The sequence below is a fragment of the Lathyrus oleraceus genome, chromosome 4 (genome assembly GCF_024323335.1).
Source record: "Lathyrus oleraceus cultivar Zhongwan6 chromosome 4, CAAS_Psat_ZW6_1.0, whole genome shotgun sequence".
NCBI lineage: Eukaryota > Viridiplantae > Streptophyta > Magnoliopsida > Fabales > Fabaceae > Lathyrus > Lathyrus oleraceus.
In genome coordinates this window covers 395,093,087-395,165,175 of record NC_066582.1, presented here as the reverse complement: position 1 = coordinate 395,165,175, position 72,089 = coordinate 395,093,087, and the positions used below count along the sequence as shown (strand labels likewise).

The 72,089-nt window shown below is 36.1% G+C and overlaps 4 protein-coding genes across 4 annotated transcripts; 1 reads left to right on the top strand and 3 right to left on the bottom strand.

Moving 5' to 3' along the window:
* The first annotated feature begins 29,390 nt into the window (after nucleotides 1-29,390).
* LOC127075643 (uncharacterized) lies at nucleotides 29,391-32,368 on the top strand. The gene is made up of 2 exons (XM_051017097.1): nucleotides 29,391-29,616; nucleotides 30,326-32,368. Exon 2 carries the CDS (start codon nucleotides 30,348-30,350, stop codon nucleotides 32,268-32,270), a length of 1,923 nt encoding a protein of 640 aa, XP_050873054.1. The 5' UTR covers nucleotides 29,391-29,616; nucleotides 30,326-30,347; the 3' UTR covers nucleotides 32,271-32,368.
* A 519-nt stretch (nucleotides 32,369-32,887) lies between these two features.
* Nucleotides 32,888-33,591, bottom strand: LOC127137699 (deacetoxyvindoline 4-hydroxylase). The gene is made up of 2 exons (XM_051064133.1): nucleotides 33,223-33,591; nucleotides 32,888-33,142 (listed from the first exon to the last, which is right to left on the bottom strand). Exons 1-2 carry the CDS (start codon nucleotides 33,589-33,591, stop codon nucleotides 32,888-32,890), a joined length of 624 nt encoding a protein of 207 aa, XP_050920090.1.
* Nucleotides 33,592-34,606: 1,015 nt separating this feature from the next.
* On the bottom strand, nucleotides 34,607-37,295 carry LOC127075645 (1-aminocyclopropane-1-carboxylate oxidase homolog 1). The gene is made up of 3 exons (XM_051017098.1): nucleotides 36,339-37,295; nucleotides 35,159-35,480; nucleotides 34,607-35,053 (listed from the first exon to the last, which is right to left on the bottom strand). The coding sequence occupies exons 1-3, from the start codon at nucleotides 36,872-36,874 to the stop codon at nucleotides 34,799-34,801; spliced, it is 1,113 nt and encodes a 370-aa protein (XP_050873055.1). The 5' UTR covers nucleotides 36,875-37,295; the 3' UTR covers nucleotides 34,607-34,798.
* Nucleotides 37,296-47,385: 10,090 nt separating this feature from the next.
* LOC127075642 (11-oxo-beta-amyrin 30-oxidase) lies at nucleotides 47,386-49,590 on the bottom strand. Its single transcript, XM_051017096.1, has 5 exons — nucleotides 49,287-49,590; nucleotides 48,943-49,160; nucleotides 48,626-48,867; nucleotides 48,087-48,474; nucleotides 47,386-47,983 (listed from the first exon to the last, which is right to left on the bottom strand). Exons 1-5 carry the CDS (start codon nucleotides 49,579-49,581, stop codon nucleotides 47,558-47,560), a joined length of 1,569 nt encoding a protein of 522 aa, XP_050873053.1. The 5' UTR covers nucleotides 49,582-49,590; the 3' UTR covers nucleotides 47,386-47,557.
* Nucleotides 49,591-72,089: the final 22,499 nt, after the last annotated feature.

Here is a 72,089-nt window from a genome sequence, read left to right as displayed (position 1 = left end):
CCTCTATGGTAGAAATCTCATACAAAAATTAAGAAAAATATTTCTTTTCTCATCTCTCCCATCATTTTCGAACAACACCATTTTAAATCCAAAATGTACAGATTTTCAAAGAGGTTCCTATAGAGTACTATAGATGTTTAGGGTGATAATACCTTCCCTTTGCATAACCTACCCCCGAACCCTTATCTCTATTTTTATTAGTTTTATTTTAAAACTTCTTTGGGTTTTGTTAGTTCTTTTTCCCTTCCCTTTGGAAATAATAAAAGCGCGATGGTGAGTTTTACTTTGTGAGTTAAGTTAATCAATAGTTTAAACTCAAAAAATGTATCGCTACAATTGGTATGGATGCATGCTTGCTTAGTGAATTACAATGTTACATGATGTATGCTTGTTAGGACATGTTTTCATATACCTTGAATCATGAACGTGTAATGTATGTTTGATTGGATTGTCATGCTAAATGATATGTTGTGAATGCATGGCTAATGCAGGACTTGGCGTGTCATGGCAAGAAACTTGGGTGGCAACACATGGCTTGGCATAAAATGTGGTTTACTTGTGAATGAACTAACTTGGTCATGAAGGTCCATGAGAAGATAGCAAGGATGAAGAAACCATGTAGAAACTAGGGTTAGGTCATTGGAATTAGTCAATTGACTTTGGTCAATTGGTTGACCAAAAAGTCAACCATTGACCAAAAGTCAAATGTATGTCAAACATTGATTTTTTGTAATTTTCTTGTATGGAAATTTTGGATGAAATGGTTATTTTATGATTCAAAGAAAAAATGCTTTATTTTCAAATTGTCACTTTCCTTTCTAAAATCCATGTTTGAATAAAAACCTTAAAATCAAAGAAATATGATATTTGAATGCATTATAGATATGAACAAATGGATTAGGAATAAGAGCTAGAACACTTAAACTAATAGGCCATGAATGCATGATGACACATGAACCAATGGACTATGCATAAGTGTTATGACTCAAGAACAAGTGGACTATAATTGCACCATAAATCAAAGTTGAAAAAACAACTTGTAAACAAAACAAATGGACTATAATTTCCACTCTGTTTTTGTTTCTGTGTGTTTCTTTTTGTTTTTATTTCTTTATAACAAAACAACCCGTCAACACATTATTGGACATTTGGGAATTTTGAAAAAAAATATTGAGCTGAAAGTTGAGTGGGTGGCGGTTCCCATGACATTCCTTTTCCTTCGTTTTTATTTTATTTTAATTGTAAAATTATTTATCTTATTAGATCATAGTTAGTTTTTTTTCTTTCTCTCTTTTGGTTTAGACCCAATAAACAAAAACATTGTTTTATACATCCCCATGTCTAAATTTCACACCCATTTCTTGATTTGTTTATTTAATTTTGTTCTTCAAATTTTTTTAGTATTTATTTTAATCGATTATATTTTTAATTGATTTAGTTTAGATATTAATTATTTGTTTTAATCGATGAGTAAATTATTTGATTTGTTGTTGCATCGATTTGATTGCGTTGCGATCTCGGAGTTAAAATTTAATTTAACTTTTGAAAATCGCTTGAACGCATGAATTTCAGTTGCTCGGCTGATGAAGTGATTCATACATGAGTCTAATTTAAGTTAGTTAAGAGCTAAATTTAGTAGTTTTTTATTTCGGATTATTTCGGTCTCGTGGCTTACTCTTGGGCCTTCTTACAATAAGCCATTTTCTTTTTATGTATTTACATTTACTTTTTTGATTGGTTTGTATTTTAATCGCTCCATCACATCCCCGATTCACAAATGTATTCCTCAATCCTTTGATTTTAATTTATATTTATTTGTTTGCCAATAGTTAGTCAAATTAACCATTTAAAACAACAAAAAAGAATAAAATCAACCATTACAAAAAAAAGAACAAAATAATAATATGCGCTCGATCCAACATCGAGCCATTTTTCTAAGTCAAACCATTTCCACTAATCAATTACAAATATTTCACATTCAAATTATTTTCGAACCCTGAAATCACTTCAAACCATTTTTATAAAAAAATGGAAGAAAAAGACTATCTGGGTGAAAGGTTCAATCGCAGTCCCAAATGTTAGGCCCAAGTTGTGAGAGCTTGCAAGGCATAAGCGTTCGTCGTTCCTTCAAAACACTTGTAAATACTCAAACCATTTTCTTAATAAAATTGAAAGAAAAAGTGAAGGAGAATTGTCATCCAAGGTACAACGGAATTTAAAATTTTCTCCATTTAGTGATCCTTACGAATGGGCATGATCAGTGATAGAATCGTTACCTCTTGTGGCGATCACGAACGTTGAACGATGACAACGTCTCTACTAAGTCCACACGAACGGATTCCTTCAATCGCAGTGCTAGCTGTTATGAATGAAGGCTTTGAGTGAGAGAAAGATAGATACAAAATTCCAACTCTTCAGTTGTGTTGTATTCCCATACAATGCTTTTGCACAAGAGTTCTATTTATAGAACTACTTGTGTGGGCTTCAAGCCAAAAAAGCTCACTTAAGTGCATTTTGCCCATATCTCATAATATGCCAAAATCACTTAAGTATTTGGTACCTTACCATATTTCGTATTCCACTTAAGTGCACCGTACCTTACGATGTTCCTTAGTTACTCTATTTCTCATCAATCCGTCCTTGTGTGTGACCCTGTAGGTTTTCGCGACGTTGGCAATTATATTAAATCATGCATTTAACATAATAAACAGTGAGCGGTATCTAGCAACACATCACTGCTACCCAAGTCACGAAAATGTCATGTGATCTGACAAAACCTCCTGTGATAATAATTATGTGTATAATTACCCTTTTGCCCTTATGTCTATATTGAACACAAGGTATAGACCGTGTCATCCTTGTCCAGTTCAATATTGGGCCCATAGACATTTATCCTGTTACGCAGGATGGGCAAATTCCATCTAGGACACTCATGTCCCTCAGCATGCTTTGTGGAGTACCCGTCAACTGTCTTTATGGTTATCCAGTTACGGACAACGTTGGATCAGTAATAAAGCACTCGACTCTACATCTAGGGTCCATAGTGGTTTCAGGTCGAAGAGTGGTATACACTATTATCACCATGAGAATAACTTATGACACTTTGCATAACTTTCTATATAGTATTCTCATAGCGGGTCAATCTGGTATAAATATTACTCTTAATATTCATACCTATGTTTAAGACTTGATAACTCTTTATCCATGATCCATGAGATGTGATCATCAGTCTACAAACATAATAGTCTTAATGCTTTAATGTTATCCCACTTCACAATAAAGCTCGACTACGGATACTTTAAGAATAGTGTCCTTATGTTTAATGTGCTCTCATGATCAAGTCACACTTGATACATTAAACGGACTATCTATTCCAGGGACTTTATTAAACAACCATAATAAAGAAAAAGCCTTTTTATTAATTAATAAATAATTCGATACAAGTACCAAAAGTATTGGCCTCTAGGGCTTACACCAACAATCTCCCACTAGCACTAGAGCCAATCAGGCATACCCCTAATGCCCATTGATCTAGTATGGCCATCATGCTTCTGCTGCGCAAGAGGCTTTGTCAGTGGGTCAGCAATATTGTCAAGTATAGGTACTTTACATATTTTCACATCTCCTCTATATATTATCTCTCGAATGAGATGATAACGCCTAAGTATGTGTTTGGATCGTTGGTGAGATCTAGGCTCCTTAGCTTGTGCGATAGCACCATTGTTATCACAATAGAGACCAATGGGATCCACAATGCTAGGGACTATGCCAAGTTCACTAATGAACTTCCTGATCCAAACAACTTCCTTTGCTGCACTTAAGGCAGCAATATACTCGGCCTCGGTTGTAGAATCAGCAACTGTATCTTGCTTTGAACTTTTCCAGCTCACAGCGCCACCGTTCAAGCAAAACACATAACCAGATTGCGATCTAAAGTCATCCTTATCTGTCTGGAAGCTAGCATCGGTGTAACCAATTACAGCCAATTCTTCCTGACCTCCATATATCAAAAATGAGTCCTTAGTCCTTCTCAAGTACTTAAGGATATTCTTGACAGCTACCCAATGGGCATCACCATGATCAGATTGGTACTTACTCGTTGCACTTAAAGCATACGAGACATCTGGTCGAGTACATAACATGGCATACATGATAGATCCTATTGTAGATGCATATAGAATCTTATTCATGCGTTCCCTTTCTACCTTAGTTGAAGGGGATTGTGTTTTTAATAGACACATGCCATGTTGCATAGGTATGAATCCTTTCTTGGAATCATGCATATTAAAGCGTCTCAGCACTTTGTCTATGTATGTACTCTGACTTAGGCCAAGCAGTTTTCGTGATCTATCTCTATAGATTTTGATTCCTAATATATAGGTTGCTTCACCTAGGTCCTTCATAGAAAAACATTTCCCCAACCAAGTCTTTACTTGTTACAGGGTAGGGACACCGTTTCCAATGAGTAATATGTCATCTACATATAATACCAGAAAAACGATCATGCTCCCACTAACCTTCTTGTAGACACAAGGCTCATCTTCGTTCTTGATGAATCCATATTGTTTTACCGTTTCATCAAAACAAAGATTCCAGCTTCTGGAAGCTTGCTTCAATCCATAGATTGATCTTTGTAGCTTACATATCTTTTGGTCTTCTTCTGGTATGTCAAATCCTTCAGGTTGTGTCATGTACACATCCTCAAGAAGATTTCCATTAAGGAAAGCAGTTTTGACATCCATCTGCCATATTTCATAATCATGATATGCAGCGATAGCAAGTAAAATTCGAACAGATTTAAGCATTGCAACTGGTGAAAAGGTTTCATCATAGTCAACACCATGAATTCGTTTATATCCTTTTGCAACCAGTCTTGCCTTATAGGTATGTACCTTACCATCCATGCCAGTCTTCTTTTTGAAGACCCACTTGCATCCTATAGGATTAACTCCTACAGGAGGCTCTACCAAGGTCCAAACTTGGTTTGTGTACATGGAATCCATTTCAGATTTCATGGCTTCTAGCCATTTCTCAGACTCGGGACCAGTTATGGCCTCTTGGTAGGTCACAGGCTCATCTTGATCCATGAGTAATACATCACCTTGATCTGTTATGAGATATCCATATCTCTCAGGTAGGTGACGTATCCTGTTTGACCTACGTTGGTCTTGTTCTACTTGAGCAGGTTGCTCTTCCACAACCACTTGTGTTTCCTGCTCTAATTCCTCCATAGGTGTATCGATGCTTTGTGATTCTTGAATTTCTTCAAGCTCTACTTTCCTCCCACTGGTTCCTTTGGAAATAAAATCCTTTTCTAGGAAAACTCCAGTTCGAGCGACAAACAGTTTGCCCTCAGAAGGATTGTAGAAGTAATACCCTCTTGTTTCTTTAGGATACCCCACAAATAAGCATCTGTCAGATTTGGGCTCAAGCTTAGTTGAAATTTGTCGTTTCACATAAACTTCACAACCCCAAATCTTCATGTAAGACATATGTGGTTTCTCACCACTCCATATCTCATATGGTGTCTTCTCAACCTTTTTGGATGGAACACGGTTAAGTGTGTAAGCTGCTGTCAACAGCGCATGTCCCCAAAAGGAGTTTGGAAGATCGGCGTGACTCATCATGGATCGGACCATGTCCAACAGGGTTCGATTTCTTCTCTCAGATACACCATCCCATTGGGGTGTTCCAGGAGTGAGTTGGGATAGGATCCCACACTGTTTCAGATGGTCATCAAACTCTAGGCTTAAATACTCACCACCTCGATTTGATCGAAGAGTTTTAATATTCTTACCTAGTTGGTTTTGTACTTCATTCTTGAATTCCTTGAACTTTTCAAAGGACTCTGATTTATGTTTCATTAAATACACATATCCATATCTACTGAAATCATCAGTGAATGTGATGAAGTACTGAAAACCTCCTCTGGCTGGTATGTTCAGTGGTCCACATACATCAGTATGTATGAGGGCCAAAAGATCATTAGCTCTTTCACCTTTTCCTGTGAATGGAGACTTTGTCATCTTTCTAATTAAACAAGATCTGCATGTCTCATATGATTCATAATCAAAAGAGTCCAACAGTCCATCTTTATGGAGTTTGGAAATGCGTTTCTCATTTATGTGGCCTAATCGACAATGCCAAAGGTAAGTTGGATTTAACTCATTAGGTTTCATCCTTTTAGTATTAATGTTATAAACTGGCATTTCAAGATCAAGGACATATAATCCATTGTTCATTTGAGCAGTAGCATAGAATATATCATTCAAATAAATTGAACAACAATTGTTCTTTATTATGAATGAAAAACCGAACTTGTCCAAACAAGAAACGGAAATAATATTCCTGCTAATTACTGGTACATAATAACAGTTCTCTAACTGAGTTATTAAATCACTAGGTAAAGTCAATTCATAAGTTCCTACGGCTAAGACAACAACCTTTGCTCCATTGCCAACTCGTAGGTCGACTTCACCTTTTGCTAAATCTCTACTCCTTTTTAGTCCATGCACATTTGTACAAATGTGAGAACCGCATCCAGTATCTAATACCCATGATGCAGAAGTAGATAAATTAATTTCAATAACAAAAATTCCTGAAGTTGGAGTCTCTACTCCATTCTTCCTATCTTCCAGATACTTTGGGCAGTTCCTCTTCTAGTGTGCGGTCTTACCGCAATGGAAGCAGGTCTCTTCTTTTTCTATGCTTCCACTAGGCTTCAAAGCAGCAATAGTGGGTTTGGGTTTGGAAATTTCCTTGCCTTTCCCTTTATCATGTTTGAGGACAATCCTCATGTTTCGGTACCAATCCAGAAAATTTGTCCCAGACAATTTTTCCTTCTCAAGGTTTGATCGCAATATGTTGTTAGAGGTGTTTGTTGTCATGGTTATCTATATAAGGATTAATGAAAATATAAGTATCATTGACATATTTAATTAGGCCTTTAATTAAACATGCTCCCACTATTTTATTCAAAACAAATGACCCTCATCATTTGATTCGGAAAATCCCGTTGGAAGATTTTCTAGTGGGTCGAGATCCATATTTCACTTCGTTCTAAGTCTGCGTAGGCGGATTACACAAAACTAGGTTATTTAGGTAGGAACTCCTTCCAATTGTATCTCATACAATTCTCGAAAATTTCAGTTGGGTGAATAACTCCTTATTCCAATCCATCATATGGATCATTCCCAACTCTTGCTTCTAAACATATATATAATCTTATTATAATTTGTTTAGTTAAGTTTGACCCATTGTTTTAACAGTTGGATATTACAATTATCCCATCGCACCTTACTAATATAGAACATGCACCTCGCGTAGGCGAAACCTACATTATTCGATACTAGTCTTGATGAATGTTAAAACTTGGAAAGCATAAACTTAATATTTATTTTGAGGGAATTGCAATTTTTTATGATCTCACTGGCTTGTTTATCATATAAACCGTCTCTCACATGTATCAACATACATTCACATGCATCAACATACATACATACATAATGAAACAGTTATAGCCCCTGGCGCAATTGTTCTCCCAAGCCAATGAGAGAACCTAAGCTAACCTACAACGATCTAAGCTTCTCCAAGAAAAATCTTCAAGGTTGTCATCCTTTGGCACTGACTTCTTTGCTTTCTTCATATCATTACATTACATAAAAGAAACTCGTTTTACATACGAGGGAGTGAGATGAGAAAAGAAGTTACATTTGGGAGATTAAGAGAGAGGCACGACACGCAGGTCGTATTTTAAAACCCAAAACAAAATAAAGGAAGACTAAGGCCATAACCGATCACCACAAGACAATAATAAACACTTTATTATTATTATTAATTCCTTTAATTAATTAAAATCAAATTAAATCTCGACGACCAATCATCATATTTTAATGAACAATTCATTTAAAATCAATGTCGCTTTTCGCATCAACACTTGATACTTTTAAAGCACTGAGTTAGCCGAACGGGTGAATTTTGCCTTGCGTTAACCGGTTAACCATATGCGTTAACCGGTTAACACTGTTTGAAATCTGTTCAAAAATTGTTTTCTGCCTCGCGTTAACCGGTTAACCAAATGCGTTAACCGGTTAACACTGTTTGAAAATGTCTTGGAAAACTGTTTTCCGTCTTGCGTTAACCGGTTAACACTGTTTGAAAAATTAAAAAAAATTATTTCGTATTGCGTTAACCGGTTAACCATATGCGTTAACCGGTTAACCATATGCGTTAACCGGTTAACACTGTTCCAAAAAGTGTTTTAGAAAGCACAACTCTTGTGCAGTCATAACCCCAATCACATAACTCTCTGACAACACAACCCTTGTGCCGTCACTAACCCTGATGCACAAATTTCAGACCGTCAAACATATCTCGATTGTTGATTCAGTATGATTGATCAACACGTCATTGCTTCACCATACTAATGTCGGATCAAGAAGCAAATGACCATTGATCGCTCAAAGGAAAACAATCATTAAGTGTTTGAATGAACGAAACGAGAACACTATATCATATATAATGTATTTTGCATCAGGATTACATATATCACATATATGACTTGATCGATCTCAATTTAATATTTGATTCATTCTGTCTTTAATCATATTAATACAGAACAAAAAACAGTTATCAGATTCATGGTTTCGTAAGTGGCTCTGATACCACTGAAGGAGAATTGCCATCCAAGGCGCAACGGAATTTAAATTTTTCTCCATTTAGTGATCCTTACGAATGGGCATGATTAGTGATAGAATCGTTACCTCTTGTGGCGATCACGAACGTTGAACGATGACAATGTCTCTACTCAGTCCACACGAACGAATTCCTTCAATCGCAGTGCTAGCTGTTATGAATGAAGGCTTTAAGTGAGAGAAAGAGAAATACAAAATTCCAACTCTTCAGTTGTGTTGTATTCCCATACAATGCTTCTGCACAAGAGTTCTATTTATAGAACCACTTGTGTGGGCTTCAAGCCAAAAAAGCCAACTTAAGTGCATTTTGCCCATATCTCATAATATGCCAAAATCACTTAAGTATTTGGTACCTTACCATATTTCATATTCCACTTAAGTGCACTGTACCTTACGATGTTCCTTAGTTACTCTATTTCTCATCAATCCGTCCTTGTGTGTGACCTTGTAGGTTTTCGCGAAGTTGGCAATTATATTAAATCACGCATTTAACATAATAAACAGTGAGCTGTATCTAGCAACACATCACTGCTACCCAAGTCACGAAAATGTCATGTGATCTGACAAAACCTCCTGTGATAATAATTATGTGTATAATTACCCTTTTGCCCTTATATCTATATTGAACACAAGGTATAGACCATGTCATCCTTGTCCAGTTCAATATTGGGCCCATAGACATTTATCCTATTACGCAGGATGGGAAAATTCCATCTAGGACACTCATGTCCCTCAGCATGCTTTGTGGAGTACCCATCAACTGTCTTTATGGTTATCCAGTTACGGACAACGTTGGATCAGCAATAAAGCACTCGACTCTACATCTAGGGTCCATAGTGGTTTCAGGTCGAAGAGTGGTATACACTATTATCACCGTGAGAATAACTTATGACACTTTGCATAACTTTCTATATAGTATTCTCATAGCGGATCAATCCGGTATAAATATTACTCTTAATATTCATACCTATGTTTAAGACTTGATAACTCTTTATCCATGATCCATGAGATGTGATCATCAATCTACAAACATAATAGTCTTAATGCTTTAATGTTATCCCACTTCACAATAAAGCTCGACTACGGATACTTTAAGAATAATGTCCATATGTTTAATGTGCTCTCATGATTAAGTCACACTTAATACATTAAACTGACTATTTATTCCAGGGACTTTATTAATCAACCATAATAAAGAAAAAGCCTTTTTATTAATTAATAAATAATTCGATACAAGTACCAAAAGTATTGGCCTCTAGGGCTTACACCAACAAAAAGATTACCTGGGTGAAAGGCTCATTCGTAGTCTCGAGTATTAGATCCAAGTTGTAAGAGCTTAGAAGTCATAAACACTCGTCTTTCAAACGAAAAAATACATTCAACCAATCAAACTCTTTTCCTCGCTGTCGTGCGGTCTTCAAAACCTTTTCACAAACGAAAGGTATTTTATCTTGAGACTATGCAAAACAACGCTTCGTCCACACATGTGAGAGTTGAGATAAGTGGCATTTTCCCATGAACGTTGATATCTAGAAATCCATTCAATATGATGCAAATGTCCGCTCCTCACTAGTTTTGGGTAGCAAGCAATGTTTTTCTATCGATTGAGACAAAATAACTTTTCCTAAAATCGACCAACAAACACATTTTTTACCTAGAACTACGTAAGCCTTGCGTAATCGACTCCCAGACCCTTATTTGGTTGTGACGACCAATATCATTGTCTTTATTTTAGGGGTTTTATCGATATTTTCCCTTTCCCTCTTCGAGAATAAATAAAGTTCAGTGGCGACTTTGTTCGGTCAATCCCGCGAGCGTGCAGTTGTGCTTAACGAGCGTCGTATTCTCATTTTTCGAGGTATGACACATAGAAACTTCATCCTTCGCTTTTTCAGCATTCGTCTCCTCTATTCTCTTCTCATGAGCCTCAATAGAACATTACAACTCTTCTTTGCTCATGGTTAAAAGATCTTTGGACTATTCAATAGCAACCACTATGTTATCGAATCTTGACGTCAACGATCTCAAGATTTTACCAACCACATACTTCTCAGTGATTGTCTCTCCACACGATTTCACTCGATTCACCAATCTTGTGATTCTTGTAGTAAATTCACTAATGATTTCCTTCTCCTCCATTTGAATTAACCTCAGCTGTTTTTTGTGAGTTTGTAACCTCATCACCTTTGCCTTATCAGCTCCTGCATAACTTTTCTCCAAGATTTCCCAAGCTTGCTTTGAGGATGTGTAGTCACCAACTTTCTCAAAATTATCAATACCAACATATTAATGAATGAGATACAAAGCTTTGAAATCTTCTGTCTTCTCTTCCTTGTTTGTGATTCTTTGTACAACCGTTGCACCTTCTACAAGTGGATTAACATCGTTCTTGATCATTTCAAGAACATCTTAATAATCAAACAACACATTCATTTGTTTGCACCACTTGTCATAATTCTTCGGATCAAGAATTAGGAGATTTATAGGGATACATTAATTGGAGATGGAAAGCATATTTACACACTAAATGTTTGATCAAAGAACCAGACTCTTGATGCCAAATGTTAGGAAAATTCAATCACAAAATAAAATAATGAATAATAGAGAGATAGAAGAATGAGAGAATTACAGAGAATTATGATAAAAATATGATTATTATTTCATTAATGATCCAACATTAATATTTATATAACAATACACATCAATGTAGCTTATAAACTAAAAAGAAAACAAATTTTGTAGGTATGTAATCGATTACATCAAATGTAGCTTATAAACTAAAAAGAAAACAAATTTTGTAAGTATGTAATCGATTACACCAAATCTATAACCAAATCTATAATCAATTAAAAAGAACTAGTGTATCAAAAATACCCAAAATTTGAAGGTAACAAACAGTTACATAATACTTCTTTTTGATATTAACTGCTAATGAGGTGTTAACCGACTACGCTAATGTTCTAAGACACCAACTTAAATTATTGTGTTTGCATCCACCATCACTATAAACATAAAAAAAAAAATTGAATTCATGTGGACGTTAGACACGTAAGCCATTTTCATTGATGGCATAATTCCAAAACATTATTAATAAACAAAATATTATAAATTTTGACAAAAAGTTGGACGACTTTGCCTATTTTTTAAACATAAATTACAAAGATACGCTTCCACTGTTACATATTTATTGTCGGTGCTGCTAACATTTTTTTGACAGCGGATGCTAACATGTACTTAGTGCACTAGTGCACGGGTTTAAATTACAAAAGACTGATCGATTTAAAAACATATACTATGACTGTATAAATGTTGATTTTCTTTTTTTTAGTCTCAAAGCATTAAATCAAATACTTTTATTAGTCACAAAAGCATAAAAAAAATCTATACAAGTTAAACGATATTCAAATTTAATGATATTTTTTTATGGATACACGAAACTTTAAAGTTCATTTAAAATTTATATATAACTCACCAATTTTTTTTAAATCATTAGAATATATTAAAGAAACAATGCTAAACATGAAAAAAAATACAAGATTGTTTAAAGAATATTAGGCAGTTAAAAAAAATATAAACATCTAATAAATTGGTCCATAATAATTGATATTACAAAATAACAGGTTAAACTTGACTCTAAATTTAATCTACCACCACATGTGAATTTTTACTCGATCAATAACTTGATATGAGGAAGATTCATTACTCCTAAATAACAATTATTATTACAATCGAATCATATTATCGGAGCACAAACTAATCAAATTACTCATAGATAGAGATGTTTGTGGTGCATTTTAGATTGGTTTTCAAATAAATAATCATTTAATTTAAAGATAAATTTACTCATAATTCGATTTTAAATAATTGATTTAAAAAATCTGATTCGATCCGGCCCAATTTTATGTGATTTAATTTGGATCGATTTTTGAATATCCAAATTAAAAAATTATTATTAATATTATAAAAATATTAATAAATAATAATATACTATACAATAATTGCTTATGGTTAAATAAGATGAAGTAGTAAAACTAAATTGATTAAATTGAACTAATAAATAATGTTTATAAAAATAAATATCATACATAAAAAGTATATATATATATATATATATATATATATATATATATATATATATATATATATATGCGGTCTCGTTTGATTTGAATCGGTTTTGAAAAATCAATATGAAATGCAATCCAAACCGAACGGTTTTTATAAAGTGGCATTCAAACACATCCAATAATATTCTTTTTTTTGCGGTTTTCGATTTTCTTAAACCGATTTGCGGTTTTTATTTGAATTTGTTTGAATTTGAACACTCATACTCTGAGACAATCACATACTTATTTTTTAAGTAGAAAAGATCAATAAAATATTGTGCATAAATAATAATGTTATTTTACGAGTTTAAAATATCATATTAAACTCTCTTGAAAAAAATGCATTCAAAGAATATTCTTTTTTATAAGCAAATATTACATTAAAAAGAAACACAAATGGTGCTTAACCTAAATACAAGAGGAGGAGAGAACAATCCAACTCTAAACAAAAGACATCTTAGAGAGGACACCAACCAAACATTCAAGAAAATTACAAAAGAAATCAGTTCTAACTACCCAAAAAAAAACTAGCTGCAAAATCCAAAACAAGAACCAGCAAAAAACAACTACTCTTGACAAAATAAAGAGAACCAATGATTTAATGACTTAAGAATTTCACCAAAACAAGAAACCTTCAAAACTCTTGATTACCTAAAACACTAATCACTGAACTGTTAGAACAAGATTTGGTTCTGCATCTATACGTTGAGTTTTGATGATAACAACGTTGTATTTGTGTGAGAACAATTTTGACACCCTAATGGTTTGTTATTGTGTAGCTTTAACAAACAATTTTGATTCTGATCATATGATGTGCAACATCATCAGTTTCTGAACTTTGTGTTTCAAATTCACTTCTGCGTTGCAATTAGAAGTTCTGAAAGACGTCAAATTGTTGCGTTATCTCACCCATAAGAAGCTTATAAGGAGACACTATGTTGCTATTGCAATGTTCTCTAAGTTATTTTGCTTCTAAATGTGACTCAGATCAACAATCTTCTGAAGAATGGCAAGCTTCTTAAGTTGTGTTAAGTAGCTGAAGATTCTGAAGATCTCAACACAGACGATTGAAGTTATCAAGGTTTTGACTGAGGTTTATAAAAATTCTAAAGATTCTGAAGACACTAAAGAACTCAACCCAGACTACTGATGTTGTCAAGGTTCTGAAGTTTTTGAATCCAACTCTATATTTCTTCACTTCATGCTTTAATAATCTTTTATCAGAAGCCAATGAATATGAAGATAAGTTTAAATGGGAACATGATCAAATAGTACATAGTACAAATCAAACAACTTTTCCACTACCAGTTTTCGTGGGCAAGGACTGTACTATTCATCACACCTGTCACTGATTTTGTGGGCGAAAGGACATACATGGTATCATTCATTTCTCATCCAACAGTAGACAACCGCTCAATAAGCTTTCCCCATTTTGACCTCCAACGGTCACATACTTACTCTATAAAAGCAGACATTTAAGACTTGAATAACCGCGCGTTTTGCTGAATTACACAAGCTAATTTTCTTTGTGAAAAGCTCATCTTTTGTATTCAGTGTTCTTTAAGTATTTATTACTCATTTGTGTAAATTTGCTTTTAAAATAAGCATCTTGTAACACATAAAATTTTATTCAAACTGTTTGTTTGATTCCTTAAGGAGGTTATCCTTGAGAAGACAAAGAAAGTTATTCTTTTTGAATCCTTGAGGAGACTAAGGTCTAGTTGGATCCTTGAGAAGACAAAGAAGGGTATTCTTTGTGTTTATGGTAATTTGTTAATTATAGTGGATTAAGTCCTTGTGTATAAGGTAAATCACCTTGGCGGGTGGACTGGATTAACTTTGAGTTTCAAGCAAACTAGGATAAAGATCTTTGTGTTTTTATCTCTTCATTATTTGACTTGTTAGTGGTGTTTTTGTTTTGGAAAAAGTTGTTGCTTGTAAAACCCAATTCCAAATCCCCTTTCTTGTGTTTTTCACACCTTCAATTGGCATCAGAACCCCGATTCTGATTGTGATAAGAAGTTTTTTTATATCAACACCTCACAATGTTCAGTATCGATCCAGTTGTGTGAGAAACAATGGCGGTTGCTAACGATGCTAACGTTAATAATAATAATAGAGATCATTATAGTGCTAAACCACCTATTTTTTTATGGTGAAAAATTTGACTAATGGAAAGACAAAATATAAAGTTTCTTTCTTGGTTACGATGTTAATCTCTGGGATTTCTTAGTTGATGGCTCTGTTCACCCAGTAAATGCTGAAGGAAATATGTTAGCAAGAAGTGCTATGTATGATCAACAAAAGAAAGACTTCAAAAATCATCATAAGGCTAGAACCATTTTGCTCAATGCTATCTCTTATACGGAGTATGAGAAGATAACAAACAGAGATTCTACCAAATCCCTTTTTGAATCTCTGAGAATGACTCATGAGGGAAACACTCAAGTAAAGGAAACAAAGGTCTTGGCCTTAATCCAGAAATATGAGGCTTTCAAAATGGAAGATGATGAAAATGTTGAAACCATGTTCTCAAGGTTTCAGATGCTTGTTGCAGGATTTAAGGTATTCTACAGCTGATCATGTCAAGAAAATTATCATAAGTCTTCCCAAAAAATGGAGACTTATGGTAACTGCTCTAAAGCTGGCTAAGGATCTTAATAGCATCAGTCTTGAAGAACTTGTTAGTTCTTTAAGAAGTCATGAGATTGAGTTAGAAGAAGATGAACCTCAGAGGAGAGGTAAATTTGTAGCTCTAAAATCTAAGCCTGGGAAGACTAGAGCATATCAAGCTGAGGAAGAATCAGAAGGATCTGATGAAGACTCAGAAGATAATGAACTATCTCTAATCTCAAGAAAAGTCAATAGACTTTGGAAACACAGGAAAAGTGGTCAAAGGAAATTCAAAGGAGTCAGAAGGACTGTTGGTCGCTTCGAATTCTCATTTGGTCAAAAGAAGCAAACTTCTGGAAAAGAAGTTATCTGTTTCGAGTGCAAGGAGTTAGGCCATTACAAGAATGATTGTCCTTTGATTGTCCCTTACCAACTAGTACGTCGACATCACACGAAATGTCAACATCACATGTATTGGGAACCTTTAACACCTGACTAAATGTCGCCTGACTGGAGTTTATGCATGTGCAGTTGTTTCCATCCGGGAGACCAGAGTCGCCATCGGTGGAGTTTTCAACTAACTCTTCCCGTTCCTCTTCTTGCCAAGCATTATGAAGGTCACTAGATTCACTTGAGTTCTTTCTAGAATCATCCGAACCAATAGAGCCCAAAGGTAATTGGATTTTAAGAAGTCCTTGAGAATCTTTGACAAGTTTAATATTGAAAGATGAATCATTGATCACCTCTTCTGAAGGAGAAGAGCGATCCAAAACGCAATGGAATTAAAAATTTCTCCTTTAGTGATCCTTACGAATGGGCATGATCAGTGATAGAATATTTACCTCTTGTGGCGATTGTAACCTTTGATGCAGATCTACGGAGCGATCACGAACGTTGAACGATGACAACGCCTCTACTCAGTCCACACGAACGGATTCCTTCAATCTCAGTGCTAGTTGATACGAATGAAGGCTTTGAGTGAGAGAGAGAGAGAAACGAAAATGCAACTGCACAAATGCTTCTACACAAGGGTTCTATTTATAGAACCACTTGTGTGGGTCGCAAGCTAAAAAGTCCACTCAAGTGTATGTGGCCCATATCTTATAATATGCCAAAATCACTTAAGCGCGTGGTACCTTACCATATTTCGTATTCTACTTAAGTACACCGTACCTTACGATGTTCTACAATTCACTTAAGTGCACCGTACATTACGGTATTCCTTAGTTACTCTATCTCTCATTAATCCGTCCTTTTGTGTGCGACCCTGTAGGTTTTCGCGGCATTGACAATTATATTAAATCACGTATTTAACATAATAAACAGTGAGCGGTATCTAGCAACACATTACTGCTACCCAAGACGCAAAAATGTCATATGATCTGAAAAATCCTTTTGTGATAATACTTATGTGTACAATTACTCTTTTTCCCTTATGTCTATATTGAACACAAGGCATAGACCATGTCATCCTTGTCCAGTTCAATATTGGGCCCATAGACATTTATCCTGTTACGCAGGATGGGCAAATTCCATCTAGGTCACTCATGTCCCTTAGCATGCTTCGTGGAGTACCCATCAACTGTCTTTATGGTCATCCAGTTACGGACAATGTTTGATCAGTAATAAGGCACTCGACTCTACATCTAGGGTCCATAGTGGTTTCAGGTCGAAGGGTGGTATACACCATTATCACCATGAGAATAACTTATGACACTTTGCATAACATTCTATATAGTGTTCTCATAGCGGGTCAATCCAGTATAAATATTACTCTTAATATTCATACCTATGTTTAAGACTTGATAACTCCTTATCCATGATCCATGAGATGTGATCATCAGTCTATATACATAATAGTCTTAATGCTTTAATGTTATCCCACTTCACAATAAAACTCGACTATGGATACTTTAAGAATAGTGTCCTTATGTTTAATGTGATCTCATGATTAAGTCACACTTGATACATTAAACGGACTATCTATTCTAGGGACTTTATTAGACAAACATAATAAAGAAAAATCCTTTTATTATTAATAATAATTTGATACAAGTACCAAAAGTATTGGCCTCTAGGGCTTACACCAACAATCTCCCACTAGCACTAGAGCCAATCAGGCATACCCCTAATGCCCATAGATCTAGTATGGCCATCATGCTTCTGCTGCGCAAGAGGCTTTGTCAGTGGGTCAGCAATATTGACAAGTGTAGGTACTCTGCATATTTTCACATCTCCTCTATCTATTATCTCTCGAATGAGGTGATAATGCCTAAGTATGTGTTTGAATCGTTGGTGAGATCTAGGTTCCTTAGCTTGTGCGATAGCACCATTGTTATCACAATAGAGACCAATGGGATCCACAATGCTAGGAACTATGCCAAGTTCACTAATGAACTTTTTGATTCAAACAGCTTCCTTTGCTGCACTTGAGGCAGTAATATACTCGGCCTCGGTTGTAGAATCAGCAACTGTATCTTGCTTTGAACTTTTCCAACTCACAACGCCACCGTTTAAGCAAAACACATAACCAGATTGCGATCTAAAGTCATCCTTATTTGTCTGGAAGCTAGCATCGGTGTATCCAATCACAGCCAATTCTTCCTGACCTCTATATATCAAGAATGAGTCCTTAGTCCTTCTCAAATACTTAAGGATATTCTTGACAGCTACCCAATGAGCATCACCAGGATTAGATTGGTACCTACTCGTTGCACTTAAAGCATACGAGACATCTGGTCGAGTACATAACATGGCATACATGATAGATCCTATTACAGATGCATATGGAATCTTATTCATGTGATCCCTCTCTTTCTTAGTTGAAGGGGATTGTGTTTTTCATAGACACGTGCCATGTTGCACAGGTATGAATCCTTTCTTGGAATCATGCATATTAAAGCGTCTCAGCACTTTGTCTATGTACGTACTCTGACTTAGGCCAAGCAGTTTTTGTGATTTATCTCTATAGATTCTGATTCCTAATATATAGGCTGCTTCACCTAGGTCCTTCATAGAAAGGCATTTCCCCAACCAAGACTTTACTTGTTGTAGGGTAGGGACATCGTTTCCAATGAGTAATATGTCATCTACATATAATACCAGGAAAATGATCATGCTCCCACTAACCTTCTTGTAGATACAAGGCTCATATTCGTTCTTGATGAATCCATATTGTTTTACTGTTTCATTAAAACGAAGATTCTAGCTTCTGGAAGCTTGCTTCAATCCATAGATTGATCTTTGTAACTTACATATCTTTTGGGCTTCTTCTGGTATGTCAAATCCTTCAGGCTATGTCATGTACACATCCTCAAGAAGATTCCTATTAAGGAAAGCAGTTTTGACATCCATCTGCCATATTTCATAATCATGATATGCAGCGATAGCAAGTAAAATCCGAATAGATTTAAGCATTGCAACTGGTGAAAAGGTTTCATCATAGTCAACCCCATGAATTTGTTTATATCCTTTTGCAACCAGTCTTGCCTTATAGGTATGTACCTTACCATCCATGTCAGTTTTCTTTTTGAAGACCCACTTGCATCCTATAGGGTTAGCTCCTACAGGAGGCTCTACCAAGGTCCAAACTTGGTTTGTGTACATGGAATCCATTTCATATTTCATGGCTTCTAGCCACTTCTCAGACTCGGGACCAGTTATGACCTCTTGGTAGGTCACATGCTCATCTTGATCCATGAGTAATACATCACCTTGATCAGTTATAAGATATCCATATCTCTCAGGTAGGTAACGTATCTTGCTTGACCTACGCTGGTCTTGTTCTACTTGAGCAGGTTGCTCTTCCATAACTACTTGTGTTTCCTGCTCTAATTCCTCCATAGGTGTATCAATGCTTTGTGATTCTTTAATTTCTTCAAGCTCTACTTTCCTCCCACTGATTCCTTTGGAAATAAAATCCTTTTCTAGGAAAACTCCAGTTCGAGCGACAAACACTTTGCCCTCAGAAGGATTGTAGAAGTAATACCCTCTTGTTTCTTTAGGATACCCCACAAATAAGCATTTGTCAGATTTGGGCTCAAGCTTAGTTGAAATTTGTCGTTTCACATAAACTTCGCAACCCCAAATCTTCATGTAAGACATATGTGGTTTCTTACCACTCCATATCCCATATGGTGTCTTCTCAACCTTTTTGGGTGGAACACGGTTAAGTGTGTAAGCTACTGTCAATAGTACATGTCCCCAAAAGGAGTTTGGAAGATCGGCATGACTCATCATGGATCGGACCATGTCTAACAGGGTTCGATTTCTTCTCTCAGATACACCATTCCATTGGGATGTTCCAGGAGGAGTAAGTTGGGATAGGATCCCACACTGTTTCAGATGGTCATCAAACTCTAGGCTTAAATACTCACCACCTCGATCTGATCGAAGAGTTTTAATATTCTTACCTAGTTGGTTTTGTACTTCATTCTTGAATTCCTTGAACTTTTCAAAGGACTCTGATTTGTGTTTCATTAAATACACATAACCATATCTACTGAAATCATAAGTAAATATGATGAAGTACTGAAAACCTCCTCTCGCTGGTATGTTCAGTGGTCCACATACATCCGTATGTATGAGGGCCAAAAGATCATTAGCTCTTTCACCTTTTCATGTGAATGGAGACTCTGTCATCTTTCCAATTAAACAAGATCTGCATGTCTCATATGATTCATAATCAAAAGAGTCCAAGAGTCCATCTTTATGGAGTTTGGAAATGCATTTCTCATTTATGTGGCCTAATCTACAATGCCAAAGGTAAGTTGGATTTAACTCATTAGGTTTCATCCTTTTAGTATTAATGTTATAAATAAGCATTTCAAGATCAAGGACATATAGTCCATTGTTCATTTGTGCAGTAACATAGAATATATCATTCAAATAAATTGAGCAACAATTGTTCTTTATTATAAATGAAAAACCAAACTTGTCCAAACAAGAAACGAAAATAATATTCCTGCTAATTGCAGGTACATAATAACAGTTCTCTAACTGAATTATTAAACCACTAGGTAAATTTAATACATAAGTTCCTACGGCTAAATCAGCAACCTTTGCTCCATTGCCAATTCGTAGGTCAACTTCACCTTTTGTCAAATCTCTACTCCTGTTTAGCCCTTGCACATTGGTACAAATGTGAGAACCGCATCGAGTATCTAATACCCATAATGCAGAAGTAGATAAATTAATTTCAATAACAAAAATACCTGAAGTTGAAGTCTCTACTCCATTCTTCTTATCTTTTAGGTACTTTGGGCAGTTTCTCTTCTAGTGTCCGGTCTTACCGTAATGGAAGTAGGTGCCTTCCTTTGCTATGCCTCCACTAGGCTTCAAAGCAGCAACAGTGGGTTTGCATTTGACAACTTCCTTGCCTTTCTCTTTATCATCCTGATTGGTGGGTCTTTTGTTCTGTCTCTTTCCATTTCCGATCATCAGAATGGACTTCCCTTTTGACTTCAGATTCTGCTCAGCAAGTCTTAACATGGCTAGCAGTTCAGGAAGAGATTTGTCCATATCATTCATATTGAAATTTAGGATAAATTGACTGAATCTATCTGGAAACGATTGCAAGATCAAATCAGTCGCAAGTTCCTTTCCGAGGGGAAAACCCAACCTCTCAAGGTTTTTCACATACCCAATCATCTTGAGCACATGGGGACCTACAGGGGCTCCTTCAGCTAACTTGCCTTGAAAAAGGGCTTTTGAAACTTCAAACCTTTCATGCCTTGCTTGCTCTTGATAGAGCATCTTCAGGTGTTTGATCATATCGAACGCTGCCATGTTCTCATGTTGCTTTTGCAACTCTGAGTTCATGGTAGCTAGCATGAGACAAGCAGTTTCATTGGCATCATCGACATGCTTCTAATAAGCATCCCTTTCTACCTTAGGTGCAGAACTAGGAGGTTCCTCTTTAGGAACAGGTTTCTCCAAGACATATAACTTTCTATCATGTTTGAGGACAATCCTCAGATTTCGGTGCCAATCCAGAAAATTTGTCCCAGATAATTTTTCCTTGTCAAGGATTGATCGCAAAATGTTGTTAGAGGTGTTTGTTTCATGGTAATATACATGAAAATAATGAAAATATAAGTATCAATAACATATTTAATTAGGCCTTTAATTAAATATGCTCCCACTATTTTACTCAAAATAAATGATCCTCACCATTTGATTCGGGAAATCCCGTTGGAAGATTTTCTAATGGGTCGAGATCCACATTTCACTTTGTTTTAAGTCCGCGTAGGTGGATTAAACAAAACTAGGTTATTTAGGTAGGAACTCCTTCCAATTGTATCTAATACAACTCTCAAATATTTTAGTTGGGTGAATAACTCCTTATTCCAATCCATCACATGGATCATTTCCAACTCTTGCTTCTAAACATATATAACCTTATTATAATTTGTTTAGTTAAGTTTGACCCATTGTTTTAGCAATTGGATATTACAATTATCCCATCGCACCTTACTAATATAGAACATGCACCTCGCGTAGGCGAAACCTACATTATCCGATACTAGTCTTGATGAGTGCTAAAACTTGGAAAGCATAAACTTAATATTTAATTTGAGGGAATTTGCAATTATTCTGATCTCACCGGCTTATTTATCATATAAATCATTTCTCACATGCATTAACATACATTCACATGCATCAACATACATAATGAAACAATTATGGCCCCTAACGCAATTGTTCTCCCAAGCCAATGAGAGAACCTAAGCTAACCTAATAACGATCTAAGCTTCTCCAAGCAAGATCTTCAAGGTTGTCCTCCTTTGATATTGAATTCTTCTCTTTCTTCATAACATTACATTACATAAAAGAAACTCGTTTTACATACGAGGGAGTGAGATGAGAAAATAAGTTACATTAAGAGATTAAAAGAGAGGCACGATACGCATGTCGTATTTTAAAAACCCAAAACAAAATAAAGGAAAACTAAGGCCATAACCGATCACCACAAGACAATAATAATAAACACATTATTATTATTATTAATTTTAATTCTTTTAATTAATTAAAACCAAATTAAATTTTGGCGACCAATCACACTACTCAGAGTTAGCTGGGGGTCCGTTGCCCGGTCAGCGGACGGGGGTCAAGGGGCAGCGCCCCCTTGCAGGGTTGTAGGGGCAGCGCCCCTGGACGAGATTTTTAATGAACAATTCATTTGAAATCGATGTCATTTTTCGCATCAACACTTGATACTTTAAAGCACAACTCTTGCGCAGTCACAACCCTAATCACATAACTCTTTGACAACACAACCCTTGTGCCGTCATTAACCCTAATGCACCAATTTCAGACCGTCAAACACGTCTAGATTGTTGATTCAGTATGATTGATCAACACGTCATTGCTTCACCATACTAATGTCGGATCAAGAAGCAAACGACCATTGATCGCTCAAAGGAAAACAACCATTAAGTGTTTGAATGAATGAAACAGAAACAGTATATCATATATACCGTATTTTGCATCAGGATTACTTATATCATATATATAACTTGATCGATCTCAATTGCATAACCTATGGATGATCGATGTATCGCTGCTTCACCATACTAATGTCGGATTCCAAAGCATAGTCAACATCAATCATCCAAATCCTACACACATGATGCCAAATTTAATTACTCGTTTATTCTTTGCTTCATTCTGTCTTTTAATCGTATTAATACAGAAAATACAGAAAATTCATTCTGTCTTTTACTCTTTTATTCTTTGATTCTCCTTTAGTGATCCTTACGAATGGGCATGATCAGTGATAGAATTGTTACCTCGTGTGGCGATTGTAACCTTTGATGCAGATCTACGGAGCGATCACGAATGTTGAACGATGACAACGCCTCTACTCAGTCCACACGAACGGATTCCTTCAATCTCAGTGCTAGCTGCTACGAATGAAGGCTTTTAGTGAGAGAGAGAGAGAAACGAAATTGCAACTGCACAAATGCTTCTACACAAGGGTTCTATTTGTAGAACCACTTGTGTGGGCTGCAAGCTAAAAAGCCCACTCAAGTGTATGTGGCCCATATCTTATAATATGCCAAAATCACTTAAGCACGTGGTACCTTACCATATTTCGTATTCTACTTATGTACACCGTACTTTAGGATGTTCTACAATTCACTTAAGTGCACCGTACATTACGGTATTCCTTAGTTACTCTATCTCTCATTAATCTGTCCTTTTGTGTATGACCCTATAGGTTTTCGCGGCATTGACAATTATATTAAATCACGTATTTAAAATAATAAACAGTGAGCGGTATCTAGCAACACATCACTGCTACCTAAGACACGAAAATGTCATGTGATCTGACAAATCCTTTTGTGATAATACTTATGTGTACAATTACCCTTTTGCCCTTATGTCTATATTAAACACAAGGCATAGACCGTGTCATCCTTATCCAGTTCAATATTGGGCCCATAGACATTTATCCTGTTACGTAGGATGGGCAAATTCCATCTAGGTCGCTCATGTCCCTTAGCATGCTTCGTGGAGTACCCATCAACTGTCTTTATGGTCATCCAGTTACGGGCAATGTTTGATCAACAATAAGGCACTCGACTCTACATCTAGGGTCCATAGTGGTTTCAGGTCGAAGGGTGGTATACACCATTATCACCATGAGAATAACTTATGACACTTTGCATAACTTTCTATATAGTATTCTCATAGCGGGTCAATCCAGTCTAAATATTACTCTTAATATTCATACCTATGTTTAAGACTTGATAACTCCTTATCCATGATCCATAAGATGTGATCATCAATCTATATACATAATAGTCTTAATGCTTTAATGTTATCCCACTTCACAATAAAGCTCGACTATGGATACTTTAATAATAGTGTTCTTATGTTTAATGTGATCTCATGATTAAGTCACACTTGATACATTAAACGGACTATCTATTCTAGGGACTTTATTAGACAAACATAATAAAGAAAAAACCTTTTATTATTAATAAATAATTCGATACAAGTACCAAAAGTATTGGCCTCTAGGGCTTACACCAACATCTTCAACATCCTCCATTAGAACTTTGGAGTGTTTTGTTTTGATAAGGAGATGGACAACGTCCAATTTTGAGTGAGTTCTTGTGCTATCATCAATGCATATAAAGTCCCCCCTAGTGCCTTACCAAAGTTTTGAAAAACTTAAGTTTACATGCATGGATTGGAATACCATATCATCTAAGCCAAGTAATTTTATCATCGTCGACATATGTGAATCTCCAAGGACGAACTTCTTTGAACCATAGTTTAAGCCAATCCCATCCATCTTTGATCAGCGTTTTCAATTATCCTTCCACACAATCTTCAAGCAAACACATGTTAACTCTAAGCGGGATGACTTGTATGGAGAAGTATCCTTCAACGTTGAACTGCTCTTGCAAAATGTAAGCCATTCTAGGATTAACTACGTAACCGATGAAAGCTTTGCTGAATCTCTAAAGATCTTGCTCCTCCAGTTGAAAGCCGACTTTGTGCCTGTAAGTGGAAGCATCAATGTTGGACTTGTCCTTCAACATCACTGCATATGAGTAACCACCATATTCTCGTGTAGATGCAACCGAAGAGATGGCCATATTTCTCTCCACTACCTCATACTTTAGATGTTTCTTTCTATGAAATCTAGGAACATTGACAAAAAACTCCATACAGCCAATGAATATATTATCCAGTTTCACAGCTAATCACACATGATCCTTGACGTAAAAAAACCTTACAAAACCATATTGATTTCCTCTTATATCTCTTTTGGACGGGATAACCACTTCATCGATGTCCCCATATGATTGAAATTCTTCGAACATATCCTTAGCACTAAAATAATCTAGAAAAGAAATGAAGAAGAAATAAGCACTGCAAGCACGATATTTACCTTCTTCTGAACGAAGAATGGCACCATTATCCCAACGAGCCTTGGTTGTGGCATGCTTACCCTTTCGACTTCTAGCATGTTGCCGATCTCCTTCATGAAACTTCATGGTTTTGGAAAACAAAAATGATGAACATATGAACTTTGCAGCAACATTGACCGGAAAACAAAAGTCAACTAGTTAGAGAGAGGGATGAGTTTCTCTCTTTAACATGTAGCATATAATCTATCATGAAGCTTTAATTTTTTGCATTAAAAGAATAATTGTTTGGAACTTTCTTCAACTCCTTTCTGTTTAGTAAAAAAGAAGAGTAAATGTCGAGGATGTCATGTTGTATTAAATTGGTTTTTGTGGAAATTAATATTGAAATAGTCAAAAATAAACTTTAAGGGAGTCAATTTGTTCCAAATCAAGTCCCAAAGGGGAAAAGTTTCATTTGCCTCGGTCTGAGTGAGCAATTGATATGCGCATTTAACAAAGAATGTATGTTTGTGGTTAAGCATCCGGACTCGTATGTCTAAAACATTGTCCTACAAAATAATGTTAGAAAGCGAAAAAGCATAATTTTGACAACAATTATTCATGCTAAGAAATATGGTTTCGTCTAACTCATCCCTATAAAACAGACTTGTAGGGTGAGGACTTTCCCCACTTATAAACACATTTTCACTCCATATATTGTCCGATGTGGAACTCTTAGCATCCAAAACTAGACATATGGAGCATGTAACTAAATGGTGGTGACCCAATAGTGGAAACCTAATAACATGTGGCCATCAGACCTTAAACCAAACTCTGATACCATGTTAAGAAATATGGTTTGGTTTAACTCATACCTACAAATTTGGATCGTAGGGTGAGGATTTTCCTCATTTATAAGGACATGTCCATACCGTATATTGTCTGATGTGATACTTTTAACACTTTCTTAAGAGAACAACATTTCTTCTCCAATGTCACCTTGGGTCATGGACATCCCCATCAGATCTAAAAAGATTTTCTGCAGAATCTTTTTTTATCAAAAGAAAATTTATATGCCTTACTAAATATCTCTCTCAGAGGCTCACCTTCCAACCAAATATCATGCCAAAACAATGTTGAATCTCTCTTTCCTACAACCATAAAAACTAAGTCACCAAACCAATATATTTTGATGATACTTTCCTCTTCCTAGGCAAGTTGTGAACCCATTCATTAGGTGGAAAGTTTCCTGACACTATATTATACAAAAAGATTCTCTATTTAGTATTTATGAGATAACACCTTTTTATTAGAGCTTCCTTACCACCCCTCACCCCTAAGAAATTATTTTGAAAGAGATTTAATTTTAGAAATATTATTTCGAGGATCCTTGAAGAAATAAATAAATTAAGTAAGTAAGAACTACAAAGAATATTTAAGTAAAATAAGACAACATCCCATCAAAATATTGTTATTATTACATCCAGAGAGTCTCCTTCTAATCTTGTCAATTAAGGAATTCCAAAAAGTGAAACTTCTTGGACTACCACCATTGGGTAGTCCAAGATAGTTGGAAGAAACATCTTCTCATAAAGAAATTGTCACATTAATAAGTAACCTTATATAAAAGTTGAATTTAAGATTATACATAAGTTCAAACATAATTAAATTGGTCTTAATATATAACTCTAATGTTACCCTACTTTTTCTCGCCCGGGATCATAGTGTTATTTATGAATTGAAAATGTGAAATTTTAAAATGAGAATCAATACTTATCTAATAACCTAAATAAATACTAACATAGGTTTATCATTAAGCTTACAAGATAAGTCCCATGTTGACATAAAAAATAAGAATAGAGAAAAATGATCACCCTTTCGCAACCCTTTTGCATACTAAACTCGGTGGTGGGGCTATCAATAACAAGAATTGAAGCAATTTCAGAGATAGTGTATTTCTTGATCCGTTTAATCTATTTAGTAGGGAGTCTCAACAAATACATTATTGATTCAAAATCTTTTTTGAAGTCAACCTTGAAAATGATAAGTTATTTCTTTGATCTTGCATCATCATCAACAATTTTATTAGCTATTAAAATGATATCAAAGATATCACACCCCAGAATAAAAGCTTATTGAGATTTCAAAATGATCAAATGAATAATTCTCCTTAATATATTCACCAACCCCTTTTCTAGAACTTTATACATGCACCCCAATACATATATACGCAAAAAGTTGGACAAATATTGAGGATTAACTACTTTAAGAATAAGGGCTATGAAAGTGAAATTGGAACCTTTCACTATTTTTAGTTAGTATGAAATTTTAAGAGAAACTATATGAAATCAACCTTATATTCATCCCAAAAGTCTTTAAGAAAGTCAAAGTTAAATCCGTCAGACCCTTGACTCTTGAAGTTGTCATAATCCCACACAATTTTCATAACTTTTTCCTCCATTATGATAAGTACTAGAGCTTGATATTCTAAAACATTGAGGGAATTGAAATGAAAAATTTCCATCTTAGACATGTCGAAATGAATTAATTTGTGTTGATTACAATAAAGATTGAAAGTCAAATTTCTGATACCTTCAACCCCAACAATTTGTGCTCATTAGACATCAAGACTAAAAATGTTGTATATGTGTCTTCTACTAACAATTGCTCCATGAAAGAAACAAATGTCAATATCTCCTTCCTTAAGTCATAAAAGATGTGACTTCTCTCATTGAATGTTGCAATTAATGTAAGACATGGAGAATAAATAAGAGTCAATAAAAAGTTTTTTTTATCAATTTTGAATCTTCCAACATTGCTCACTCATTTTTCATATCAAACACATTTATCCTCCCTTTTAATGTACACATTTTTTCTTCAAATTTTTACCATGTTGAAAATGCCAGACTTTTTAATTTGTGTTTGATAAATTTGAGTTTTTCTATAAGAATAAAACCTCCCCAACTTCTAATAATTTGCCTTTGATAATTCCATTAACTCCTTACAAAATCATAATATATTGAAAATTTAAACCAAAATTTTAGCATTTGAAAAGGTATAAGGCCTCAATTAACATCGCCAGTTCATAACATAATAAGACAGTGATCAGAAAAATCTCAAACTAAAGCTTGTTGATTATTTTTAGGCCAAAATAAAAAAAGATCACACATATTCATAAAAGATCGATGAGGTATGAAATGTAAATGAAACTATTAAAATAAGACCGATCTTTAAGTTGCTGCAAATTACTACACCATTTTTTTAATTATTTGATATGATGGAGTTATAATTACCATAAACACGTCAATTAAAATTACTATGAATGAGGATGATGGAGTTATAATTCATCATCCTCATTCATAGTAATTTTAATTGACGTGTTTATGGTAATTATAACTCACAAGGGTCATAAATAGTAAAACTATGATTTTCTTCATTTCTCAACAGAAAGGTAGATATCAATTTAGAGAGGGACAAAACATTGAAGTTTGAAAAAATCATAGAAAAAATACAATCAAAGAAACTATAATAGAGGAATTCACCGTCTATTTTGTGTGTCTATCTTTCTCCAAATAAATATCATCATTTTTTCCTAATAGATTAATTGCTCAAAATTTCACTCTTTAAATTAAGTTAGTGGATGTCATCGTCGCATAATCAGAATATAATGTTCCTTGCAACTATTAATTATTAATTATTGACAAATTATTTTATTTTATTTTACAAATACTAATGATTGAATCTTGCTTTATACAAGATAATCTATGAAAAAATATGGAAAAAAATCTAACTTCACACTAAAATTTATTTTAAAAGTTAGTAACACTAATATCTTCACCTTACAAATAAATTTATTTTGTAAATAGTTAAACACATAATATAAAAATATAATAACATCAAATTTTATTTTGAATTATCCATCAAATTATCTTGCATACCATGTAAATGAAAAATAATGTATTGAAAATAAATCTTACATTAAAAAGAAAGAACAAAACAATAATAAAAATAGCCTTGAAGTTGTTTTAGAAAATGTGAGACAAAAAATAAAACCCCAATAAAAATGTAAATTAGAAATAATCACAAGCCAAAAAAATTGGATCTCAAACATCGTACTTAAATATTTATTATGCTTCCAAAAAAATTGTCGATAAAGACATAGAGAAAGTGCCACGTGTACAGAAATCCTTTTTGTTAAAAAAAGGTGAAACAACTTTATATTATTAGAAAATATACAGCAAAATCACAACAAAAAAAGGAGAAAAAGAAGAAGAAGAATAACAAGAATCAACTTCACAATAATCGCCAATCATCTTCACCGTCCTCTGTTGTTGTTCCTAGGTCAGTTCTTTGATCCATTTTTTCTTTTATGCATCAATTGATGTGTGTTTTTTTTGAATTTTTTTGAGATTTTTTTATTGGATCTGTTTTTTTTCTTCTTGTGATCTGAATCTTTGTTGTATTAGAGGGTTAGATTGATGAATTGATGGTAAATTTTGGAAATTCGGAATGTTGTTTTGGTGGGTTGTGAACAAAATGTTATCCACTTCATGATTGAGGATTGTTTTCTTGTAGGGGTGGGAATAACAATATGTGTGAATTTCCCTAATTTTGTAATTGTTAGGGGTTTTGAATTGTTGGAAAAATCTTGTCTTTATGTTTTTTTAACCTGATTTATTGAATTTGGTTAATGCTGTGCTAGGTTTCATTTTTGTTTTGTTTTGTAATTTTGTTCAAATTTGTGAATTAGGTCACTTAGAAATCGGTAAAATTTCTATGTAGATCAAATCTTGTTTCTTTATTTATTTTTGTTGGTGATTCTTTTTTTTTTAATTCATTCCGATCTTAATTAGACTTTCTTGAGATTCTTTTTAGTTTTGACCTATCTTTGGATTCATGGATTAATTTGAGTATTGATCCGTTATCTTTTTTTGTTTATCGTCGGATTCCTGTGATTTTGGTTCTTAAATGTGAATTTGCATAAATTATTCAGCTGTATATCTTTATTGTTTTTGAAGTTTGGTTCTAAATAATTTTTGTGAAAATGCAGGACAAATATAGCAACTAGTAGAATGTCTCCATCAATGAAATCAAAATCGAAGTCCAAGGTGGCTAAGGCTACTAAGGAACAACAAAAGACCTCTCCAAAGAGTTCTGGATCTACTAATGAGGAGAGCGGCGTTCTCGCTAGTGTAGGCGATCCTATCTCGGAAACAGTTCAAACTCTCGAATCATCTTTGGTTGATTCTTCTACCATAGTTAATGACATCAACAACAACCAATTCTCGAAAATAAACGATGCAGATGATCATTCTAGTAGTCCTCAAGGAACGGTGTCTGAGTACGATTCAGTTTCTAATAACGGAAGCTGTTCTGGTGAATCGGAAGATACTAAAGAGAAAGCTGCAAACTCCACTATGCGGTTGGATATTATACCTGGTTGTGATAACGACAGAAGGGATAAGATCCGATTGAAGAATGAGAGAAAGCACCAGAGGCAGAGGGAAAGGAGGGCTCATGAGTTGCACGACCGATGCGGCACGTATCTAATGTCGAGGAAACTAGAAAACCTTGTGCAGAAGTTAGTGGCGATGGGTTTCTCTTCGGAGCGGGCAACGTTGGCTTTGAAGTTAAATGACGGAAAATTAGAAGAATCAATATCTTGGCTGTTTGAAGGAAGCGAAGCAAAAGACACTACCAACCATGTAAGTGAAAGTAATTTGAAAATTGACATAAGTGAAGAACTTGGACAAATTTATAATATGGAAGTGAAATACAATTCTTCAAAGCAAGAAGTTGAGAGAATAGTTGTTGCCTGTGAAGGCGATCTTCAAAAGGCAGAAAATTTGTTAAAGTCTCAGAAGCAAGAATCTCCTATGAACCAGTCAGAAAATTCTGCTCAAAATGATAATTTGATGAGAACTCATGGATTGCAACCAGCTTTAGCTTCAATACAGCAGAGAGGGAATGAAAGTGACTTCAACTATTACAACGTTGGTGGTGCTGATTCCATGTTCCAAGATCTTGAAAATAGGAATCCACAATCTTCACACACGAATCACCAAAACGAATCGACACAGAAAAGATGGGGCGTAAGTGTTACAGCATCAAATCCTTCTAATATGTTACCTATGTCTCAATCCATGCAAGCAATGTCGCCATTTGTTAAAATGGAGGCACAGCCAAGTGCCTATAGGAACGAAGGAAGAATGCTTCATCAAGGAGTAGGAAGGGAGCCGGTAGTCATGATGCAGCATTCCCAATTTGCCGATGCCAAACAGAATTATCTAAATTCTATGAATTCCATGCCTTCAGGAACATCTGGTTGGTATGTAAATGGTGCTCCGGCGTACGAAAATACAAGGTACGAGAATACAAGGTCGAACGGGAATTTACTACTACAAAATCATGGCATGGGAACTGTCGGCCCAGATCGCTTGCAGCAACTATGTCAAGCTCCTTATAAAGAGTATTCCCATGTATTTGGACCGTTAGACTCCTCTATCTCATCAGGTGGAATGGGAGGTTTTTATAAACCAATGGTTGCATCGTCACCTTCACCCACAATGCCTTCCCACTCTCAACATCACGGTTCGTGGAACACCGCCGCATCTTCACCTGCACTTACAGTTCCACCTTCCCTTGGATTATTCTGTGGTCATCAGAATCCATCAGTCAGATCATTCAACTCACATTCTCATGTCGATTGGAATACCGGGGGCTTGGTGCAAGAGTTCGACTACAACAATATAGATTGGAGTTTGGATTGCCCATCATCATCCCGTTCAGGTGATGTTTGGCTAGGGTTCTCATCGCTATTGAGAAACAACAACACGGGGAATAGGATGCCCAGTTCTTACATGGCTGGATCTCGAAATGTTGGCTCGGCCAGGGAAACTTCGTCATCTGCTGGCTTGCGAGATTGGACCTCACCTTTTGCTGGGAAGGACATATTCAGTGTTCCAAGGAAATTTGTTACTTTTCCTCCTATGTAGTTATGGGAAAATAAGTGGATGTTCTTGATATGGTTGTTTCTGGTTTTCCAGTAAAATTCATCTTCTGATTTGTGGTTTATAATTGTTTTTTCCTTTTACTCGTCATACTTTTCTTATCGTCTTCACTAGCGTAATAGTAGTGCTTTTTCTAATACTGATTGTGCATGATGCATGTGAGATGTCTTGAATCCATCAATATTATATTGATGGCATCCTAAGTAAGAAGCTTGGTTGGTGAGGTGTGGGACACCAAATGAGTTTTAAATAGGAGGTTTCAAACCTTAAAAAGTACTCTAACCATTAATTGATACACACTCGTCAATTAAAAAAAGAGTCCACAACACCCTTTTTTAACACATCAAATATTGATTACACATACACATAATAACTTACTACTTAGAATCCAATATTTTACACCATTGAGTTCTACAATTTAAAATACACTTATAGAATTTGGAGTACCATAACATATTTGGGTCGAAAAGAACTTGACAAGTTTTTTATTCAAAACTCACACATGCCAACCAAACGAAAGGAGTGTGTTAAACATAGAGACCTCTAATATTCACAATTAGAGGTGTTCATATGAGGCAATGTAGTTTTTGATTCCTCTTGCTTTACAACCTGAAGGGTTCTAGGGCAGAAGTACCATCTAACCCTTTCCCATTGTGGTGTGAAACCAAGTCCTTCACTGGTGTTTCCTTGTAAACTGGAGGATTCTCTGGTGTCAGCAACTCTCTTATAGGTCCATATATTCTTGAATTCTCAAGGGGGAGATGCTGCCTGAATAAGCTTGCTACTGAAACTCTTGGTCCAATTTTTTGTGCCAGAACTCTGTGTTTAACACTCACAAACTTATCGTTTGTGATTAGCTGTAAAAAATAAATTGTTTGACATTGAAGGAAAATTCGGATAAGCTTTTATCTTTTGAAGTAAATAGATTACATTCTACCTGCATCATGTTGCCGAGGTTAACGACTAAGGCACCAGAAACCGGTGTGACATCAACCCACTGATTTTGGTGGAAAACTTGGAGGCCACCAAGCTGGTCTTGTAAGAGAACAGTGATGAAGCTACTGTCATAATGTGCACTGGCACCAAAAGTCAATTCTGGCTCAAGACAAGGTGGAGAATAATGAGAAAGTAAGAAAAGTCCTTCTGCACAATCTATGTCCTTGAGGTAATTGGAATTGAGGCCTAATGCTTCAGAAAGCAATTCAAACACTATTATCCCCACTTTCTTAACATATTCACGGTACTCAACTGTTATATCTCTGCAAACTATAGGAAGTTTCTGAGGATCAAGAGGGTTAGGGGCCATAACAAAAGAAAGAGTATCTCTCCATTTAAGAGCTGGAGTAACATAGAGATCAAAATTGGTATTATAATATACCCTTTTGGTAACATCACGAGAATAAAACTTTTTCTTTCGTTCAAGTCCTTCGAGTACAAGATTGATTGATCTTCTTTAAAGGTCAGAGACTCTCTTCTATACAAGAGGATTTATTTGAAGTGAGCATGAGATCTTGGTAAAGCACACAACAACAATCGTGCTTCAGGTAGAGACGATTGACCAAAGATTTTGTTATATACAATCCCTCGAGTTTGCTCCATTGTGGGCTTTCTCGATCATCGTAGTCTTCTCCTTCTTCGTTAGGACAACATCCATTTTCTTCGATCTTTTCAACGCTTCTAACAAACCCTTCTGAACCAATAGGGCTTGCATCTTCAAGCGCCACAAACCGAAATCATTCACACTAGTAAAGTTCTCAATCTCATTCTTTATTCATGACATCTCCTCCTCCATGATCACCGCACCAATTTTTTGTGAGGGCGATGCTTAAAAAACATAGTATAATCGATTTCTTGATTAACAAGAAAACCACAAAGTAAAGGAAAAGAGAGAAGAAAAGAGAAAAAAAATCAAAGTGATTTAAAACTGAAATCTTGATTCAATTACACATTATGGTACAATGTTTACAATTGAATCTTAATCATGCCACTTTCTCCCTCTGATCAGTGTTGAGAATATATCAAGTGTGAGTAGTGTGGATAATAGTACCACATTGGTTGGAAATACTCCAATCATGTTTTACACTTTTGCATGAGACATATATTACTAGACTATCACTTTGTTATATGGAAGATTTTATTATAGCCTTGTATTATTATTTCAGTTGCAGTAGCAATACGATTAGTTTAAATTTAGTATAATTGATGTGTATATTTTACTATATATTAAGTTTACTCCATCCGTTCTTAAAATATAAGACTTGAAAAAGAAAAAATTGTCCATTTTTATAAAATATCAACTGCATTAATTATTTCTTTACATATACTTTAGAACTCTTACTCACTGCTTCATCAACTTAGTTTACACCAAATGTTGTTTGAAATTGAAAGTAAAGGTAATACATGAAACCAAGATGGGAGAGAGTTTACAAACAAGACATGTTGCATTTTCACTTTTACACATTTCAACCAAATTTCATTCCTATCTGCTAATTTATTCATTGATTTCTCTTACTTTACAGCCTGAAGTGATCTAGTGCAGACTTACCATCTAGCCCTTTCCCATAGTAGTGTGAGACCAAATCCTTCACTGATGTTTCCTTGTAAATAGGAGGATTCTCTGGTGTAAGCAACTCACATATAGGTCCATATCGTTTTAAATTCTCAGGGGAAAGATGCTGCCTGATAAAGCATGCTACCGAAACTCTTGGTCCAATTTTTTGTGCCAGAACTCGGTGTTTAACGCTCAGAAACTTATCGTTTGTGATTAGCTGCAAAAAAAAAGTGTTTAGACATTGATGGACAATAAGTGAGTTTCTTCTAAAGGACTTGAAAGCTTCTTCCATTATATTCTAGCAGAAAATGGATGGATTTACCTGCATTAAGTCACCGAGGTTAACGACCAAAGCACCGGGAATCGGTGTGACATCAATCCACTGATTTTCATGGAAAACTTGGAGGCCACCAAGTTGATCTTGAAGAAGAATAGTGAGGAAGCTGCTGTCAGAATGAGCACTTGTGCCAAAAGTCAGTTCGGGCTCAAGGCAAGGTGGGTAATAATGAGAAATTAGAAAAATTCCTTCTGCACAATCTATGTCCTTGAGGTAACTGGAATTGAGGCCTAATGCTTCAGAAAGCAATTCAAACAGAACTATTCCCACTTTCTTAACATACTCCGAATATTTAACTGTTATATCTCTGCAAGAAATAAAGTTAATAATGGCTTAGTTTCAACCTACAAATTTCAATCAAGATCAAACAAACAATCCAAGCAGTCTATGAGACGAATGTATCTTTTCAAAGATATCCACCCTCGGTCGGGAACACCCTCGAGGGCAGATAAGCGGATCTAAAATAAACAATAGCTGCAATAACATAAATGCATTTAAAATAAAACCGGGGACATCCAACGATATTTGTCTAGGGTTACAATAAAAGGCCAGGAACAGAAGTCCATGGCCACACAGAAATAAAGAAGATACAAGTATCGGCTATCAGGAATTAGGGGTGCAGGCTCCGCCTGCCCTGCCCTGTTTTTTGTGGGACGAGATAAAATTTTCGGCCCATACCCTCTACTATGCCCGCTCCCATGTCTCGTTTTCTTGAGGTCTTTTACGGGGCGGACCTGAACAGGGCATGTCTGCCCGTGACCCGTAGGTATTAGTAGTACTATACAAGTAAAGATAAAGGTGATATGTATTTGGAAAGCAAACTGAAAACACAGTTCACTAGTATGTGTTTTTTACACCATCCTGTATACAGCTTTGAAACATTGAAACTCAAAAATCTGTTTTGTATTGTGCCAGAAATCGATATTCAAATGCTGTACTTGACAACTATGGTCATCAAATCGATATTTAAATCTTGAATCAGAAAGCCTATTCTTCAAATCCTGAATAATCTACACCAGAATGATATTTTCAAGTAAAAACAAGTGACATGTGCAAGAACATATAAAGAATAAAAAGAGTATTAGCTATATATTAATTCCACTTGTTTGTAAAAGAAACAACAATACTTAAAAAAGGAACAAGATGAAATAGATAATAAATATACCTGCAAACTGTAGGCAGTTTCTGAGGATCAAGAGACTGAGGGCCCATAACACAAGAGAGAGTATCCCTCCAATTAACAGCTGGAGTAACATACAAATCAAAATTGGTGTTATAATACACCCTTTTAGTAACATCACGAGAATAAAACTCTTTCTTGATCTCAGTGTCTTGTTCATGAAATCTAACCACCCCATCAAGCATTTCATCCAAAACAGTGGTTGGAATTCCATGGTTGACTATTTGAAAGAACCCCCATTTCTCACTTGCATACTTTACTTTCTCAATTATCTCAAAACGTGAACTTGAATTTGTTGGATTTGTAAATAGAGGTCCAAAGTCAATGAGTGGAATACTGAGATTGTTGGAAGTGGTTGTTTTATCCTGTTCATGAATGAATATTTTAGGGAGCTTGGATAAACCAGCGTCTACAAGGCCCTTTACACCTGCTTTTGATTCATCAAGAGCCTTCAAATCTTTGTGTCTATCATAACCATGTTCATGATCTTCTTTGATTTCTGTTAGATTTTTGCTCAACATGTTTTTGTTTCTTTACTTGTTCTTTAACACAACAACTTAACAGATAAGATATTTGTCTCTGGTTTTGGCCATCTGGGAAAATCAGTTCTCTATAGACAGACAAAAACACAGTGTGTGGTTCTCATTTTAGCTTCATATAAGCAATTAAGCTTGTGGACTATATTAAATCCTTTTTCACTTAGTTTGCTATGCATATGGCACCTACAACCTTTGACTACCTCCAACCATTACACCTCCTACTTGATGCATGTTGGACGTGTCACTTGAAGCATTCCTACTTGATACACAATTATCACAATAACACAGTGTTGACTGATTAGTTTTGATGAAGATTTTTTGTTCCATTTAAGAGAAAAATGTTGTTTTTATATTTGGCGAGTCCAAATGAGGGTAGTCCTTACTTAAAACTGATTAAAGAAAGCTTTAGATGGAATGATGAAGAAATCAGCTTCCATGACCGATGAACCGAGGGAAGAATTAGATAAAAATATGCTTTCTTTGATCATACTTTGCTTATCTATGAAAAAAAAATGCTCTGCTACCATCTCCTCTGTGTGATATCAGATCCTTGGATTTAAATTTAACTAGATTGAGACGCGCGCATCTTTAAATTTAACTAGATTGAGACTCGCGCGATGAGCGGTTGTTAATTAATTTTTATTTATTTTGTATTGAGTTTTATATATATTAAAATTTTTAATTTTATAAATATGAACAACAAATTTATATTATAATATTTTATTATAAATAAATGAGACAATAATATGAATTAATTACGAATAAAAAACTTGAGAGCGACATACAAGATTTTATTTTACCAATTGAAATATTTTTTTATGGAATATATACTTTAAGATTAAAAGTATTTTTCAAGTGGTTCTTTTGTTAATATCATTTTAAGGAAATAAAAAAATATTTTAAAGTGTGGATCTGAACATCTCTTTTATTTTTTTTAAAAATATATTTAGTTGGAGTAATAATATATTTATTGTAAGTAAATTATTATGATATTTTTTAAAATAAATAAAATTAATAATCAAATATTAGATAATTGTATTTTTCCATTTGTTTGGATTCGAACCCATGAGCTTTTATAGAGAGAAACAATATGTTTTGACCTTTTAAAAATTGAAGATGAATTTGAGAGATGCCACATTGGAAAATAAATGATGTGACATACATGAAGATGAAGTCTCGCAAGATAGTTTGATGCACTGAATTTAATATATATAAATAGATGATTGTTCTTTCTTCCATCATTTTCTCTCTCCTATCATAAGATCAATTTAAGGGCTTGGATTGGAGCAGAATGATGAGCAGGAGACACAAGCCGGAGAGGATCCAGGTCCTTATCTAAGGAGGTTCTCCAAGGAGTAGTCAATAAAACAACCTCCGCGGGATTATATATATGAAGTTAGAAACTCCATGCATGATCAAGAATCTTATAAACAAGTTTCACCTTAAGGAGCTCTTATATACCATTCGAATGGTTGAAGATACTCCTATTCAATTTCATTTGATGAGTTTAACTCTATTATTACGGGTCTGGAAAATAATGATATTAAAATTGATGATGAATATAAAGCAGTTTTGTTGGTTGTCTCTTTTCCTTTATCTACGAACACTTCAAAGAAATTATTCAGTAGGGTAATAATGATATCTTATCCTTTGAAGATGTTAAATATAATTTATTATTCAAATAAAAATTTAATCTTGAAATTCATTAGGTGGACAAGGGTGAAGGCTTAAGTGTTAGAGGTAGAATTCAAGAAATAGGGAGTACGAGTTACAAAAATTCCATATTCAAATTCAAAAGATGCAAATCCAACAAAATTTGTCGCTATTGCAAGAAATCAGGGCATAATATTTCTAACTATTTTACCTTGAAAAAAACATGGAAAAAAAAAAGAAAAAAGAAATCTCCACAATTCTCTGAAGCTGTCAATATTGAAGTTGATTATAACAGTGATGAGTTTAAGATGAAAAAATTAGGTGCAATAAAGAAAATTCTTGATATGGAAATTCATAGGGACCGTCAAGCTGGTAAACTATTTTTATCTAACTAAAAATACATTGAGAGTGCTTGATATGTTTAATATGAATGATTACAAACCTATTTCTACTCAATTTGTGGCACATTTCAAGTTATCTTCGGATCTTTGACAAGACACAGAGGAAGAGTTGGAGCGTATGTCACATGTTCATAAGATACTAAGATATTGTGACCACATTTTTTTAAAAGTATGAGAGTAGCCTATGTCTGTTTGAGTGACCACAGTCTTGTAAAAGTAGAAGAGTAACTCCTAAGATATTAAGAAAACTCTTTCTCTCTGACACGCACACGCGCGCACGTACGCGCATGGGCACGTGCAACACACACACACATGCACATGCACACATACAAGCACAAGCCCGCGCCCGTGTCCACACACACACACACACTCACACACATACAAGCACAAGCCCGCGCCCACGCTCACGCAAACGCACATGCACACTCACACACAAAACATTTTTTAAAGTATCCTTTTAACTAACAAAACACTATAAAATATTTTTAAGCCTAAGCCAGTTGATTAGGAAACTGTCAGCTTCGTTAAAAGAATTTTTTGAACTACCTAATCGATTAGATCCTACCATTAATTGATTACACGAAGAAAGTCAATTACATAACTGATTATGATAGTATTTTAGTGATTAGTAATGGCTCTCTATTCAAACTTTCCAAATTAGGCACAAATAATCGATTATTTGTGGTACCTAATTGTCATATCCTAATTTTGTCCCACTTCTATCTTTTTCTTTAGTTCATCTTGCATCACATCCCTTGCATTCTTAAGCCTATGGCAATTGAAACTTAGGGAAATTCGATCAAGACTATCCATTGCATTGCATTATGTTAGTTTAGTAACTTCTAAGCTATCCCATATTCATTCATGTTGGTTTACATTGACCATAATAATAAGTCTTTTTGGACCTTTGGCCATTGGTATTCATGATCACTTTATGCATTTCATCACCATTAGAATTTGGAGTTCATTTTATTTTAAAAACGACTTTATTCTTTCTTTTTAAGGCCTTGCATTAGAAAAACCAAATAATCATAGTTTGTATGCCTATTTCATGTCATTATATGAACCTCAATGTCATTTTCATTCATACATATTTTTTACATTTTTAAAGCCATTGCATTCTTCACCATATCATTTTGTATCCACCATACATTGTGAACAAAATGATTTTGTTCTAAAAATTGTTCCATTTACCTTTAAACGTAAGATATAATACCATACATACATCCAAATTGAAATGAGTTATTTGAACAAATTGTTATAACTTACAAAAATAAATGTTTGCATTACATATAATATTCAAAGTATTACATAACTATTACACCCCCCTAATACATTTTGCATACAATAAATAAGATTAATTAAATCGAAAGAATAAAAAAAGGGAATTGAAATTGGCTTGTTGTGTAACACGAGCTTCACACCCTCTTAATGCCATACCATTCACCCTGCACCATCTTCATGCAACATAAATGACCCTACCACATCCAAACATCAACATAACATCATCAATCACATTTTACTGCACCCTGCAAACATGCCATTCCATCCATAATATCATCATCAACATAAGCAACATTGTTACATACAAAAACAAGTGGAACATAAAATAAAAACAATGTTGAATCAGTGAAGAGCGAAACACTGGCATAATATGGCCATGGCATCATCAACTAATCCATCATATACCACCCTCAACTCACATTTTTCATCAAACCTCACACAATCCATCCCTCATTCACAACTTACACAGATCACAAACTATTTCCCTCCAAGTCACTCTCAACAAATTCCTTTTCACCCAAAATTCATTCACGAGGATCAAATTTATTCCTCAACATTCACCTATAAAATCCCTCCCTCTAATCACTCATAGACACACAGAAGAAATCCATAAGTGAACCCCTACGCAAAATTCAACCCAAACCTCATCTATAACTCTCTTAAGAAACTACTCAAGTTCATCATATAAACTTGAGTTAGTTTGAGCTAAGCCTCTCACAACACTCATTACCTCACCAGAGTCATAAAGAAAAAGAAAGAGACGAAAGGACATAGAGCAAGCAAACAAAAATAAAAGCATAAGAAAAGATTCAGAGGACTTACTTGAGGTTTATTTGTCGGAGTCTCTCTGGAGTTTCATACTTCGACGAGGTCTTCTTCTTTCATTTTCCTTCACTTTCCTTGTTGTTTGCTTGCCGTTTACCATTGTCATACCCTTGACTGTATTGATTTATTAAAGTTATGGTTGTATTGAAAGATTTTGGGAGTTAGGGTTTAGTTTGTCACACATGAGTTCCTTCTCTTTTGTTGCTCTTCCTTTCCTTTTTCCTTAGCCACATGTGGCCACCTTCCTAACCACTGAATTCACATACTTACTACATTGACCTAGGGTCCCATGAAGGGACCATAGTCCTCATGCGCCTTTAGTTTGGGCCATTTTATCTTGGAATAGGTGAATCCAATGGAGAAGGTTGAGTCAAGCCATTGACTTCCTCAACTCCTTTGGGACATGCCATTCTATCTTATGGGCCAACGTTGGGCCTTGGCGTTTTTCGCCCCCTTATTTTCTTTCACAATGTTTTTTAATTTTCTTTTTGTTTATGTTGGGCCTTTGGGCCCATGCATTTGATTTTTGCTAGCTTTATCACCCCATATTATTCTCATGCACCCTCACTTTCCATATTATTTTTATTTCACTATTTTTATGATTTTTTTATTTATTGTTTTATTTAATAAAAACATTTTACTAAAATAAAATCAACTATTTATTTTTTAAATAAAACCTTGATCAACATCAAGAGCTTTCAAAACTCAAACACACCATCTTTCGATGAATTCCAAATCAAAGCAAACCAAAACTTGATTTATATCAAGTTAATTTTTCTAAATCAAAATAAAATACCTAATCATTTTTAAACATCTTTTAACAAACTAGATGAAAAAGAAACAGTTTGGTGTATACCACTCTTTTCCTCGATTGTTTGGATATGAGTCGTACAACTCGACCATCCAAGCATTCATCATCTATTTAAAAGTCTTAAATTGATTTGTATTGAAACTCTTTCACAAAAAAAATCTTGAGCGATCTCATTTTCATAATAAATCGGACGAAAAAGGAATAACTGGGTGTATGTCTCTTTCTTCCCCGAATACTTAGATACAAGCCGTATAGCTCGACCATTCAAGTATTCATCTTCCATCTAAAAAAATTCAATCATATATAACCCTTTCACAATTAATTGGGTGAAAAGGAATGGTTTGATATATACCAATATTTTCCCCGATTGTTTGGATACGAGCCGTATAGCTCGACCGTTTGAGCATTCGTTGTCCATTTAGAAACATCTAAACCAATCAAACTATCTTTTTCCCGCCCCCACAGGATAAAAAACCTTTTCACAAACGAACATTGTTTAGTCCGTTCTACTGCAATGCAAATAAATGCCTAAACCTCCAATTGCAAGCACACAAGTACCATTTAATGGCTAGACTACAATCTAAACATTTGTTCACTAAAATCAATCAACCCACACTCATTTGCTACCAAAAACTATGTAGTTTTGAGTTCCCCATCGCACCTAGGGATACATAGAAGCGAGATTCAACATCTCGTCAAACATTATAACAAAAAACCCAAAAATATCCTTTGTCTTACCAGAACTACGTAGCTTTGAATTCCTCATCGCACCTGGGGATACATAAGAACAAGACCCACAATCTTGTCAAACATCCCAATAAAAACTTTTTTGAGACCTTTTCTTTTTCCTTTTTAACATTTCAATAACTAGAAGAAAACAATAAATATAAGATAATATTCTATTCGCGAATCTAAATAAATTGTTCATGTTGAGTACAACAGATTTGAGGGTTGTTAATACCTTCCCCTTGCATAATCGACTCCCGACCCGAATTTGGTTGCGACAACCATTTTATTTTTCTTTTTAAGGATTTTATCGATATTTTCTGTTTCCTTCTAAAATAAATAAAGTTCGGTTGCGACTCTGTTATCACTTTGAGTATGCGACCGCTCCAGGTATTTTTTGCACAACGATAGTAATCAATTATACTTATGACCCAATCGATTAGGTGACTTAATTGGCTCATTAGTCATTTCCTTTTTGAGACAAATATGTTATCACTTCGAGCGTGCAAGCGCTCCAGGTATTTTTTTTCAGCGCAACAACTGGCGACTTTACTGGGGACTACACTTCATCTAGAGAGTCAACCTTATTTTGGTTAGCTTTGCGATTAAAATATTGGCATTGTGTATTCATTTCCTTCCATCTATTTTATCATCTGTTATGTGTTGCTACTGTTCCTTGTTCATATGTTGTGAAATATTTTATGATTATTGGAACTGTATGACATTGGATCTACACCAGAGTCTGAGAAAGAAACTTATGATTAATATGGTGGTTGTTTAATATTGGTCTATGAGGTGTATACCTAATTGGGATGGTACGAAGACCCTGCCTAGAGTAGACCCTCTTAGAGGTATTGTTGTCTGATGAGTATTTAGTCAAGGAGACAATATTTTCAAGTATGATTCATGACTCTAGGGACCTTTTAGAACCTTGGAATTTATGGTTGCATAGTATTGACCTGGAAGATATATGTCTCGTGGGGTTGATACGAAGGACTCAACTACATGAGATCATCTTAAGGGTATTACTGTCTGACGGATTTTTGTCAAGGCGGTGATATTCTTAAGGAAGATCCATGACTCTAGGAATCTACAACCATATAGCTTACCTACGAGGTTCCACTAATCAAAGATACATTTATTTTCTTCTATTGTTACTCTGATTGACCAGAACATGATATACCATGTGATCCTGAGCCATGCATATGCATTACATTCTCATGAACAAAACATTTAGCATTTGCATTTATCTAAGAGACTACAATTGTTGTAAGCATTCAATTGTATGGGGTCAAAGAAAAGAAATGCACATTCCTTCAGATTTAAATCTCCGAAGCTGGGTAGTTTGCAAGAGTTAGTTTATCGATTACATCCCATCAACAAGATTAACTTTGGGGCAGAGCATGGGAACCTCCTCGTCCTCTTAAGACAAGAAGTAGATCCATTGACTATCTTAACCCTGGCTCAGTTCTATGATCCTCTGTTGAGGTGCTTCACTTTCCAAGATTTCCAAATGTCCCTCAACATTAGAAGAATTTGAGCATATTTTGGGTATCAACATGAAAAACAAGCTTCCTTTCTTTGGTTTAGAAGAACTTCTAAGCATGAGGTTATAGTTACTGCTTTACACTTGGACAAAAGAGAGGTGACCCCTAACTTGGAGACCAAGGGAAATACCCAGGTTTTCTAAATCAAGTTATTAGTAGAGAAAGATTATTCCTTTGGTGATATCAAGAATTGGGAGGCATGCAATGTCGTGCTAGTACTCCCTATATATGGGATTGTCTTATTCCCAAACATTGACGACTTCATAGTCATGAAAACCATTTGCACCTTCCTCACCAAGAACCCAATTCCCACCTTGTTAGCTGATGTGTACTGCTACCCCATCCTGAGACATGAGAAAAAGGGAGGAATAGTTTTATGTTGTGTTCTTTTGTTGTATAAATGGTTATTGACTCATCTTCTAAAGAAGGGACCTTTTATGGAACAAGACAACCTCAGTTAGCCTCAAAGGATGGTATCCCCCAGAGAAGATGATATCTCTTGGTATTAAAGAGAGTATGATGGTATTGAGATCATCTTCAGATGTGGGGACTTGCCTAACATACCTCTCATTGGGAATCAAAGGTTCATAAGCTATAACCTAGTCTTATCTTTAAGACAACTTGGGTACCCAATGAAGATCCCACCTTAGGACAAAATGTTGGAAGATTTCCTCCTACATGACCTAGGAACCGAGACCCATCCATGTTCAAAATAATTAAGAAGTTGTCATAACCCAAATTTTGACCACCTAATCTTTCTATTTTCCATCGGGTCAACCCCAATAACAAAAAGTAAAAGGGGGACCTTTTTTACTTGTTATGAGATTATTTAGTTTTATACTTGTTTGTTTAGGATTGAATCAGGTTTTAGGAATAACACTAGGGCTAGGATTTAGTTCGATTAATGATAAGTGTTTAAATGTTAATTGAATTTATTTTTAACAAATTCGTTTAGAATATTAAGTTATTTTAGGTAGGTCTGGGTTGATGTTGGTATTTTAATTGGATCTTTTTAAAATTAATTATTTTGGCTTTACAAAAGGGGGAAACCACAAAACCTGAGTTTTCACTATAGAATGGGGCTCTTTTGTATCAGGACATGTTAGTTATGTCTGCTTCATCTACTTTTGTTCCTACAATTCTCAAGGAATTTCACAGTACCCCTTAGGATGGGCATTCCGGGTTTTATCGCACTTATCGTCATTTGGATTCTAATTTGTATTGGATGGGTATGAAAAAGGATATCCCGAATTTTGTGCAGAAATGTATTGTCTACCAATGCAACAAGTATACAATTTCAACACCCAATGGTCTTCTCCATCCACTTCCAATACCAAATCAAGTGTGCGCGGATATTTCTATGGACTTCATTACTGGTCTTCCAAAGTCCAAGGGATTCGAATCCATTTTTGTGGTGGTAGACCGTCTATCAAAATATGCACATTTCATCCTTCTTAAGCGTCCCTATTCTGAAAGATCTTTGGCTGAAACCTTCACCAAAGAAGTGGTCCGACTTCATGGAATTCCGAAATCTATTATGAGTGACAGAGATCCCATCTTTGTTAGTAATTTCTGGAAAGAACTCTTTAAACAACAAGGTACATATTTGAAGCTCAGCACTGCATACCACCCTCAGACTGATGGTCAGACAAAAGCAGTTAACTGTTGTTTGGAGACTTTTCTTCGATGTTTTATTGCTGACCAGCCTAAGACTTGGGCCATGTGGCTTTCTTGGACTGAATATTGGTACAACACTACGTTTCATGCTTGTACAGGTACAACTCCATTTGAAGTGGTGTATGGTCGTTCCCCTTCGGTAATCACTAATTATTTACCGGGCGAAGTTAAAGTGGAGGCTGTTCAACGAGACTTGGCTGATCATAATGAATGCTTGCGACAACTGAAGCATCATCTAGCCCGTGCTCGTGACCAGATGAAGACACAGGCAAATAGACATCGTAAAGAACGTTCTTCCACAGTTGGTGACTTGGTTTTCTTAAAGCTGATACCTCATGTGCAACAATCTGCTATGACTAGAATATATCCCAAGTTGTCTCCAAGGTATTTTGGCCCGTTTAAGGTGATTGAACGTGTTGGGGTTGTTGCTTACAGGTTGGAGTTACCTCCTACCTCTCGGATCCATCATGTTTTCCATGTTTCTTTGCTTAAGAAAGCGGTTGGTGATGATGTTGTTAATCCAACTCTCCCTGCTAGTTTAGAGATTATGAAAACTCAGTGTGGGAACCAGAGACATCTTTAGGCCAAAGGACAGTGGTCTGACATGGTATATCTACTTCTCAAGCTCTTATATATCCATTGGAAGAAGAAGACTATTGAGGAAGCTACTTGGAAAGATAAGGACTTCATCACTGTTTAATTTTCGTCCTTCAACCTTGAGGACAAGGTTGTTTCTCTTGGAGGCGGCATTGATAGCACACAGACTAAGGAGAAGGGTAAACACGTCATTTGGAGGATTTATCAAAGGATAAATAAAATAAATAAGTAATATAATTTTAATGTGTTAGTTTAAATTCAAATAGTTAGTTATTGGTTGATGTTATGGATGATATATAAGTTATTGTTTACTATGTTTTTAGGGGAGTGAGAAGTTTATTTGGAAGTTACTACGCCAGAAGAAGTTATCTTCTAAGAGAGCACACTACTCTTGTAGTTTTTTAGATTGTATTTCCTTTATTTTATCAATGAAAAATCACAAGTACCTTGCAATTTCTCTTTCTCTATGATTCTTTTCTATTGGGGCACTGTTCATCGTATCATGTTCCTTCGAAAGCTATAAAGGACGAAAATTTAAAATTTGTATGGTTTATGATTTAGGGTCTACGGTTTAGTATTCAGGTCAAACAGTTTCTAAATAACTGGTTCCAATTCCCACCTGCTTGACAAGATCGTGGGAATAAGAGGAGCCAATCTTCTCCCTTAATAAGGGGCGTAGTTTTGCTTGTGGACAAGTGGTGTTGCGTTTACCTTTCCTTGCATGTGTGTTGACACATATTTGTGGGCTTGAGCTGAACCAGACGATCCATATTCAAGATGTAGTGAGATGGGTCGGGCGAGCTCACGTGCTCGCTACATGATGTTGTCTTTTTGGGTCCAATCTCCTCTCATGTTACTTATGTATCAGATATGATATATGTCTGCCTCTTTAAGACCAAGCAAGGTCATTGCAATTCACAGTCCCTTAATCATCAAGTCTTAACAGTCAATTTAATTAAACTAAGAACTGTCAATTAAATCTAAAAAGAAGAATGATCATGATTAAAGTATCAAAAGTGCTATGCATTCTAGAAAGACAAACTAAAAACAAAAATATAGATAAATTACAACAAAAAGCTACAAACCACCAACTCGAAAACATACCACACATCAAACAAAGTTCTTATGCCAGATATAGTTGACATTACAATTTATGCAAAATGATTGTAGCCCCATACTTTGGCTGCAAAGTAAGCACAGTGGTAGGAACATGCACATAAGAAGGAGAGAGCTCAAACGAAAAATTCTGCAGTAGCAATGATATCACAATCTTTGCTTCTAATAAGGAAAAGTTTTGGCCGATACAAGTTCTAAGACCCCATCCAAAAGGGAAATAGCAAACTTGACCTTTTGTTGCCTTTGCAATTCCATCGGCAAACCTTTCAGGTTTGAACTCTTTTGCATCATCACCCCATATATCATGATCTTGGTGAATCAAAAGTATTGGTAAAGAAACTTGCGTTCCTTTAGATAAGAAAAGGTTTCCAAGTTTCAAATCCTTTCGAATAGCTCGGTTGAAGTAAACTGCAGGCGGGTATAACCTTAGTACCTCGTACAAAATCATCGTTACCTTAGGAAACAATAAATTCTGAGTTAGTTTAAAAAATATTATGTATTAAGAGATCATTAGAATGTGAAGATTTATAATCATTGTGGGATGAAGTGATACAAACAATTTTAAGTTGATTTAACCCTTCAAAGTTTGGATTTTGATTTCCAAAAACTTGCAAGACTTCTTCTCTTGCACGCGCTTGCCATTCAGGATACCTTCCTAATAACACCATTGTCCAAACCAACAAAACTGAAGTTGTCTCTTGCCCCGCATTGTAAAAGGTTTTACATTCATCCATCACTTCTTGGGCGCTCATTCCAAATCTCTTACTGTTAACATGTCCTTGATTTTCGGCATGATTTGATTGCAAAAGTATGCCTAATAAATCGTCAATGGCAGTTTCACCATTCTTCAATGATTCTTCTCGTTTTTTAATTACTCCCGCAAGTGAATCAGATATATCTCTATCCATTTCCTTCATCCTCCTCTTGGAAGTTGTTGGTAGAAGCCTAGAAAATCCATATCTAGTAATGTTAATGTGCCAATGCACTTGATCAATATTATAATAAGTGCAAAATCTGATATTAACAGGATAACATTAAGTGGAAAAACTAGAACATGCTTTTAATTTGAATTTTGATTATCAGACCGTAGTCTTACCACCATAATGGAATGTTTGCGTATCTCTCTGTCATCAAAAGAAACCCCTGCCTCTTCAAAAGTTCAAATATTTTTGTTCCTTCAACATAGCTGCTTCCAAATGCTGTTCTAGAAATTACATCGCGCGTCAAATTATGAAGGAAAGGCCAAACATCAATCTCACATGTTCCATCTGGTGACAACAATTCCTTCCATTTGCTTATCATTTCTTCGCAACTGTAAGTAAATGCAGGCAGCATACCCTACAGTATGCAGTAAATCATATGATTATAAGAAGAAGAAAATTCAAAGGCCACATTAAAAAAAAATAGTCTTACTTTTAATTTTTCAATGTGGAATGCAGGATTGATGATTTTTCGATGTTTAGCCCATTTCTCACCCTCATATTGTACAATACCATTGCTCAAATACTTGGCAAGTGAATATAATTTAGGTTTGGGGAAGTCCTCAATCATGTTAAAGACTTGCTTAATTTGGTCAGGGTCTGTGATGACAACCTTTGGTGTTGTACCTTCCCATAAAAATGAATTATTTCCTGCATATCCTTTACTTATCAGCAGGCTTTAACAACTTATGCAGAACTTGCTATCTATTTATATATTGGTGTGAACAGCTTTTGAAGAAAATAAAAAGGAGAAATAGTATTTATGTATATATGTACCATATTTGTGAACGGTTTGATGAACAGGTGTGAAGATAGAAGGTGCGGCTTCTTTGAATAGACCAATGGATTTATATGTAGCTTCATGTTGCAACTTCATCATATGGTTTTGTTTTGAGTTGTCAAATAGTGAGAGCTTATATGCGTCACCATGAAGACCTTGAGATATGAGAAGTTTTTCAAACCTCTTTGGCTTAAACCACAACTTGTTTAGGAGGTACCATGGAATGGCAGCAAGTATAACTGTAAGAACCCACATCATTATTGTTGTTGATGTGGAAATAAACACCTCCATTTTTTTGGTCTTGTAATTAGATTGGGATTTTTGTGTGATATATATATATATATATATATATATATATATATATATATATATATATATATATATATAAATAAGGATTTTAAAATGGATGTGAATCCCACGCCAAAAGTCAGCGAGATTTATTTACTATATTTCTTCATCACAATTAGGTGTGTATTTATTTAATATTGGGATTTATTTACTATATTTCTTCATCGCAAGTTAGGTGTGTATTTATTTAATATTGGGGTTAACAGGTGTAAAAACACATCGCGACGAATCCGATATTCCACCTAGATTATTTAGTTCAGTGGTCAAATACTCTTTAATTTGCATTATCTTGGTTTCATCAACTGTCATCAGTTGAAAGCAATTGTAGAATTTTTTTTTTAAAATAATCAAATTTTTTAAAAAATATTCAAAATAATCAATTTTTCAAAAAAAATACCAAAATAACCAAGTTTGTAGAGGATGCGTCAGATGAATTGGCGCACCCCCATACCAGTAAGAGGAGGCGCCAGAAGCATTCACTACGCCAAAAACTGGAATAGACATCGCCCCTTAGAGGGCGCTTTATTACAAAAGCGCACTCTAAAGTGAAGAGAAAAAATAAGGAGCATACTATTGGAATAGACAGCGCACTTTAGAGGGCGCTTTTGTAACAAAGCGCACTCTAAAGTGAAGCGAAAAAATAATGAGGAAATGGAGGGACACCAATAGAGGACGATTTATTGAAAGCGCGCTCTAAGGGTAACCTTAGAGGGCGCTTTTTAAAAGCGCTCTCTATGTACATGTACATTTCCAGTTTATAAGGCGCTTTTGGAAAGCCTTAGAGAGCGCTTTTAGAAGCGCCCTCTTAGGCCCCCTTTAGAGGGCGCTTTTGTAACAAAGCGCCCTCTAAAGTGAAGCCAAAAAAAAAATAATGAGGAAATGGAGAGACAACAATAGAGGGCGCTTTAGTGAAAGCGCCCTCTAAGGTTACCCTTAGAGGGCGCTTTTAAAAAAACGCTCTCTAAGTCCATGTACATTTCCAGTTTAGAAGGCGCTTTTGGAAAGCCTTAGAGAGCGCTTTCAGAAGCGCCCTCTTAGGCCCCCTTTAGAGGACGCTTTTTTTACAAAAGCGCCCTCTAAGGTCCCCTTTAGTAAACATTAAAATTATAACATATACTGCATGTCTCTTTATTTTCCCTCTCTATAAGCTATTTCGTTTACGTAACTGGGTTTTCTCTCTACTGCGATTACTCTCTACTGCGATTACTCTCGTCCTCAGTTCGTTCTCCCTCCCTCACCGTCATCGTCGCCGTCGCCTTTTTCTGCTGCTGCGTTCACGTTCACTGAGTTATCTGCGTCCACCGTCACTGTTCACTTTCTTCTCCATCGTTACCGTCACCTTGAAGGTATTTCTCTTCTCCATCGTTACCATTCATTTTCTTCATGTGTTTGATTAGGGCATTTTCTAAACTTAGTTTTACATTTTGTGCATTATGTTGATTAACGTTGTTTAGGGCAAACTGAGTTTTTTATTTCTGATTGAAAACTGATATCATTTGAAGTGTGTTTGAGCTTGTGCTTGGAAGTTTGATGATTATGGATGCAAGTTTGTTCATGTTCCAAACACCATAAGTTTGCATTGATCTTTTGCATGCAGTAGGTGTGTGTGAGTTTGTATTCAATAATGATAAAAAAAAAAGAGTTTAGATTGTTGTAACATGAGAGAAATGGAAGGTATATGAATGTGTTCAAGTATTGAATCATTGTCTTACTTGGGTCTTATTGAATCATTTCTATATTACAGATAAAATGGCTAACCAAGACGATACCCATGACGCGAATGGATCACGTAACAATGTTGAAAAAGAAATCAAACGAGGATTGACTGTTATGAAGTCAATCATTCGTGCAAGAGACAAGGGTGTAAAATTTGAAGTACATTGGAGTGCTGAAGACCAACTAATTGAGCCTAACGGTTCAATGTTGGCAAGTTACATTGGTTTCCTAGTTCGACAACATATTCCGATTACATGTGATAATTGGAGAAGTCCGGACTTGAAGGTTGGCAAAGAAAAAATATGGTCGGAGATACAGGTACTTACCATATATTGTTATATGTTTTTTTTGTTGACTATTTGTTGACCATATATTGTTATAATATTACTTTATAATAACACACTCCATGTGTATGTTTTTTAGAGATCCTTTCACATCGATGAAAGCCGGCAAAAATATTGTATTCAATTGGCCGGAAAAAGACTCCGAGGATTTCGATCCTTTTTGTCCAACAAATTTCTCAAGGATGAGGAAGGAAAATTTGTTGAAGCAGAACGACCAATGAAGTATGCCGAGATTATTTCAGCCGATGAATGGAATAACTTTGTCGCCAAACGAAGAAACGAAAAATTCCATGTAATGTCTATTAATTATGGTATTATACAATTGTTAAGTTACTTGGTTCTAATATGCCTTAAACTTTTTTATCCAGGAAGTAAGCGACAAAAATCGGAAAAGGGCATCAAAACCCGCGTATCCGTACAAAAAAGGGCGTACGGGATATGCACGGTTACAACAAAGAATTGTGAGTATATTCAAATGCTATGAGCTTATACATTGTCACAATATGTTATAATTGATGATCTTATAATCTAATTCAATGTGTAGCTAACCGAGGAGAAAAGTGACGCAACATCTCTTCCGGAGCACGTATTATGGAAGGCTGCTCGGGTTGGGAAGGATGGGGCTGTTGTTGAAGCGGTCCAAAATGTTTATGATGAATGTGTAAGTATATGTAACATTATTTCTTTAATTATATCGAAAATTTTGTTAGACATATAATTCATTTTTAATCTCCTCTAATAATATTTCAGGAGACTTTATCCCAAACCTTACCTTCAACCGAGGTCCAGGATTGCAGGAGCGTACTTAGTCGAGTACTAAATGTTCCTGAGTATTCCGGTCGTGTGAGGGGTAAGGGTTTTGGTGTGACTCCGTCGTCATTTTATAAAAAACCAAAAACAAAAAATCCTACCAACAAAGAGGTGATGAAGACCTTGGCGGAGTTAAGGGCACAAGTACTCCAACTGCAAAACGAGAATGCAAGGTATAGAGAGGAAAGGTGCGCTTCCGAGGCAAAAGATACTAGTGACCGAGCTAGTATCAATTGTCAACCGAAATTTCCCGAGGTAATTATATATGTTATTATGAAATTAAAATAGCACTTTTTTACTTGACACATATACACGTTAACAATAACATTTATTATTGGTTTAGGGCATTTCACCTTGTACGCTGTATCTATCGTCACCAACTTATCGCATAGTTGGCAAGGGAAAAGTGCACAATACTTCGGGTGAATTACTTCACCATAATCCCCTCCCGGTGGGATATATGAAAGTTTCGGTTGACCTTGTATTAGATACGAACACCCTTCTACCATTACCTGACGTTGTTTCAGAGATAACGTTGATGCGAGATGCAGTCGGATCCTTTGTTGGTTGGCCGTCAGATCTAATTTTTCCTGATGCCGAGGTATATATGTTCTAAATGATTATGAATATTTAGTATTCACATTTCAATTCAGCTACAATTATGATATTTAATCAATCCTTATTACATGGTAATGTTAGACTCCTACAAGACCCACACATAAAGTTGGTAAAGGGATTTCAAGACGCATCGAGTCGGTTGCATCTCAAAAAGAGGTACAAATATATATACCCATTGAATTATATACGCAACGATTCTGTTGCATCACAAAAAGTCATGATTTATTTTATATGAATTTTTAGGTTCCCAGTCGAAAGTTGAAAAGCGCTGCTAAGGATATTCCAACGACGTCCGGGACAAAATCTCAAATTATGATGCGTCTTGAGAAAATGGTGGATGAGTCCGATATTATGCACGGGGCCATTCGTAGTATAGATTTTGATGAAGGTGTTTTCGGAGCTGCTCATTTCGAAATAATTGCAAAGGAGGACATGCAACAACTTTTTGAACACGACGAATTGGGCATCGCTGTCATTCATACATACATATGGTACTCCGATCAATCTATAATTTACTTAGTTGAATAATTTATTTACACATTTTAATGAGTAGTCTAATGTTTATTATGTTTCTATTTAAGGTATATGTATGTAACATTGATGCGGGGAACTGAATTGTGTAACCGTTTCAATTTTATTGCTGCTTCCCGTATCAACGCAACGTTAATAACGAAAAATCCAACATCCGTAAAGAATGATCTAGTCGATAGATTCATGGCGGCCGACGATAATACTACACCCAGTTTGTATTTTTTTACCGTTTAATTCTGGCAACGGGTTAGATTTTCTTTCTAATAATTTCATTCTAATCTATGTATATCTTTTACGTAGAAAATTTTTATTCATCTAAATTTTTGTTTTATTTTACAGTGGTCACTGGGTGTTGGTTGCTATGGATCTTTCGAGACTAATAGTGTATTATCTCGATTCGTTATCGGGTGATTGGAGTAAATATCCGAGTATGAAGAAGACGGTTGACGCGTAAGTGAAATTCCCCTAAATATTCGTGTGTATTTGTATATTTAATTATGTCTGTCAGATTGATCTCAATATACGTTTTTATTTTGTTAGGGCAATAATAAAATTTAGATCGAAAAAAAATTATCGTAATAGGAAGGACATTACCTGGGTCAGAGTTCAGGTATATATTAAGTATCTTATTTTTGCTTATAATAGTGTTTGTTTTTTTTGCTTATAATAGTGTTTGTAAGAAATTAACTATATATATATTGTTTGTTTTTCTGTGTAGTGTCCTCAGCAAAATAATTCGGTCGATTGCGGATTTTTTGTATTGAGATTTATGAGAGATATCATTGCGTTGAATCGTATAGACATCCCAAAAATGGTATGGAATAATAACTTAGGGTTTATTTTAATATTATCGGATATTTCATCTAATTTGTTACTAAATCATGAATATGTTTTATTCTCTTAATTGTAGTACTTTGAGGAATACAAATCTTACTCAAGAGCTCATTTGGATGAAATGAAGGATGAATTGTGTCAATTCATTGTTGATCAAAGAATCATATAGCTAGGTTGTATATTGTTGTACATATATGTATGGAATGTTGTTGTTGTATGCTGTTGTTGTATATATGTTGTATATTGTTGTTGTACTTTTACTAAATCATGAATATGTTGTTGTATATTGTTGATCAAAGAATCATATATTAATGTTGTATATATGGAGGATTAATGTTGTATATAAATGGATTCATGTTGTATATATCAATGGATTAATGGTGTATAACATTGGATTAAAGGATGAAATCAATATGAATTTTACACTTTTGCAGCATGCGAACAGGTTACCAATTAAATATCCACTGTTTTTCAAACAAATTTTTTTAAAATAACTAACACTTTAGAGGGCGCTTTGTCCAGAAAGCGCCCTCTAAACACTTTACATTGAAAACTTTAGAGGGCGCTTTTTCCTGAAAGCGCCCTCTAAACACTTTACATTGACAACTTTAGAGGGTGCTTTTTCCTGAAAGCGCCCTCTAAACACTTTACATTGACAACTTTAGAGGGCGCTTTTTCCAGAAAGCGCCCTCTAAGGTGTCCCTTTATGGACCACTCCAGAGGGCGCTTTTTTCTGAAAGCGCACTATAATGTGGCCACTTTAGACAGCGCTTTCTCCAGGAAAACAAAGCGCTGTCTTTACCTATGCCAGCGCCACTTTAGAGGGCGCTTAAAAGCGCTGTTATAGGCCAAAATAAGCGCCCTCTTTTCCCTTATTTGGCGTAGTGACTGGCGCACATCCATTGGGCCTCATGAGGAGGCGCCAATGTTTGTGGCGCATGCATTGGCCCTCATGAGGAGGCGTCAATGCCTCTGGTGCCTGAGTGTGTTTTGTATGGTGGGCGCCAATTCATGTGGCGCCCACGTGTTTTGTCAAATAGATGTTCCGTCTCTATAAATACCACGCCTTGCATACAATTATTTTCACTCAAATTCATCTTCTAGTCTAGTTCAAACATCAATTTCAATTTTCTTTGTTTCAACAATGTCTACATACATTCAGAAACGAAATGCTGATGTAATATTTTTTGTCGTTGCGGCTCCGATACAGGTTCGAATTTGGAACACAAATACGTTTGAACGTCTTAATCGTACGTTGCACAATTGGTTAGAGGGTGAACGGATTAGAAGAATACAATGATTTGTGTCCACGTTCAACCAAAACGGAGAAGTGCGTGAATGGGTGGATATTAAGACCGACCAAGACGCTCGTAGGATGATGCATTACATGTTCAAAATTGTTTTGATGATTGTAATCGCATAGTTTTTGTATTCTAGTTGTTTTAATTGTTTGTGTTATTTTTTATGAACAACTGTCTTTTCGTCACAGACGTCTACTATGAAGTAAATTTAGTTTTCCATATATTGCAACAGAGCTACTTTGAAATAAATTTAGTTTTCCATATATAGCAACAGAGGTACATCTGAATTTATCTGGTTGTGCTCGTTCCAACACTAGGACAGTTATTACGATTGTGACCTGGTTGACGACATGAACTACATAGTCTAACCATTTTGTTCGCCGTATCCATTTCGGTTCGAATCCGGGTGCTGTTAGGGCGATCCTTTTTCTTCCTTCTCATAACTTCGTTGTGCCAAACGATGTCCCCTTGATATTCGGGCCAATAATCCTCTTTTGCCACTACCAAAAAACTAATTTTATAAACATTTGAAAGGCTGGCGACTTTGTAAACTTCAGATAGCTACTTCATTTAAGAATAATTTCAAAAACCTATTACAAAGTTAATACAACAATATCGATAATATATATAATAACATAACATAGTTCTATACTTCATTTAAGAATAATTTATCAAATTCTTACAATAAAAAAAAGTTAAACTAATTCAAACCAATATTAAAATAATAAAATATAATAACTAAAATAAAATGATTTTTTTTTTAAAATAACTACTTAAAAAAAATCTAAAATAATCAATATTTCAATTTTTTTTACTGAAATAACCAAGTTTCAAAACAGATGCGCCAGATGAACTGACACATTCATTTTAAACCAAGAGGAGGTGCCAGCACCACTGGCGTGTGCTTTAAAAGCAATGCATGGAGGCGTCAAGGGTGCTGGCGCATTCATGTGCTTGCGTCCATGCTTCTAGCGCATTCATGTGCTTGCGTCCATGCTTCTAGCGCCTACATGTGTTGACATGTGTGGTGCCTAGCTCTTTGGCGCATGCATTTTCATACTTCTTCTATAAATACGTCGCCCTTCAGCCATATTTTTCACACAACTTTTATCCTACAACCACATCTTCTTTCATTCAACTTCAATCTCCTTCAAGTTTTTTAGTTCTAACCATGTCTTTTCACATTCACAAGAGAAATGTTGATTTAATTTTTTCTGTCGTCACGCCTCTGATAAAGATTCGACTTTGGAATATAGATTCGTTCGAAAGTCTTAATCGGACGTTAGACCGTTGGCTAGAAGGGGAAATTACTGATGGTGAAAGGATTAGAAGGATTCAATGGCTTGAGTCCACGTTCAACCAAAATGGAGAAGTGGGTGAATGGGTGGATATTAAGACTGACAGAGACGTTCGTAGGATGGTGCATAATATGTTCAAAATTGTTTTGATGATTGTAATCACTTAGTTATAGTAAGGGTATTTTAATTATTGTAGTTGTTTGTGTTGTTGTTTATGTAATGGTATTTTCTCACAAACTTATAATATGAAATAAATTTTGTTTTTTATATATTACAAAAGAGGTACATGTGAATTTATCTTGTTGTGCTCGTTCTAACACTAGGACAGTTAGTACGATTGTGACCTGGCTAACAACATAAACTACATAATCTAACCATTTTGTTCGCCGTATTCATTTAAGTTCAAATACGGGTGCTGTTTGGACGACCATTTTTCTTTCTTCGCATAACTTCGTTGTGCCAGACAATGTCCCCTTGATATTCTGGTCAGTAATCCTCTTTTGCCACTACTGAAAAACTAATTTTGTCAACATTTGATAGGCTTATGACTTTGTAAATGTTAGATAATAAGTAGGATGAATCCCTTCAAACCTTTGAACATGCCGCAATGACATGGGAGCAGGGCGTACGAAAGGCTTGGAACTTCCCGCAGTCGCACCAACATCTATCTAGTTCCACTTTGTATTGTCCCATCGGCATGCCCTCATTGTGATCCATGGACTCGAAAACATTATACCAACCTTTAGTACGGTCAAACACCGTGACCACGTCTATGTTTGCTTTGGCATCTTCGTGTCTAATGAATTTCATTGAAGCATCACTGAACAACTGCCCAGATTGCAACACTGAACTCCATTTGGAACGTCTAGTCTCAAACAACGCCCCTAGCCTGAAATATGTTGTCTGCACCAAAGCGGTTATAGGTAGGTTTTAGATGTCTTTGAAGACAGAGTTTATTGATTCCACAAGATTTGTTGCCATGTGGCCCCAATGTTGACCGTTGTCGTATGCCCTAGTCCACTTCTCCAATAGAATATTGTCGATCCACCATACTGCATCCGTGTTTGACAATCTTATTTCTTTGCGGTAGTATTTGAAAGAAGGTTCTGATAATGCGTAATCTGTGTTGACAACCTTCTTCCACAACGTTTTGTCGTTGATCTCCTACATAAAATATTGAGCAATATGTCTAATACAGAAGACATGTGTCAAAGGAGGATCCTGCCAGCCATTATCAATATTACTATATGCGCTGATGATTGAAGGGTGTTTTTCGGAGATCAAACATAAGTTAGGTTGAGGTGAAACATGCAATCGGAGATTTCTTAGGAAAAAACTCCATCCCTCAGCAGTCTCCCCTTCAACAAGGGCAAAGGAGATTGGAAAATTGTTGTTGTTTCCATCTCGTGTCACTTCCATCAATAACGTTCCTTTGTATTTCCTGTACGACCATGCACCATCAATTTGTATAATATGTTTATAGAAAGAAAAACCTTTGATGCATGGTTGATACGCCCAGAAGAGATGGTGGAATATCCCATTTCCAATAGCACACATCCCGTCTGGTGTATACGCGGGCAACGTTTCCAACTTAACAATAGTCCCTAGAGCATATTGTTTAAGAGCCAATAGGTATTTTGGAAGTTATTTGTAAGACTCCTTCCAATTATCATACACTTTTTCAACAACCTTTGTCCTAGCTATCCAAGCCTTCCTATATGATGGAGTGTAGTGGTATTGTGCTACAATATGCGAGATTATTGTACTCACCTTTAACAATGGATTGTCGCCAATGACAGACAAAATTTCATCGCATATTAACTGAGAGCTAAGTTTCCGATGGTCTTGCATTGGGTTTGTGAGCACGCATGTGTGAACTGGACCCGTGGATCCAATCTCCCAAGAATCACTCCTCTTCTAGTACGAAGCTGACAACCTGAAAAGACAGAGCTCATTTGGATAATAAATTGTGTACCTCAATGCATTAGTTCTATCAACTCTGAAATCAGTTAATAGTTCCATGTGAAACTTTTTAATGGCATTTACACAATCTTCTTTTGTGCGAAATGCGTCTCCTTGTTTCAAATATCCTTGCATTTGTACATAAGGATTGTACCATATATCTGATGAAGGTTCATCGGAACCCAAATTCAAGCTTGTCATGTGTTGAGGTGGCTATTATACATGACTAGCTGGTAATGGCTCATCTTCTTCATCATCGTTCACCATTGAATGAACCAAAATCTCGGCTTCTTCTTCTTCGTCATCTACAACATTCACCTTAGCTTGTTCGTCGTCATCAGTTTCATAAAACACTTGTGATTGATCAATCAATTGAGACACTTGTTGTTGTTGTGGTAATATATACAACTCTATATCATTGTACCCAGATTGTTCGTGACTGACAAACATATGATGAACATCGTCATCATCTCAAATCTTCTTCTGATAAAACTTCACCTAGTTTTCTGCAAACCATACCGGATTTTTATAGATGATTTGGCCCACAGAACTGCACTGCAATTTCTTTTCTATTCTTTGTTTCAGATGTGAAAATTTTGATCGTCGATTTATTGTAAACCGAGTTACCTCTGTGTTGCAAAAACAAAAACCGAATAATTGATGCTCAAATATTTCACCTTCGGTATGGGCATTGATCATGTAATGTGGTGAGGAAGACATTTTTTTAAATCTAACTTTAGTATTTCTACTGATCCGTATGGGTACTGATGGTGAATGCATTGATATGTTATTCACATGCAATTAAATAGGGTAAACGTTGAATGCATTGATCACACAATTCATCTACAAAGACAAGACAATGCAATGAAAATAATCCATGCAGAGACAAGATAATACAATGCATGCGCCTAGTAGAATCTCTGCACATACAAAGCATGCACCTGCATGCAAGGAATCTGCACACACAAAGCATGCGCCTGCACACAAGGAATCTCACAAGAATCTTTGCCCTAATAGTCCAAAGCAGGCGTCATTCTAATGGTGCATAAAGCAACCTAGGCGCCCATCCTATTGACGCCTCTTCATTACATGGCAAAAAACACATGCATGCGCCACTAGCCTTGGCGCATGTGACCTTGCATGTGATAAAAGCAAGCATGCATCTAAGGCTATGGCGTCTAATACAAACATGCACCTAAGGCTATGGCGCCTACTCTATTATGCCATGCATGCATCCAATCACATGATGCATAGCTATTCAACCTAGTAAAGACTTCCTCATCTATAAATAGGGCATCAACTCAGAACATCTCATCATCTGCAACACTAACGTTCAATCTCTGCAATACTCCATCTTTACCATACTCAATCTCTGCAACACTCAACATCTGTAGTATTATGTCTCTGTTGACTATGGGTGATGAACACAGAGGAACAATCGGCAATATCTCGACATGTGTATGTTATTACTCTCTTTTTACTTATTTCATATTTATTTCGTATATCTTTCTTATCTATATTTTTATTATATATTACTTCTTCTTATTTTATTTCTTACTTATGTTTTATTAGGACCCAAAGCGATTTCGATGTTGTGTACATGAATATGTACCCCACAATCCTTTGATAGAACCATATATTAGAGGATATGGTTTTGGAAATCTCCTCAACATAGTCTCGTACTCAGTTGACTACAAATGTATTCTTGCTTTGTTGGAGAGGTGGAAACCCGAGACCCACACATTTCACCTTCCTTTTGGTGAGTGTGCCATCACACTTGAGGACGTCTATATGTTCTTGGGTCTCCGTATAGATGGTAAGACCGTGAATGGTAGAGTTAACCAGGACAACTCTATCTGCAATGAATTATTTGGTGCCCCTTTGTGTGACGACTAAGCTGAGGGAGAGTCATCTGGTCAAGCTAGGGGGAAAGGTATAAATTTAAAATATCTTAAACAATATTATGCGAGTATAATATTGTCCGAAGAATCAAGCGAGTACGAAAAATTAATTAAAGCTCGATGTTATATTATGATTTTATTTGGTAATTTTTTATTTCCAAAAAGTACTGGTAATACGGTAAATTTTATGTATTTACCTTTGTTACGTAACATTAATAAGGTAAGCACATATAGTTGGGGTTCAGCAGTATTGACCCATCTATATAGTGCAATGTGTAAAAGTGCCAAAAAAATACTTGTACTTTTTATTCATGTGTGTATTTGCTACAAGCATGTGGTTGGTCAAGAATGCCGTCACTCGCCCCGGTAAACGAGAACCCATTCATTTTCCCGTTTGCAACAAAGTAAGTTTAACACTTTATCATTTAATTAATTAGATATTATATTACAATTAACTGTAAATAATATTTTTCAATTGTTTATGATCTAGGTGGTCAGTTAGAGGGATGAACTACACTAGGTGTCCAAAACACGCTATAGTAGTTTATCACAATCTATTGGATCACATTGGATCAGACGATGTAATACTCCTACACAACTCTATTTTAATTTAAACATAGTTATCAAATTATTTATCATCTAATCGTGTCGTATTGTTGTACAGTTTATCTGGAGGCCATATCTGGGTCTTGATCATTAGGTTAACCATGACGATGTTTCAGTTTGGATATCAAAGACACCAATTATCCGATTCACTACTGTGGAGATGCACCAGAGTGCCAGGGTAAAACCGCAGTTCGGCATGCAGCAACAGATTTCAGAACCTCCGACGTGTTTGGGAGATTGGCATCAAAAAAGAGTCGATGCCCAATGGGATTATTCCGACTAGAGAGACTTTGCAAAAGAGATGTGTTTTCATTGGAGGAATCAACGACAACACATCTAAAACGAACCAGTCATACATGGTGCTAGACCACAATAATGTATGGCATGGTTTAGGTCGGTAACAACACAACAATTTGTGTCTGAGCCACGATATTTGATTGATCCACGCCAACTAGCTTTGTCATCATACGCCCAACAACAAGTCCCCGTCCAACACCAATGTCAACCCACCTAAACCCAACGACCAACCTCATACCACCAATCTACTACATACACCCAACAACTAAACACTCAACCTCGCAACCCATTCATGCCACCCACCCAACAACAAAACATCTAACCTCGCAATCCATTCATGCCACCCACCCAACCAGAAAACCAAGAATCAAACCCTACCCACCAACAACCATACGCACCAACCACAACCTTCCATAGCCCAGATGATTCATATGGGTCACTTCATCGTAGCCCCCCACCAATGACCACCAAAACATCTCATCACCAAAACATTCAACCATTGTTTTACTATAGTACACCCCAAGAATCATTCTTAGTTTCCAAAACGATTCAATGTCCCAATCCGGGCAAATATATTGTCCTTAATTCACCCAACCACATCGACCTAACTACGACAACATGAGCACCGAACAACATTACAGAAGCGTCGTTGGCCAGAGCCCCCCGCTTATTAGGAACAAATGATGACACATCTATCAAATAACATTGAAACTTTCGCCGAACCTTCACACCAGTCATCATTGGATCAGGTCAGCACACAAAGACCCCAAACACCTCAGGAAAATCGTGGGAGACCTCGAAGACAAACTAACGCACTTGGATGTGGAACAGGGGGACATTTCGATCATTAAGTATTTGTCAATCCCATGTAACTTTTTTTGTATCATGAATAATTTTTTTTATAATATTATATTTCATTATTTATTAAATAAATAATAAAAAAGATTTAAAAAAATTAATACTAAGGTGTATACGCCAGATGAATTGGTGCATACACCAATGCCCATGCATAGGCGCCATGGTTGCTGGCGCCTCCATGCATTGCTTTTAAAGCATGTGTCAACACCAACGACGCCTCCTCTTGATTTAAAATGGATGCCCAATTCATCTGGCGCACCTGTTTTGAAAGGTGGTTATTTCAATATTTTTTTTGAAATATTGGTTATTTTAGGATTTTTCTTTTAAAAAAAAAGTGGTTATTTAAAAAAATTCAAATAAAGTTCAATTGATTAAGAATATCTATATTAAATAAGATAGAATATTAAAAATACATAATACATTATACTTCATTAAACAAAAAAAAAATGAATTTGAGTTGAACTACGACAAACAAGTCTTAATTGACAACAACATACAATACCGACTTGAACGACAATCAATAGTATGTTGGATATCACTATGTTTAAAAGAGACAGCGTGATGATGATGAAGTGTGGTTGAAAGAAAAACTATAATTGAATGACAAATTTAGAAATTTGTATGATTGTAAAAAAATATGAAATTCTTTTTTGTGATTGAGGAATGTATGTTAAATTTTGATATTGACATATTAAAATTTTAATATTTTTTTTTAAAGAAAATGGTTAATTTGATGCATTTTTTTTAACTGGACGATTTTACAAAACCGACTCCGGTTCTTTGGTTCGAATGATTTTGAACGGTTCATCTCCGATTCCCGGTCCAACCGGTTGAACAGACCTATTCGAACTTGTTTTTCCAACATTGGTTACTAGAGACATTAAATTGCAAAAATCAATATTTGAATTTTTGATAATATTCATCTTTAAAATTAAAATTCTAATTACTAAACTATATATATATATATATATATATATATATATATATATATATATATATATATATATATATATATATATATATATATGTATATATATATATATATATATATATATATATATATAATTCAGTGAGAATTAATATTTATTATAAGAAGCAAGAATTATCAATATCAAGCATCAGATTTAATTAACGCTTAAAGTTTATAACTTTTATATAAAGAGCACCTTACTAAATGAATAAAATCTAAATGAAGTAGAGTAAAGTATGAAAATTGTGTGTATCTTGAACAAAGTCATCTTTGAAGATGTTCAAGACGGATTACTGCACAAGGTCTAAAATTTGTCACATGTAAATTATACGAGGATTTAACCTGTCACCCCCTCTTTTATATCTGACACCCCCACTTAATTTCATAATTTCAAAAGTGCCCCTATTCAAAATTGGAATCAAATTTGCATGCTAAGTGTTTGAAAGGTAATTCAAAAATTTCGATACAATCAAAAATTTTGGTATTGTATTAAGAATTTCATTTGAATTAATACCAAAAGTACCCTGCTCAAAATATGATTTAATATCGAAATTTTTAAAAAATTCGGTACGCTTGAAACTTTACTACTATTTTTCAAAAATGCCATGTTATACTAGAAATTTCAACTAATATGAAATTTTCGGTAGTTCAAATTTATAAAGATTTCTAACAGTTATGATTTTGCCAACAGTTTTGGATGGTTGTGATTGCACTAGCCTTTTTGTGTAGTCCATATAATGAATTCAAAATTGTATAAATAAAGGTTATTTGTTATTGATAAAAACATCTCAAAATGCCTCTTCCTCAATTTTTTATTAAGGCTGAAGTATACTTCAACAAAGTTGCACCTCCTGTAAAGTTCCAACTTCCGGATAACACCACATCTCTCGCCACCTTGACATCTAAGTTGAATGAATTGTTGTCTGATACCGATAATAGAAAGGTGAGAAAGATCGAGTTTCGTGAATATTGGATTGATATTGATGGAATGGTGTTAGCTTAGAAATTCCAAAAGGACTTCGACAAGGAAGTCAACTGGAATTTCCTTAAGCGTAGGGTAAAATCAAGTTTTAAATTATACGGTATAAGATTTAAAGGTGTTCAACACGGATAACTGCATACGGTCTAAAATATGTCACATGTAAGTTATACGAGGATTTAACCTGCCACCCCCTCTTTTATATCTGGCACCCCCATTTAATATCGTAATTTCAAAAGTGCCCCTGCTCAAAATTGGAATCAAATTTACGTACAAAGTGTTTGAAAGGTAATTCAAAAATTTTGGTACAATCAAAATTTTTGGTAGTTGTCATACGGTGAACTGACTTTTATTGGATTTTTAATCGCAATGTCGCGGATAGCAAGAGTCGCCACCGACTTTTCTTTTATCCCATAAGGAAAGGCGGAAAAGAACAGGAAAGACCTTAATTTAGATTCTTAGGTTCGGGAGGTACTTTATACAAAGGGAAGGGGTAAGCACCCTTTGTATCCATGGTTATCCATGGGCTCTTAATTGCTCAATCATTTATGTTTTCTAGTTTGAAAAAGGTGGTTGAGAAAGGTGTGAAAAATGTTTTGCAAAATGAGAATTTAACTTTGTAATGATTCTTGCATGAATGTATACAAAGTGGTTATCTTGTTTTAATTTAGAAACTAGTTTAGAAAAATATAACTCGGCAGTGATCCTAGTGCGGATGTATGCTAAGTGGTGATTTTCCAAAAAGATATTTGAAAGGTGTGAGGTGAAAAGTATATTTTTTGGTTATGAATGAGCAATTAAGGTTATACCTGTCCGAGGTCTTTCCGGGCATTTCCTATCCTTATGAGGGTAAAACTGTCCTTACTATTGAGAAGTAAGTAGTTTTATCCTTGGGATGTAGAAGGGTCATCGTAGGGTCATCGATTGGTCATTGAAGGCAACAGTTGTGAGGATACCTTAGCATTCGAAGGGACTATCATCATTTAACCGTAGGCTACACCGAAGGGTCATCGAGGGACAAAGTCGTATTTCCGAAGGCAACATCCGAGGGACTATGATGATTTAACCGAAGGGTCTTTGCTAAGGATATCCCACATTCGCGGGGCATGACCGTAATATTGTAATCGTGGGGTAATAAAGAGAGGTCCGATATCATTTATTTAAAGTCCATGTTTTACGTTCATTAGGTAATTATGGTGATACCGCATTAAATCGATACATTAAAATCAACACATTAAGGATCACTACATTAAAATTAATTGGGCCATCAATATGAATCTTCACATTAAAGTGAAATAATTTAGAATCCATCTCCATGAAGGCTTCCCATGCATAAAGCGGAGTACCTAGCCAGCTATTTCTTTGGAAGAATGTTAGCCTTTACACCATGAACACACGGATTAAAGCATCGAGGTAAAATGCAATTGGAAATTGCACCATAAGATAAATATAACAGCCAGGAATTTAAGCCAAATAATGCAGAATCATCATTAGGTAAACATAAAATGGGCAACAAAGAGACAAAGCAGCCCCTGTCCCGTTCGCCTCTGCTTCGCCTAGCGAAGGCTCAGCGAAGGCTCGCTGCAGGCTCGCCTAGCGATGAGCTAGCGAGCAGCCACGGGTTTGGAATTTGAGAACATTATGACCTCAACCTGCAGCATGGCTTATGGCATCCAACACATAATTATATGGTTCAGTTTCACAATATTCAAACACATTTAAATTCTCATGCAAGACTTCAAAATGTTTATGAATTCAATTATAATATCCTCCGCAAATTAAGAACATGAAGTGGTACCATATGCCAAGTGAGAGTACAAAACGATATCACATGCAAATTAAGACACTAAAGTGGTACCACATGCAAAATAAGGACACAAAGTGATAATCATATGCCAATTAAGAAACTAAAGCGATAATAGTGAGGCAAACCTGTTTGCAAATCGAGTTGCAACCTTGGATTGGCGAGCCGGATTGAGTTGGGCGACGGTAGCTTCGGAGCGAGTAAGCGGCCTTCAGGGTTTCCGCCTTCTGAACTCTTTGGACCAGCAGGGTTTCGGTGCTAGGGTTTTCTCGGGATCTCTGTGTGAGTGTCTCCGGGTGAGTGAGTCCGTCTCTGTCTTTTTTTTCGTGGCAGAGGAACATGTATTTATAGTAGTGGTAATGGTGACCTAATGGGCTTAAAATGAGGTCCAAAAATCTCAAACTTTCGCAAGCTTCGCTAGGCGAAGGAATTGCTCGCCTAGCGAGCAAACTAGGTCTGGGCTTTTTCCTGGATCCAGCGCTTCGCTGGGCGAGTGGCATGATGCAATGTTCGCTAGGCGAAGGAGCTGCTCGCCTAGCGAGCCAGCTGTTTTGGGCCGCCTGTGGATTGGGCCTGTTGTGAGTGGGCATTTGATATCAGTGCCTTGCAGAACAAGTCAGAGGGTCTTGGAAAATGCTTTGTAATGTCAACGGGCAAATTTTGGGGTATGACAGCTGCCCCTGTTCAATATTCTCGAACCGAGAGAGTAGAATGGTATGTGCCGTCCGTGGTCTGGAGGTGAAAGATTATTGAACACTAGAATGCCCCAAAAATTTGCACTTGCCAATTAGGCTTGGTGGAGATGGGTTTAAAGATGCCATCCAGGTAGTTTGATGAGGAGATTTCCAGATTGTGTCGTACGTTAGACGATATCTGGAGACAATGGGTGTCACACCGGGTCATACGCTAGGCCGTATAGTGAGTCATCCATTATGCTGTCGACTTCGCTGGGGAGTCAGAGTATGCTATATACTGCTGGGGATGAGGGATCAGAATGGATCGTACGTTAGACCGTGTCTGAATACCAGAGTGAGTTGTTCATTAGGCGGATGACTTTGCTGGGGATGAAAGATCAGAATGGATCGTACGCTAGATCGGTTCTGAATTGCAGAATGAGCCGTCCATTAGGCTGAATCTGCTTGAAGAGGGAGTAGTCGTATACCGGACTACCATTCCGAAATGTACCTGTCCGAAGGTAGCATCTGAGTAAGGGGAGTAGCCGTATACCAGACTACCATTCAGGAATGTACCTGTCCGAAGGTAGCACCTGAGCAAGGGGAGTAGTCGTATACCAGACTACCATTCAGGAATGTACCTGTCCGAAGGTAGCACCTGAGCAAGGGGAGTAGCCGTATACCAGACTACCATTCAGGAATGTACCTGTCCGAAGGTAGCACCTGAGCAAGGGGAGTAGCCGTATACCAGACTACCATTCAGGAATGTACCTGTCCGAAGGTAGCACCTGAGTAAGGGAGTAGCCGTATACCAGACTACCATTCAGGAATGTACCTGTCCGAAGGTAGCACCTGAGCAAGGGGAGTAGCCGTATACCAGACTACCATTCAGGAATGTACCTGTCCGAAGGTAGCACCTGAGCAAGGGGAGTAGCCGTATACCAGACTACCATTCAGAAATGTACCTGTCCGAAGGTAGCATCTGAGGAGATAAAGGTCTAACTTGGTCGTACATTAGACTGTATTTGCAAAATCTGACTTGAAGGTCTAACTTGGTCGTACATTAGACTGTATTTGCAGAATCTGACTTGAAGGTCTAACTTGGTCGTACATTAGACTGTATTTGCAGAATCTGACTTGAAGGTCTAACTTGGTCGTACATTAGACTGTATTTGCAGAATCTGACTTGAAGGTCTAACTTGGTCGTACATTAGACTGTATTTGAGTGGTATTTGAAGATTTGAAGGTCTACATTAGACTGTATTTGCAAAATCTGACTTGAAGGTCTAACTTGGTCGTACATTAGACTGTATTTGCAGAATCTGACTTGAAGGTCTAACTTGGTCGTACATTAGACTGTATTTGCAGAATCTGACTTGAAGGTCTAACTTGGTCGTACATTAGACTGTCTTTGAGTTATTGAAGGTCAGAATGGATCGTACGCTAGATCGTATCTGAGTTGAAGGAGTCATGTGTTGAGATGAATCAGGATGGACCGTATGCTAAGCTATATCTGATAGTATTTGTATATGTTGTATTTGCAATGAATATTTGGGATGGGCTTATAGATGCCATCGTTTAGGAGGATGTCAGAATGAATGTTGTCATGGAGTGTATCTGAAAGATGTAGTTGAATCCTGAATGTAATTGATAAGGATGTCCGTCTGAATGGACCTTTGTTTTGACTATGTCAGGAGGATAATTGACCTGAAAAATAAAGTTAGCTTCATGCCATGTCATGATGCATGAGATGCAAATGTTGTATGCATGCGTATGCTGTGAAATGATGTAATGAGTGAATTATGCGTCTGGAATGAATGAGAGCATTGTATACATGTATATGTTATGAAATGATGTAATGTATATGATGCGGAACGAAAATTGTATGTAGGTATGTGATGTGAAATGATGTAATGAATGCACTATGCGCCTGAAACGTTCTTCCAGGGGACACTACTGGGGAGATAGATCCCGGTCTGCTGGTCGGAGACATTGGTATTGATGGCCCTTCCTTAGCTGGGGATTCGGGTTCTGTCCAACGGGGCCTGGCTGGGGATAGAAGGGATGACCTTTCGGTAGGGCGATGCCGACCTCTTCTGGGGAATAATTGGCGTTGTCGGGGAATCGAATTAGTAACAGCCTCCTTGGGAAGCGTGGTTAGACTTTCTCCTCGATCCTGAAGTCGTGTAGTAATTGCTATTGCTATTTTAGGCATGCATTTTTGTAAACATGGGTCATATTCAAGTGCATAATTCAATTCAAGTTAAATTAATGGACGTTTACGCAAACAAAACAGAAAAGGTAAAAACAAAAGCATCTTTTTGGAAATGAAATTGTATTGATTTTGAAAGAGGGCCTATAAACAGGCAATTTGTGTACAAGGAGACAAAAATCCTAGTAAGAGGAAATTGTCAGGCAAACGAAGAGAAGCTATGAGGAAAAATCCTGTCGATTCTAATTCCACTACTGTCATTATGTCTTCAAGCATCTCATCTCCTGCTGTCGGATAGAAGTGATTGGCTTGTTCAGTCCCTTGAACTTGGTTGAGGCAGACAGAGAATGAGGCATAGTCATACGCTTTAATCCCTAATTTTTGCCTGGACCGCCTTTTCAGGTTTTCAGTCCACCGGGATACCCTTTTTTGCTCAAGCCGCCTTTTCAGGTTTTCGACTTGCCGGGTGTACGTCTTTATATGTTTATCCCTAATTTTTGCCCGAACCCTTTTGGTTCGCCGGGATGCCCTTACTTTTGCCTAGGTACGTCGACCTAGCGGGTCTCTTTTATGCGTAGTATTTTCTTGACTATGTCTGCGTTCACGGGATGCGGGAACTCTTCGCCATCCATTGTAGCAAGCATCATGGCTCCACTAGAGAATACCTTCTTACTACAAATGGCCCTTCGTATGTGGGAGTCCATTTGCCCCTGGGATCACCTTGTGGTAGAATGATACGCTTGATAACCAAGTTGTCGATTTGGTACACTCGTCTCTTGACCTTTTTGTTGAATGCCTGGGTCATGCGCTTCTGATATATCTGCCCATGACAAACAGCCGCAAGTCTCTTTTCATCAATCAGATTTATCTGATCGAGTCGAGTTTGAATCCACTCATCCTCATCTAAGCCTGCATCTTTCACAATTCTTAGAGAGGGAATCTGAACTTCCACTGGTAAAACGGCTTCCATTCCATAGACTAAAGAGAAAGGGGTTGCCCCTGTCGAAGTGCGGTAACCATGAAGAGCAAAAGGTAACATCTCATGCCAGTCTTTGTATGTTATTGTTATTTCTTGCATGACCTTCTTGATATTGTTAGCAGTCCCCACAACGCCATTCATCTTTGGCCGGTACGGAGAAGAGTTATAGTGCCTTATTTTGAACTGCGTGTAGAGTTCAGTTTAGTACCATTATCAGTGATAACTCTTTCAGGAGACAGCAGGTTTCTCGAATGTATATTTGATAAGATCCATCTTAGAAATCAATAAAGTGGTATGATTCAACATATACTGTCTTAGTCGGCGAGCAGCCTAGGTCAAAGCGTAGCAAGCTTTCTCGAGCTGTGAGTATCTTGTTTCACAGTCGGTACCTTTTGCTAAGGCAGTATATGGCATGCTCTTTTCGACCAGACTCGCCATGTTGCCCCAGCACACCCTATTGAATTTTCTAACACGGTCAAATACGTGATTAAAGGTCTTCCTTCAACTGGTGGCATCGGAACCGGAGGTTCTTGGGGATACTTCTTGATTTTGTCATTCATCATTCCATACCATCTCTTGATTTTTCTTTTTTAGTAATTTGAAGATGGGTTTGCAGGTAGCAGTCAAGTGTGGAATGACTCGGGCAATGTAATTCGAGTTCCCCAAGAAACTTCTGACTTCTCTCTTGTTTATTTCAGTACCCAGATTTACAATTTCAATTGATTCCTCATGCGGCTGTATAGTCTTTCGTAGTACCAGTCTGGCAAGTTCTCTAGGGACTTCACAATCTTCCTCACTTCCATCCTCGGCTTGGTAGATCGGATTTTCAAAGTCATAATGAACAGTAGCAGAGTCATTACCAACAGGATCCAGAGTGGATATGGATCGGCAAATTGTTACGTGAGTGTGTGCAAGAAAACATAGCTTGTTTGAAAAATGACAGGAAAGATAAAGAGCGCAATATTTGAATGCAAAAAGTCCATTGATTTATTGAATATGAATATGCTTATGAAATGACAAAACCCTTGAAAAATTAGCTATTATGCCCCGGGTATAGACACAATGCTTTGAAACACGAAAATAGCAATAACAGTTACTCCTGACTAAAGGAGATCGGGATAGTGTCTTCAGCCTTCCAATTATTGGGTCCGTCACCAATTGTTGGGAAAATCCAGCTATCCAAGTCATAATCGTTATCAGTATCTTCCACAGCATTGACAGTCTCGTCATGATTAGGCAGAGGGGCAGTGATGCTATTAGGAGTCTCCGGAGGATCAAAGATAGTCGCCTGTATCTTCCCACTTCGAATGCCACTTTCAACATGTTCACCTGTTAATATAAGTTCAGTGAAACCCAATGAGGAACTCCTCAATAGATGGCTATAGAATGGGCCAGTCAGTGTGCTCATGAACATGTCCACTAATTCTCGATCAGTCATAGGGGGTTTGACTCTGCCAGCCAAATCTCTCCACTTTTGAGCATATTCTTTGAAACTTTCTTTAGATCCCATAGTCATATTCTGCAACTGTAGCCGAGTAGGCGCTAGTTCAGAACTATACTGGTACTGTTTATAGAAAGCAGTTGCTAAATCAGTCCATGTGTGGATGTCAGAGCTCTCGAGCTGATAATACCACTCCAATTGTGTGCCAGACAGACTCTCTTGGAAGAAATGGATCCAGAGCTTCTTATTAGTGGTATATGGCTGAATCTTTCTCACGTAAGCTCTCAGATGCATCTGAGGACAAGATGCCCCATCA

Coding starts and splice junctions, on each gene's coding strand:
- LOC127075643 (XM_051017097.1), top strand. CDS start 30,348: ATGTCTCCATCAATGAAATCAAAATCGAAGTCCAAGGTGGCTAAGGCT.
- LOC127137699 (XM_051064133.1), bottom strand. CDS start 33,591: ATGGCCCCTAACCCTCTTGATCCTCAGAAACTTCCTATAGTTTGCAGA. Junction 33,143..33,222: donor ACCTCGGCAACATGATGCAG/GTAGAATGTAAT, acceptor TATTTTTTACAG/CTAATCACAAACGATAAGTT.
- LOC127075645 (XM_051017098.1), bottom strand. CDS start 36,874: ATGTTGAGCAAAAATCTAACAGAAATCAAAGAAGATCATGAACATGGT. Junction 35,481..36,338: donor AAACTGCCTACAGTTTGCAG/GTATATTTATTA, acceptor TATTTCTTGCAG/AGATATAACAGTTAAATATT. Junction 35,054..35,158: donor ACCTCGGTGACTTAATGCAG/GTAAATCCATCC, acceptor TTTTTTTTGCAG/CTAATCACAAACGATAAGTT.
- LOC127075642 (XM_051017096.1), bottom strand. CDS start 49,581: ATGGAGGTGTTTATTTCCACATCAACAACAATAATGATGTGGGTTCTT. Junction 48,475..48,625: donor GCAAACATTCCATTATGGTG/GTAAGACTACGG, acceptor TGGATTTTCTAG/GCTTCTACCAACAACTTCCA. Junction 47,984..48,086: donor GGTTAAATCAACTTAAAATT/GTTTGTATCACT, acceptor TTGTTTCCTAAG/GTAACGATGATTTTGTACGA.